The sequence below is a fragment of the Haliotis asinina genome, chromosome 1 (assembly GCF_037392515.1).
Source record: "Haliotis asinina isolate JCU_RB_2024 chromosome 1, JCU_Hal_asi_v2, whole genome shotgun sequence".
NCBI classification, from domain to species: Eukaryota; Metazoa; Mollusca; class Gastropoda; order Lepetellida; family Haliotidae; genus Haliotis; species Haliotis asinina.
The window spans coordinates 25500298-25572386 of NC_090280.1; the positions used below are offsets into that span (position 1 = coordinate 25500298).

Below are 72089 nucleotides of genomic sequence, written 5' to 3' on the forward strand. Positions count from 1 at the left end.
GTATAATCCCCAAAAATGGCACTCTCCAGATGACGCAATTAGGGCGGTGTTATAATCCACTTTTTGAAGAAAATGTATGGCAGTTTGACTATGGTCAGTTTGGCCATATTTTTAAATGACCCACGGAAATCGCACGGCCAGGATTGGGAAAGCTACCATCACTAACTGGGACTAACTGGTCTGTGTGATAATGATATTATGTTAATTAATCCTGCGTGAAAATGAAATAAGGTTAGGTAAGCCTTAATTAATCCATGCTACCTACGTGATCAATTGCTACTTGGGTAGTTTAATCCTAATGCCCATCTAATGATTAAGAATACAGTGTGTTTGTTTACACTTTCAAAGTTTGGACAGGATAGGGTTATGAACACTCAGTTTCTGTACACACGGAGACAGGAAATGTCTCGTTTTTTGTATTTTATTTTCTTTTAACATTGAGAGAAGGAAATATGACTGCCATAAATACTTGTTAGTCAGTATTTTGGTCACACATAAGTAATATGAAGGCAGAGAAATGTGAAATTTTAGATGGAAGGAAAGCAGGTGGGGATTTGATTCTGGGTGGTTACACATGTAAATGTAGGAAGGGATGATTGGCAAGGTATCATTGATCAATTTAGTCGATCCGTTTAATTAGCCCACTCAAGTCCAGTGAGTAATGCATTTCCTATCAGTTAAGCTGTGTGAACAGCAACTGCTAGAAATCGGACCAAATCCGTTAAACAGCTCAGAGTATTACATAAAAATACATCTCAAAGTACAGGATAAAAAAAGGTCTGAAAATATTGAATAAGTATCAACCTCAAAGTGTCAGTTGAGGAAACATTTCAAACACATTCATCTTTAATATGAAAAACAATGTATGGCCATTTTGAGTTTTTATGTGGTTATTTTGACTTTTTGATATGGCCATTTTGACAAAGGGTTGAGGTCATTTTGACGTATTTATGTGGCCTCCTTGACTAGGGTCAGTGTGGCCATTTTTTCGTGTGGCCATTTTGACCCGTTCCCGTTCCCGCATGTTTGGGGGTTTTGTCCAGAAGGTCCTCATTTGAGGTAAGGGGTTTTTGTCCTAGGGCGCTTTGTCAACAGGGTGATTGTCCTACAATTCGTTTAGCAACTTAACCACTTGGGAATCTAGTAAGTATCACCTAATATTGTCACAAAACATGTACCAGTGTTGGAAAATGAAAGTGTTCATATTATAATGAAAATTTGTGTTATTTGTGCTCAATCTTCCAAACATTATATGATAAAGTAATTAACGACATGTTACGTGGAAACTATCGATATGAATAACACAACCATTCCACAATATAAACACCAATCATGAACAGCTAAACGATTTAAACCATTGCTGCATATCATTTCAACTTACGGTAATGTAAATTAACCTTTTTCGTCAGATGTATTACGCAAACAAAATGTAAGAAACAACTTTTCTAAATATAGTGAAACTAACATAACCGGCCTAAATCGAATTCGTTAAGTGCGGAAACCAATTTGTATTCGTGATGCTACCAATAATCCATAATCATGTGATTATGTAGATGCTTTACAGAGTCTTGTTACACATTTTAGATCTTCTGCTGTGAACTAGAATGAACAGCAATACCTCCCCACGTGTTTGGGATCAGACAACACACACAGGATGTCTAAAAATGAAACCCAGATGGCATCTTCTCTTCTTGGCCACTTGAACTGATGGGCAACCTTGAAAGACGTCTTTTCCATGAAGGAGATTAAACAGTCACATTCAGATAGGTCCACGTTTGGTTTGGCCAGTATACCATTTCTGTTGGTATAGAGCTGCGACATAACTGGCCTCGTTGACAGTAAGGGTCATCTCCTTTCGTGTTTTCAGGATCAGCAGGTAGATTAGCGGCAGAATCTGATCCAGAGGTTCCAAGAGTAACATCTTTGGAGTGTATCTCAGCTTCATGTACATCATGTGTGGATTTGCTGGATGCCGTGCCTTTTCCAGTCAGCGTGATACTTGCTATCTAAGAACAGCATGCAATAACACGATGTTGTTCTAGAAAGGATAACTCCCGAAGATACGCCTACAACTGCATGGACATGTTACTTTTAAGGTTTTGACAGTCTTTGTGAGATCCTGAAGTTCTTCCCTTATTGGAGCAACGTCCTCAGCATTCAGGAAGTCGGAGTTATGGGATGAGCCTCTTGAAAGCATAAACTGTTCTAGCGTTGTGACCTCCATCATCAGACGCGAAGACATAGCTCTGGTGGCCCAGATCACAATCAGAAATGCAGTATGCTACAATGGGATGGAGAGTCACCATATTTGCATTCCAGTAGGCCTTTTGAACTTCATCGGCACATGAACAAGTAAAATTTTGAGAAAGGTCCATATGAATGCTTTGTACTGGTCCTTAATTTTACATATTTGGGTAAGAAATTCACAATTTTCCTTTTGAAACGTTTCAGTGAAGTCTTATTTGATCATATCATTCTTGATGACTTGTATCCTTTTCTTTCCATCCTCACGTGATACCCTTTGCAGCGTCTCACATGTTAGTTTGTCATCCTTTGACATGCATAGTTCTGCCAGGTATTTGTCTGGTTCTTCTGCTCTAACCGTTGTGCCCTTATAACCTTGGCAGAACAGAAACTACAGAGCAAAATTTTGTCTGCTAAAACATGTCACCAGTCTTTACTTCGCGAGAGTGACACAAGGAGACGTAGAACACCTAACCTCATAGCTGGCATCAATACACTATACTAACTGACGAGGATATTCTTCAGGATTCAAGGAGACAAAAGATCCGTGCAGTTCCACGAGGTTCAACAACAAGGTCATGTTTTGATGACTGACAGAGGCATTTGTTCCTTGGAAGAAATTTGTCAGTGAAATGTTCTTTTGGCGCAGTGACAAGAGAGACACTTTAAGCAAGGGATTTTCCTCTTCGACTTCAGAATAAATTCTTCAAACTGTCATTGAGAATCCTCTTCTGGAGATGTTCACCCTGCAAAAGTTCTGAATCTTCTTTCCTAGGCATCTGATGACATGATATACAGATAAACATGATATACATAAACAGATGATTTCACCTGAATTATTTGTCTTCATTTCATGATAACCGAGCAATCTTTTGAATATGAAAACAATGTTCTTCTATCCGTACCACATCTCCTACCCAGAGCTCTACGAAGTCTGTATTTTTTTGGTAATTGATAGATAAACTTTTTGATTTAATATAAACGTTTTGCTCTGTCTATATCGCGTGCAGATTTCATTTCGTCTGACATGACGTTGGCAAGCAGCCATGTCTTCATCAGCCTTTTCGATGTTTTGGACGGGGAAATTCCACCATCACAAAGATCTCTAACAGTTCTTTTACTTGGTGTCAGTGTGTCGGTGTCATTTCGTGAACTAGAGGCATACTTTGTCTTATAAATCTGAATTTGTTTCACAGATCGTTAGTTTCGCTTGCAGTTCCTATTCAGTTTCAAATATTCGGGTGTCAGCTTCTCGATCTGCCTCCTTTGTTTACCAGGTATTCTGCTGTTCTTCTCACCCATTCAAATCATGAAGGTCAAAATGGGAACTTAACCACGAGTGAACTGCTGGTACTTCCAACATCTCCTAGTGTGCTAAAGGCTCCATTGTTTTCCTCTGTTACTTCATCATCCAGACGTTTCTTCATCTGATTTTTTCTATCCCTTTTTTCTTCTCCGTGCTTGGCACCCGTTGTCGAACGTTTTCTTTTCTGACTCTGGCATCTCTTGGGTCTATCAACAATAGGCACGTAATATCAATTCACTCTCTGCCGCTCCATTTCAAGAAACATTTCAGCTTCGTCTGTTAGTTTTCTCGCCCGATAGTCTCTTTGTAAGTCTGCCCTGGTTTTTCCCATAATTGTGATCTGAAAAGAAGCAGAACGATGACTAATGGAAGTCCCTGGCATTTATCATCAGCATGTAATTTACGTTACTCGATGTGTTATCGACGTTACCAAATAAAACCAAGTTTTGAGTGAATTCTTTGATGAAAATTCAAGGGATGGATGGGCCAGAACAATGGGCAACAACCAATATATTGTATCTAAAGAGGGCTAGCGATGATTTGTTCAGGTTTAACATTCTGCACTTGATTTAACTGCCCACAATTCTGAACTCGTAATCTATGTTGCCAAAACATTTGATGCTCAAATCACAGAAATGTAAATAATTCCATAGATATGTATCAAACAAACACTTAATTAAGATCAGAAGACTCATTTAATCATACAAAACCGTGATCCGTTTAAAAATCTAAAGTTTTATTATGGTATGTAATTACGTTACTAAATCTCTACTACACTTAAATTCTGTCAAGGGCTCCATATCATAAAAACGTTGCAGGCAAATATTTCGGAATAATGAGTAGTTGACTTTAGGAAGTCCAAAAACTTTACCTCTAGTGGGTTTCGACTCCAAAACTCATCCACAATATGTGAACTTCCTTTTCTTCAGTTTTGCATACAGACAATCGAATATAGCAGAAATTGGCACAAATATAAACGGATCATCTACAACTAACATTGTAAAGGGGAAAGAATTCTGCCTACAACAATTAATGCATACCACCGAAAATACTGACATGAATTTATTTCATGGTATTGTAGGCTGCAGAATGTAAACCACATCAAACAGTTTGAATATCAACGTTTATCAATGCTGATTACAAAATTCAATACAAATGAGACAAAATCTAAGGCAATGGGTCAGAACAAGACATTATATAGCTAACTCACCAAAGTCTTAGTGTGAGAGAGAAATCAACTATGCAGAATGTAAACAGCAGATAATGTAGATTCAGGCGTTGACAGATTTTTGATGATCAAGTGTTGGCGGTGATGTATATCCTCCAGTTATGTGTATGTGTGTCTGTGTGTGTCAACCCACGGCAACTTGCCTTTATATGTACTTTTAGTCATTTCCCGAAAGTTCGGGCACTACTGCCATCGCCAACACCGTAGAATGGTCTTGAAACAGTCTCCCGGAAGTAAACAAACAGAAAACCAAGAGCAGATATGTTCCAGAAAACACTAAACATTGTGACCCAATAATAATTATTTCTTAGTTAACAACAAAATAGACAGAAAATACACACTCGTAGCACAACTAATATATACACCTGGACTTAAATTAAGCACACACACACACACACACACACACACACACACACACACACACACACACACACACACACACACACACACACACACACACACACACACACACACACACACACACACACACACACACACACACCATATTTTCCTAATAATGAGAAACAAAACTTGGTATAACTTTTGTACTATTTTGTTGACAATGAAAAATCATTGACTGTGAATTGTGAATTGTACCATCTTTTGGCAAATGAAAAAGAGGAAAATTGAGTGAATTCCTGTAATGAAAAAGTATGGTTGAGCCAACATCAATGGTCAAGTGTCTGACAAATTAACAGTAAGGAAAGGCCATTTGTTACCATCTCAAAAGTTTTGCTTCAGTATTATGTGTATCCACCACGTGCTCGGGTGACAGTTTGCACTCTTCTCCTCATACTGCTGGTAAACCTCGTGATGCGATCACGTGGCAATCGCCGCCATTCATCATGTAAAGCAGCTTCCAAATGTGCAAGAGTCTGTTCAGGAGGTTGCCTCAACCTCACACGACATCCAAGAAAGTCCCAGATATGCTCTAAAGGATTCAAATCCGGGCTCATAGTTGGCCATGGTAATGTGGTGATAGCCTCATTCTGAAGATGTGCCGTCACTGCACGTGAACGATGTTGCCTGGCATTGTCATGCATGACTAATGGGCGTGAAAGCAACGGATGATTATCAAAATGAGGTACAACAACTGAACGGGGAATATCCTGGATGTACTGTTGACATTGAGATTTCCATGGACAGTCACCATTTGCAATTTACAGTCATGGGAGAGGCAACCCCAGACCATAACTGATCCTTCACCATAAGGAACAGCAGGATGAACATTTCTGGGCACGTAAGCTGTGTTACTATGCCTCCAGACTCTCATCTGTGACCATCTGTGACGTGGAGGAGGAACCTGCTCTCGTCTGAACAGTGAACCCTCCTCCATGACCTCAAGTTCCACTGTTGACGAGCCATACACCACTGCAGGCGATGTCGTTTATGACGATCAGATAAAGTAGGACGTTTGATTACTCTTTTGGACCTCATACCAAGTGCCCTAAGACGTCTTCTGACTGTTCGGGTGGATAGAGGTGTGTGATGTAACCACAGGTGTTTCAAAACCGTACTTGTTGCAAAGGGTTCTCGCCTTACCAGCCGTGCCAGATTGCGGTTATTTCGAGGTGTTGTCTTTCTGGGTTGTCCAGACCTTGGACGATCTTTGACATGTCCAGTAGATTGATGTTTTCGAACAAGCCGACTGATTACTGAGTGACAATACCCCAGTTGTCGTCCAATGGCTTTGAAGGACATGCCTGTTGCGTGCATGCCAATAATTTGCCACCTCAGGGCTTCAGAAAGTCCTCTTGCCATTTTGATTTTTGTCACATTGAGGCAGTAACAGATTTCTTTTCTTGTACACAGAAAGTGTATCACAGAGAAAGTGGATTTTGAGAAAAGTGAGGGTTGCATGCTTCATGTGCCCAAAGCATGCTTTGCATGGAAAGCAAAGGAACTTAATGACCTTTTTAGACTACTAGAGATGTGTCCTTATACAGATATATGATAGATTTTTAACGTTATCTAACAATTGTGTTTTTATCATGATATATATTAGGGGGTGCTTAATTAAAGTCCAGATGTATATATTGTTACGGGTAATAAATTGCAGTGACAAAATGGATCAGAAATCCCCTTTGAACCATCACATTATAACATGGAAAAGTCTAAAACATTCAATAATATACTGAGAAAACATTGAGACAGTTACAGTGAATCACAATACACATTTCTAGATGCAATGTAACTGAGTCACAATCCTTATACAAATGGGTCACAAATATTAAATGTTAATTCACCAGAATCTCCCCATTTTACAGTTAGATCAGATATATTAACTGAAGTTTGCGTCCACATTGGGCAGTCAGGCATGCAAGGTCAGTTTTGAATATGATGCTGTTGGCAATAAGACGTTGATAGGCCAAAAAAAATAACCCAGTAATTCCGAGTAAGTCCGCGTGTGTCCCTCAACGCAACAACCATCCTTTATATAAACCGACGTAGCGTCGGGAACATTCGAGCACAGCGTAGCGCTATCAGTATTCAGTGAGAATGTTCACAAACTGGAAATAAACAATAGATCGCCAAGGGCAGGTAACTGGAGCGCTATCAAATAGGCCCGCCGCTAAAAGTTCCATTGTCATTGAACATAAATTTAGCTGATAATAAAAGTGACTCACAATCCATACCTGAAACTCTAAACATTGAGACCCAATGATAACTTACACATAATCAATGATAATACAGATTACAGAAAACATACAGACACACACAGACACAGACACAGAGAGAGAACGATAGATAGATAGATAGATAGATAGAGAGAGAGAGAGAGAGAGAGAGAGAGAGAGAGAGAGAGATCTGGGTAAGGGTCCCAGAGTACGGAACCTTGTGGGAGGCCAGTAAGTACAGTTTTATAGTCGGAACAGTATCCATTAATGACGACGTTTCGTGATCAGTTTTGTAAGTACACTCTTCAAAGAAACGCTAAATGGAATTCAAAACTGATACTAACAGTTTTGTACACATATGTAAATTCAAATATTTTTTTTGGATGGGGTGGGGTGGGGTGAGGGGTTGTTGCACATTGTTTCTGGAATGTTTTAGAAGATCATGCATGACCAAACGCAACCAGAATCTGTTTTATCAATCAGGATTGTCATGATGTGCTTGGATGCCATGCAGTACGAATATCAGGCACAATGATTGTTTCCACGTGCAGAGAATGAGTACAGCATGTGACTATAAAAATCCCTAGTGAATCTCACAATTTCATCGACGATCTTTGCAAGTACTGTACACCGCTGCCTGTCGAAATCATGCAACTGGACGATTGCAAGCTGGCGAATCAAAGAATGATGTGGCAAGGATCTTCAACGTTCATCCCAGCACAATAACTCGATATTGGGATCGATTTCGTGAAACAAATTCGACAAATGACCTTCCACGATCAGGAAGACCTAGAGTCTCCACACCTGCCCAAGATCGGAACATCCGGGTAACCCACCTACGTGACCGCCACCGTACCGCCCGGAACACAGCACAGCACAGTTTGGAGCCTGAAGAATGTCCCATCACACAATCAGGATCCGTCTTCGAGAAGTAGGAATAGGTGCCAAACGTCCAAAAGTTGCCCCCTCCATGACACGACTACATCGACGTCGACGAGTGAGAGGGTGTAACACAGTGCTGCCATGGAACCTGGCAAACTGGAGGCACATATGGTTTAGCAGAATTTTCAACAGTTGCTCCACATGCTGTAGGAAGAATGGAGAAGGATTCCACAACAACACATCCAACGACTGATTCGATCTGTACCCAGGAGATGTCGGTCTGTCGAAGCAGCTGGAGGTGGTCATACGAGGCACTGACTTCAACACCATTTGGTGGACAGCAGTAATGACTGTGATGACTGTTATTCTTATGAAATATGGACAAGATAGCAATGCATTGCTCCATAGAATTGTATTGATATATCATTGTTTTCCGCTGATGTACTAGCAAATAACACCAAATTTTCAAATGTGTTATGTTCAAATGTGACCCACCCTGTATGTATGTACGTACGTATGTATGCATGTGTGTGTGTGTGTGTGTGTGTGTGTGTGTGTGTGTGTGTTTGTGTTGCTACGAGAGTGTATTTTCCATGATTTGAATTGTTATTAATTATTTTTGCGGTAGTTGTAATTGGGTCACAATATTAAAGGTTTTAGTGTTCGTTATTGTGGGTTACATTTCCTTCTGAAAATTATTTAAGTGGTACGCCTCTAAGGTAGTATTTTAGAGGCAACACCATTGTTCTGGAAATTGTTCCATTGTCCGTGAAATGACTGAAGGGTATATATATGGGCTGGTTGCTGTGTTGGGATGGACACAGACACATTACTGGAGTTTACACCATCATCGATCGCTGCCAACGCTTCATCTTCATAGCCGCCGTCAGACCGCTTACTGTGTTATATTCTGCATGACTGTTTCTCTCTTGCACTAAGACTTTGGTGTGTTTTCTATACATCTTGTGACCCATTGCCTTAAATTTTGTCTCATTTATTGTATTTGAAATCGATATTGTATAATTGAATTGTGACTTTGTATAACTTGCTGTCTTTACAAAATCATACAAAATTTGAATGGTTTACACATGTCTGTGTTCGGTTTTGCTGGTTCACAGGGGATTTCTTACATCGTTTGTCACGGCAAATTCTTGACCGTAACAAAATTGGGGGCTCGTCCGGGAGAGAATTCATTTGACATTTGAGACCATTTATGAAATTTATTTCAAATTTCTGCAATTTTGCAACAAGTTAATTTTGTATTGTCCCCTGACACTGAGACAATTGGTCAGTTGCGGAAATCAGATTTATTGCAAATTTCTGCACGTCTCAAACTTGATGCCAAACCTGCAATGAGGAAATTTCAGATTTTGAAAATTGTGTTGAATCACAATATTGATGAGTTTTTAAAGATGATGTTTTTAGAAATGGTCCAAGAGGAAGGTTCAGATCAATTGGAAATAAAGAAATTTCAAATTCAAAAAGAGGAAAACAGAAAACAAGAACAGAAAAGGTTGGATATAGATAAAGTAAACGAAATGGAAATGAAAAGGTTTGAAATGGAATGAAATACAATTGAAGATATTGCAAGTTTTCAAAACCGTTTTCAGCCCTCAGATTCTTCCTCTTTTGATATTGCAAGGCATGCTAGACTGGTACCCCAATTTCATTAAAAAGGAGTAGACAAGTATTGTCTACATTTTGAGAGTTGCTGAAAATTTCAAGTGACCTAGGGAGTCATGGACTATATTACTGCAAACTGTTTTGAAGGGAAAAGCTCAGGATGCTTATTCAGCTTTCAGCAAAACTCAGATTATGATCTTGTCAAGAGTACACTTTTGAAAGCTTATGTGTTAGTGCCTGAGGCTTATCGTCAGAAATTCAGAAATGCTCACAAAAGGGACAATGAGACTTCTGTTTGCTAGAGAAAAGGAGACATTGTTTGACAGGTGGTGTGGGTCAAAGGAGGTCACAGATTTTGGTTTGAGTGTTCATTCTGACCTTAGGACTTATTTGGATGAACGAAAGGTTGATGACTTACATAAAGCAGCAATGTTGGCAGATGGTTATTGTTTGACTCAGAAGAGTTCTCTTAGGTTTCTGGGCAAAGTTTTCTGGCCAAAAGGACTTTACCCCGGTTAAAACTTCAGGACATGAAGGTTACAGTGGTGTTAGAACAGGTTCAAATTCTAGTGGCAAGCAGTCACATAATTTTCAGTCTAAGCCTAAGATTACCAGTGGTTCTGATCCTGTTTGTGTGTATTGTAAGAAGTCAGGTCTTTGGATTTCTGCATGTTACAAACTCCAGTTTAGAAATCAGGCTACAGGTTCCCTAAGTGCTTTTGTGTCCATCGCACCTAAGCCTTTCTTTCCAGGTGGTTCTGAGGAGAGTTTTGTTTGGGAGAGTAAGTCTCCAGATTCTGTAGTTCAGAAGGAGTTTTTGCCCTTTGTTTACAAATGTTCTGTGTCACTTATGGGAGATAAATCTACCCCACGACCCGTTATTATCTTGAGGGATAATGGAGCTCTTCAATCTCTGATTTTGAAGGATATTTTGCCTTTTTCTGATGAGTCTTCAGATGTTTTGCTTCAGGGTATAGGTGGCAATTCTTCTGCTCCTCTCCATTTGTGAATTTGACTTCAGATCTGATTTCAGATGAGGTGAAAGTTGGTGTTCTTGATTCTGTCCCAGTTCGGGGTGTCACTTTGTTGATCGATAATGATCTTTTGGGGGCCAAAGTTGGTGCTGATCCTATTGTCACTGTTTCGCCGGAGTGTTCAGTTCAGAAAAGGTGGAGGATGAATTGTCAGGTATTTTTGCCAAGTTGTGCAGTGACTCGTTCAATTATCTTCAAAGAGGACTTCTTGATAAGTCAGATAGTTTGTCAGGTGGTGAACACATTCTTTCCTGAGAGCAGTTTATTAGTTCACAGGGTGAGGATGTTGAAGTGCAGAAGTTGGCTAGTAAGGCTGTTTCTTTTGAGGAGGTTGGCAAGGTTCCAGTTTGTTATTACTACAAGGACGGTGTTCTGATAGGAAAGATAGGTTGCCAGATGTTCCTGAGGAGGATGTATGGAAATTGTACCATCAAATTGTGGTATCAAAATTATTTCAAAAACATGTACTTTCACTGGCACATGAAAGTCCCATGGCAAGTCATCTAGGTGTAAACAAAACTTGTGAGAAAATTTTGGCACATTTCTTTCGGCTCAGTTTGAGACAAGAAATTTTGCAAGACCTTTCATGCATGTCAAATTGTTGGAAAACCAAATCAGAAACTTCCTTCCGCTCCCTTGAAACCTATACCAGCTTTTGAGGAACCTTTCAGTAGAGTTATTATTGATTGTGTTGGTCCACTACCTAAGACTAAGTCTGGTATTTGCTCAGTATCATGTGTGCTTCTACCAGATTTCCTGAAGCAATTCCGCTTCATGGGATTGGTGCTCCTGTGACTGTCAAGGTTTTCACCTTTGTTGGTTTGCCAGATGTTGTTCAGTCTGATCAGGTCTCAAATTTTATGTCTAAGGTGTTTCAACAGGCTATGTACCGATTTGGTATTAAGCAAGTTAAGTCCAGTGCTTATCATCCAGAGTTACAGAGGGCGTATGGGGAGGTTTCATCAAACTTTGAAAAATATGATCAAGACTTATTGTTTTGAGACCGAGAAAGATTGGGATGAGAGTGTGCATTTGTTGTTTGCTGTCAGAGAGTCAGTTCAGGAAAGTTTAGGGTTTAGCCCCTATGAACTTGTATTTGGTCACAGAGTGTGTGGACCACTAAAACACTTAAAAGAACAATGGCTCAATGACAGACCTGAGATCAATCTCTTAGACTATGTGTCTACATTTAATGACAGACTATCAAAAGCAAGTGAGTTGGCCAGAGAAACCTTGCAAGTTTCATAAGAAAAAATGAAGCTAAACTATGACAGAAAGTCAAAAGAGAGAAATTTTACTTGTGGTGAGAGAGTGTTAGTTTTGCTTCCCATTCCTGGTCAGCCACTGAGAGCAAGATATCAAGGTCCATATGTTGTTGACAAAAAGTTTAGCAACACAGACTATGTCGTCCTGACGCCTGGTCGTCGTAAACAAAAGAGATGTGTCATGTCAACATGATTAAGAAATATCATGACAGGTTAGAAAACAAACATGTCAATTGTATTGCCACACTCTCCCCAGTTACTGATTGTACTAAAGGCAACTGCGAAAATGTTGACAACATCGGTGATTGTGTTAGCAATGTGAAGTTTGATGATCTTAGTGATAATGTTTCACCAAAGTTGAAAAATTCTGATGTGTTAACTCACCTTGATGAGAAACTATCACATTTATCCCCTGAGCAGAGAGTTCAAATGTCAGATTTGCTTTATGAGTTCAAGTCAAGTCTTTTATTTCGTATGAAGGCCATCGGCCCATATACAGTTATACAGATACATACATATATATGTTGAATGATACACAAGTACACTGTAAACATGCTTATGACAACATAAGAGGCACCATGGGATACAAATGTGCTATCCATTAACCAACCACTGACGTAGCTCAAAGCTCAAACATAAATATTTACAAAGACTATTCAATAAATCAGATGATGTGGAAGACAGTAATTGCTTGAATTTATAGGTAGACGGATTGTGATTATACATTTGTGGTAAATAATAGGTTCTTAGATTATTGTAGCATTCACATATAAGGATAAAGTGAAATTCATCTTCTATTCCCTTATTACATATAGAACAAATAGAACAAATGCGTTGATTAGAATCAACTCCCAACCACCGTCCCTCATTAGCCTTTAGTTTTAGAATGCCCGCTCTGATCCTAGTAAGAATATTTCTGTATTTTTATTTGTTAGCATAGTCAGATATTTTTTCCGGTTCTAATAGGCTTTTGTATTGTCTGTATAGCTTATACCTTGAACTTTCTTCCATGGTACTATTCCATGTCTGTATATACATGTCAACTGCGACTCTTTTGAACATTTGAAAACAACTGGGATTCGTTACCAACACCTTGAAATAACCAAACATAACCAAAGCCATATGAAAACAATAAATTACGCACATATGAAACATAGTTAACATAACCACAGTTATCGTAATACATTAACATATCACAAGCTTTTTTATGGATTCTTTGTTGATGCATATTTACCAGTTTAAGCCAGTATTTTATAAAACGTATTTTATATACAGTGGGTAACGTCCACATTCACCATAAACAATCACATTTGGTGTCTGGGGACCAACATTTAGGAACTTCTTACATGCAGTTAAATGTACATTTTCAATCTTATAAAATTTATTAATGCCCCACACTTCGGCACCATACAAAAGAATTGGCTGAATTTGGGTATCAAATATTTGGAAAAGTACAGAATAGTCATCATTATCCAGTTAATGTAAGTGGTGTAGTACTTCTAGCAGTGCCCTTTTACCCCGAGATGATAAATCTAATGTACATGTATTGAATTTACAAGAAGATGAAAAAAGAATACCTAGATATCGATAGAGTCAACTGTTAAAACACGTTCACCTTTATAAAACCATTTCTCATTTCTGGCTAACGGTCCACCTCTCCTAAAAACAACAATCTGGGTTTTCTCTAGATTGACAGTCAACCCCCACGTGTCAGCATATGATTCTAGAATTGTTAATTGCCTTTGTAACCTCGATATAGCGTCAGAAACTAGAACAGCATCATCGGCAAACGGTAATAACAGGATTTCTAGCATATCTGGAAATAACTGCACACCACATTTTCCGTGTTGTGTGATTTCTAATGACAATTCATTGATAAAAAACGAGAAGAGGAGTGGACTTAGAATACATCCCTGCCTTAATCCTATTGGGCAATCAAAATAATCTGATAAAATATTATTACTTTTTACACAGGCTTTAACCGAATTATAAATAGTTTTCAGTGCTCTAAGCATCTTTCCATCTAAACCAGTTGCATAAAGACATTGCCATAGTTTTTTACGGTCGATAGAGTCAAAGGCCTTTCGGAAATCGACAAAGACGACATATACCTTGTTTTTCTTCTTCAGTATGGTTTTCTGAATGATAGCATATAATGTGAAAATGTGATCTGCTGCTGAATATCCGTTTCTAAAATCAGCCTGAGTTTCTGTCAATTTTTCTCTTAGGGTAGCCCAATTTGTCAATCTTGCATTAAGTATGCATGTGTAAATTTTACTCAAAGTGCAGAGTATAGATATCCCTCTATAGTTGTCAGGATTGTCTCTATTACCGTTTTTATGTAGAGGGATGATAATTGCCTTGACCACTGGTCAGGAAATAAAGCATCATTGAACAACTTGTTAAATAATTTGCCCAAGAACGGGATAATAACGGCTTCTGAACATTTTAACATTTCAATTATGGTATGATCATTGCCTGGGGATTTACCATTCTTTAAGTGCTGGATTGCATCATGAATTTCTTTATTAGTTATGGGTGCTTCAAGAATGTCTAAATCAAGATCTTCAAGTAGATTGTCATCTTGGACGGATGTATCATTATTAGCGGCAAGTAGATCTATGCTTTGGAATACATTCTTAAAATGATTCAATCAGCTATCAAGTTCAATATTACAGTTTCTGTTATCACGTCTGGAAATATTCTTTACTCTTTATATTTGTTTCTCATCTTGAAGTAGGCACGTTTATTATCACATGATTTGTGACGTCTAAATCATCTCAAATGCAGTCGTGCTTCTCGCTTAGCTTTTTTACATTTCAGAGTATAAAATCCTGTGTTATCGCCAACTGACCCACTTTTAAGGGATTTTTTTCATACATTGAGATGCGGAATGAACTGCTTTCACAAACATATCTAAACTGTTGTTAAGGTTACCGTCAACTTCATCCACCATATCTTGAAGTGAGGGACATGAGTTACTAAGGGAAATTAAAAATTCCAATGCCTTGTTATCATTCCACTTGAAAGTAAAACTGCCTTCGGCATGTGGCATAGGCTTAAAAGATATATCATTCGCAAGTTTACGAGTAGAAGCTGTTACCGAGTCGACACAGAGAATCACGGGCATATGTTTAGATTCAACTCTAGAATCGACTATAACATCATGTTGGATATAGAATAAATCAGCAGTACCAATAAAGTAGTCAACTACGCTACAACCTTGTTGGGATATATAAGTAAATTCTCCTGTATTGTCACTTGACGTTTTGCCGTTAAAGATATACAAATTATGAGAAAAGCAAAAGTCAATCAGTTTACGACCAAAGGTGTTTACAGAACTGTCGCATGAATGTCTTTCATTTACAGGCACTGAGGGTTCCTCCGGGAATGCAGCTTCGTCTAGACCGTGGAGGTCGAGTGTGTCTGGTGGGTTGTTATGGACACCTACACGAGCGTTCAAATCTCCGCAAATGATGACGTCACATCCGTGGTCTGAATGGTCTGTCAGCGACAGCGGTTGTGCGGTCGGCTGAAACATAAAACGTTGAGCCGATAGGAGGTACATATGTTGCAAATACAAGGACACCTTTATTGTTGCCAACTGTACTTTTATCTAGTTTGATACAGACAACATTGTCAATATCTAGAGAAATGTGTTGGCATTTACTAGCTAGAGTGCTTTTCAACAAAACGATCACTCCGCCAGATAATCTTCCAGCCTTTGCTATTCTATGAGCTTTGGATATGTACAAGTCGTAAGCAGAGAACTGGGTTATTGCTGTTAAATTATCGAGAAATGTTTCCACTAGGCAGATAAACTCGAAGTTATGTATATAAGCAATAAAAACGGGGTTGTCGACCTTTGACAGAAAACCCTCTATATTCCGTGTTAGGAATCTAAAACTGTAGCTGGAACGTAGTACACCTGATATATGCTGTAGATCTTCAATCTGGGCCGGAGTTCTGTCACTTACTTCTTGATGATGCCTGGTCGAACTGATGTTGTTAGCCATGATATATATGTAGGTGATGCTCTGCCTGTAAAACAACACCCATATCGGATGAATCCAGTGAAGCGTGAAATTCTGCGGAAAGAGGTGCAATACATGCTGGACATTGACATCACTGAACCCAGTGACAGTCCGTGGAGTTCACCATGTGTTCTTGTGCCGAAGAGTGGAGGTGGTTGGCGCTGCTGTGCTGACATGAAAGCTGTCAATGCACTCTCACGAACTGATTGGTATTCTATTCCGAGAATGGACGATTGCATTGATCGCATTGGTCAAGCTAGGTATATAAGTAAATGTAATAGGACGAGTCTGGCCATCAATGGACTTTGCGTTGTGTATTTTTATAAAAAGGTGTTCCATGGAAACTTTGATGGCCAAGCTCGTACTACTAACCCTGGTTCTTTCCACTTTTTGTTGCGGGGTGAATGACAACTGAACTCAATATAGTTTTAACAAAGATTATTTATTATAATAACATAGTGTAAATAACTGCACCTATAAGAACCTTAAAGCTTTATGAAAACATAACACAGAGGCAAGTCAGAAGCATTTCCCACAACTAATACCAACCTGACTAAGTTCTGCAATAAATACAATGTCTCACAGAAAACATTCACGAGTCAGGTCTGGTGCCCGCTCGATTCAACAGTAACATGCATCAACAACCCGCAACGTCTACATGCCACTTACTTAGAAGTAACCAACTAACTGCTATAACTCAATGTGAGACAACGACTCACGACTGCTACAAACTGTAACACGACTGATGCGAACTCAGCTAGGTTCTGCAGTAAACATCTAACAGCTACAAGTCAACGTGGGACAACAACTCACGAATTCTACAAACTGTGTCACAACTGATGCTAACTCAACTAGATTCTGCAGTAAACTTGCAATGCACCATGTTAAAAAGAAAAAAGGTGCTGAAAATCCTCCCGCAAAAACCCAACTAAATCAGACTCTACATACGACTTTTACTTTCCTACTTGCTCTAACCTCTACTATTTTATAACTAAAACGGAGTACATGGAGTCACTAAGCTGTCATAAATGAATCCATTCACTCTGTTGGCACTACATTATCTCTAACAATTACAACTTTATTGTTAATCAAACATATTAAGAGGGGGTGGGAAAAGGGTTTCGTTCTGATGCAGAACGTACGGAGTGGGGAGCTCTCACCTCCAACCAGTTACTGGTCGTCACGGACTCATTAGTGACAGGCGCTCCAGCGCTTATATACCCGGTCCGAGCGACTACCCGGATGAAGAAAGTTTGGCTATCAGTGATTGGCCTGGATAACTAAAACATGTGGCATTTAGCCACAGCAGACGAACTGACGGACTGACCGACGGACTGACTGACTGAACTAGGAAAACATTCGAAGCACTCAACAACGCTACCGGAATACACGCGAGCTGCAACTCTCATCAGTGCCTGTAAGCATTGACGAGTTACAGAAGCCATAAAACCCTTTTTTATCGCATACGTTTTACTGAAGGACTTCTGGCAGATTCCACTCACAGACCGTGCAAGGAAAACATCGGCATTCGCTTCTCCAGTTGGACTGTATCAATACAAAGTGATGCCGTTTGGTCTGAAGAACGCTCCACCAACGTTCCAGAGACTTGTCAACAATGTCACATCAGGCCTTGCCCGTGTCGAGCCTTACATGTATGATGTCATCGATTATTACGACATGGAGTGGGATGACCATCTGAAAAGGACTCGTGCTTTCTTCCAAAGACTGTCTCATGCGAAGTTAACTGTGAATCTCACCAGGTGTGAATTTTGAAGGCACAAGTTGAATTTTAGGGCATGTTGCAGGGCACGGCCAGGTACAACCAGTTCATGCTAAAGTTGAAGCAATTGTACATTTTCCAGTGCCTCAATCCAAGAGAGAAGTCATGAAATTCTTGGGTATGGCTGGCTATTACAGAAAGTTTTGTCAAAACGTCTCAGATGTTGTATCACCACTTACCAACCTTTTTGGGGAAAAGGTAAAATTTCAGTGGGATGGCAGTTGTCAGACTGCATTTGAAAAAGTCAAAGCCATACTCATGAATTCTCCAGTATTACAGGCACCAATTTTTGAGAAAGTATTTAAGTTGCGAGTTGATGCCAGTGGTGTAGGTGCAGGTGCTGTCCTGATTCAAGAGGATGATTCAGGAACTGAACATCCAGTTTGTTATATTTCAAAGAAATTTGACGAGTAACATATGTCATATTTGGGATTTCACTTTCTCAGTAAAGTACAAATTCTAGTCCTTTTTTGGTTGAGTCCCATCCGGGATTCGAACCCGCACACAAAGTCAGCCGCCTAACCAGCTCAGCCACCGCCACTTCCACTGAGCGGGTTAGGCGGCTGACTTTGTGTGCTGGCGAGTAGGTGCCTGACTCTGAGGGTGCGGGTTCGAATTTGTACTTTACTGAGAAAGTGAAATCCCAAATATGACATATGTTGCTTTTGACCACTTTCTAAATGGCATCGTGTAATCAAATTTGCCGAGCACCAAAGAAATTATTCTACCATTGAGAAAGAGACATTTTGAAGTGCACCTTGGTACCACCACTTTGCCAATTGAAGTGTTTTACTAATCACCATTCCTTGACTTTTCTTCACAAAATGAAGAACAAGAACCAAAGACTTATGAGGTGGAGTTTGACCTTGCAAGGGTTCAATCTTGCGATCCAACACATTAAAGGCAAAGACAATGTTTGTGCCGATGCACTTTCCAGGGTATAAATGTATGATGCCTTGATGATGCTGTATGTATGTATCTGCATTATGTCACAGTAATTTTGCAAGAAGTTGTTCATATTACTCATATTATTATATGTCATGTTATTATATTATTATTGCTATGATTGTAACAGAAAGTTTCTACGAAACTTTTTTTCCTCAAGAGGGAGTGTGTTAGGAGAGTGTGTTTTCCGTGATTTGAGTAGTTATTAATTATTATTACGGTACTTGTTATTGGGTTACAGTATTAAAGGTTTTACTGTTCGTTATTATGGGTCACATTTCCTACTGAAAATTATTTAAGTGGTACGCCTCTAAGGCAGTATTTTAGAGTTACCTCTCTTTTGTAAAACAAATAAACACGAAGCGACGACATTGTTCTATATCTCTCCACGTTGGTGGCGATGGTTATGTGCTCGAAATGACTGAAGGTATATGTATGGGATGGTTGCCGTGTTGGGACGGACACAGTCACATTATGTTACACCATCATCAATCGCTGCCAACACTTCATCTCCATAGCCATCGTCAGACTGCTTACTCTGTTGCATTCTGTATGACTGTTTCTCTCTCCCGCTAAGACTTTGGTGTGTTTACTATATATCTAGTGACACATTGCCTTAGATTTTGTCTCATTTGTATTGTATTTGAAATCGATATTGTATAATTGAATTGTGACTTTGTATAACTTGCTCTCTTTACTAAATAATACAAACTTTGAATGTTTTAGACTTGTCTTTGCTCTGTTTTGCTGGTTCACAGGGAGTTTGTCTGGGAAAATTCTTAACCGTAACAGTGTGTGTGTGTGTGTGTGTGTGTGTGTGTGTGTCTGTGTGTGTGTGTGTGTGTGTGTGTGTGTGTATGTGTGTGTGTGTCCACAAGATCTTCGCCGTTCCACGACTCTTCGGGTGGTTAATGCAAACTAAGTGTCGTCATAGGCGCCGCACAGCTGTAATAGATAGGTCGACATCATGAGTATGACGTTACAGTTAGTGACAACAGCAACCCTACTGTTACCCATGACTGCGTTTTACGTCTCCCGCTAATATGCCGATCAAATGCCAGTAATAAACAATCAAGAGGTAAATTCAGTAGTTTTACTTTTTCAGCAGGCTATTCATAGCCTTTTGACGCGTTTTCACTCATGCTAGTAACCGTTTTTGCTTCTGTGTAGTTTTATACCTAGATATGCATTTCTCCGCAAATGTAAATATCATTCTTCGATTTAACCTGGGCCTGAACCAAATACTATGAGTTTTGTGTTTTATACATTAACGTTGAGTTGTCAATTAGTGCAATATTCATAACAGGAATCAAGAGACTTTGGCAGGGCATTAGGAGTAAGTCTGGGCATCATGTGTCATGGTATCTCGCGTGTTTGTCTTTTGTCGGGTAAGTCTGACCATGTTGATTGGCCTTTATGAATCTGAAAGACTGAGTGACAACTAAAACGTGAGTGAGTGAGGTAAGATTTACTGTCACATCGGCAATATTTCAGTCACAACGTAGACGGACAGAATAATCGGAGTTTCTATTCATTCCAACGATTTCCTTTGAAAAAAACCGCTTAAAAGTGATTAGAAAGGTGATGCGTTTTCAAGGTCACTATTATCAGCAGAATTGACATGAAATAATTGTGACCGTATGATAAAAAAACAAACAAACAAAAACAAAGTGGACGAAAGTCTCCTGGGACCAAAAAACCCCTTAGGACAAAACCCATAAGGACCAAACACCCAAATGAGGATCCTTGGACAAAACCCTCAAACATGTTTTAACCACTGAGTGATTGACTAAAGTGACGTGTTTTAATTGATATTATCCTCTATATATCAACCAAATCTATGAAACGACCATAATGATACACTGTGGGCTTTAATGAGGACATATTCACACAAGAGTATATAATATCGTAGCATAACGTAAGGTTCACCGGGAAATGTTTATAGGGAAGTATCATCTAGTGAAACTACATAATGTGACACATAATATCAGAAACTGTACCTGTCAGTTTTTACTCGCCACAGTGGTGACTATGTTTCTGTTTTCCTCTGTGGCCGTTACACTATGTGGTTTTGGTATGTATCTGTCTTCGAAAACTGACATATATTTTGAATCTGTGGTAGAGTTAATTTACGTATTATTTTTCCGCATTTGCTTTTGCATCCATTGTTATCGACTTCTGATTCTATTTACCGTTTCGTATACAGGTCTTGCCTCCATGACAACTGGATACCCATACACTGTTACTCGTGTTGGTGAAGATGTTAACATGACCGTGAAACCAGACAGTGCCAGCTTTATATATTTTGTATGGGTGAATGGTTTGGTATCTGAGAGACTGTTAGTGGTCCAGCCCAAGTCACACCGTGTACAGGTATTCAACAACAGTGACACGGACAACAAGATCAGGATCAGATACACCGGGGAGGACTCACCATCACAGATCGGACAGCTGAGGTTTACCATCTACAATGTTACTGTACAGGACGCTGGTACTTACTACTGTCAGGGAAGCAATGGAGAGAATGTTACTGGATGTAGACAGGTCGTCGTTGTAGCACGTAAGTATTTAACTATAAATTCCGAATATAAACATGTCACTAGCCTATATGTTATGGGCAATAACGATGAATTCTTCAAATGTAAAAACAGTTCGTAAAATCGGGGGGTGGGGGGGTGGGGGGGAGTCGGGTTCGCACTCGCATTAATGTATCAATGGATTTACTCATTTGTTCACAGAAAAGCCATCCACACCTACCATCACCGGACCTGCCTCACCTGTATCAGGTGAGAATGTCACCCTCACATGCTCCTCCTCCTCCCGGAGTCTACCCCCGGACCACCCCCCTCTGACCATGACCTACATCTGGAGGAGGGACAGCACCCTGCCAGAATCTAGTGATGAGTCTCTTACAAGTGGAGATGACCTGACAATAACCCACGTCAGAAGAGAGAACCAGGGAGACAACTACAGCTGCCAGGCTGTGGAGGAGGGGCTGGAGTCTGACTGGAGTCTCGGCCATGTACTGGATGTCCCATGTGAGTAAGAACTACCTTGTTTACGGTACAGGAACCTCGCATATCTTTGCAACTACGGCTCTGAGTATAGCACCGTCATAGAACCCTCATGTCCTGAATCATTATTATAACAGTACTTTGGTGGTTCGGATCGGAATTAACGACAACATAGCCAAAATCTGTGATGAAAGTTTTCAGCTTCAAAGGTTTAACGAAACACTTCAAATACTTCAAACACGAATACTTCAAAATTATGTCACATCACTGTTGTTAATCTGGATGTGAGCTCAGATCAGCACAATACATAATATAGATTGAATGAATCTGTTGCTACGACAACGAATGCAGTTTTTGTTCCTCGGTCTCGCAATTCGAGCCTCAGATTTCAGAAACTGTAAATGCTCGGTGACACACAAAGGCCAAAACAAGAATATTTAAAATATTAGGGAAATAAGGAACACAAGAGACTCACTACCAACCACGCATGGCAAAATTCAAGACATTTAGAGTATATTTAGAGTATCTTCTACTATTCTGTATTCTATATTGTACGCAAATGTTTACACAAGACAGAGCTTTCTCTCATTAACTTTTCATTTACCTTCTGAAGTACCATAATCATCTGTTAAAAACCTCTCCAGACACGACCACAATACGACCTGAAACAAGCCGTGAAGCGTCACTGAATATGTAACGCCAGTGTCACCTATCGGAACAATTGCGTCGTGACATTTGTATGTAACTTGGCGGCGCTCAACTGGCACTGACAAGATACATTTCAACGTTCAGATTATTACTCATGGTTCAACTATAGCTTTAAAATCGTAACTATGTGTCGTCACAGTACATCACCGTGTCTATTCCAAATGACTGTCATGGCATAAAATGGGTTGACTGTGATGATCAAGGTCGCGACTGATTAATGATTATTGATTGTGCAAACTGTGCATAACATCAGTATTGCACTATTTGGTGTTCCTTAATTAGTGTAACTGACGCCAAATGACGAGGGAAGTATCTTAGATGTGTTTTCCCCTCACCATCGCACATCAATTATTCCAGATGGACCTGTCCAGATACTGTTTGAAGGCACAAGGGACAAGCTGGAGGTAGAAGAGGGGAAACCTCTAACAGTGAGATGTTCTGCTGACTGTAACCCTGCCTGCACTGTAACCTGGTGGGACACATCCACACAGATGGTGATTACAGGACACAGGGAGGCTGTGTTGTCTATGCCAGCTGTAGATGTGTCTGTGTCTGGACAGTACACGTGTCTCGGCAACAACAGCCATGGGAGTGCATCACGGAACCTGACACTGGAGGTCCTCTGTAAGGCCTGCACAGATTCCGCAAACATACATTCGTTACAGATTATTGTAACATTTAAAATTATATTTGCATAGGACCCGCATTGACTGTTTAAGTGTTTACTCACTTCAAATTTCTCAAAACACAAAGAGATTTTGAACAGGTATCTACCAAAATGTGGATCAGGAGGTCAATCTTGACTATTAATCTGATGATATGACATCAAGTCAGTGTGATTCGTCACTCTCAGATTCCCCAAAAGCAAAAAAATCAGATCTGAACATTATATATTTACTCTATTACATACATCATTTATATAATTCAACAAACAAACCATTTCCAATAAATCCTGACATTTGCGACTTTTGCTTCCATTTGAACACATTTCAGTGTGATCTTATGCCATATGTTGTATGTATATTGAATCAAAGGAAAGCTGTTATTTGGTATGGTGAATGTTGCAGCACGTGAGTTAACTGAATCTGGTGTAGTCCCCATCGTACCTGTGACTGCCGCCTGTTCTGTCCTCATTGTGGTCATCGCTTTCGTCATCGTCGCCGTCGTTTTCCGAAGAAACAGGACCAAGAAAGGTATTGTCTTTTGTGGTGATAAGAGAAAATATTAATTATGCTGCTGTCGTATATCCTGTCATGCATCTCTTCAGTTTTATTACTTCAATTACAGTAGGCGCATTTGAATCCTTTCTGAATGATAATTTGCATTAGAAGTGATTACACTAGGGTATGTTTTATCTATTTCAGGAGGTAAAGTGTACAGGTGAGGACTCTCAATAGTAGATATCTGTTGCCAGTATATCATTTCAAGAACAATGAGAAGACCACAGCGTTTACATACGAGTTAAGGTGCAGGTTTAGTCCTACGAGTTCGGTGTACTCATACAGGTTAAGATATAGGGTCACTCACATATGTTACGGTACAGTTACTCCTACAAGTTAAGGTATAGAGTTTCTCCTACAAGTTAAGGTATAGAGTTTCTCGTACAAGTTAAGGTATAGAGTTTCTCCTACAAGTTAAGATACAGTTTTACTCCTACAAGTTAAGGTACACTTTTACTCCTCCAAGCTAAGGTGGAGAGTTACTCCTACAAGTTAATGTACTCAGTTACTGATACAAGTTATTATTGGATATTTATATAGCGCACATATCCATGCAACTAGTGCTTGCTCAAGGCCCTGGTATTTGTTACCCTCGACAATTGGATGTCCGTCTCAGCATCACATCGTATTATCAGTCTCAACTCCCTGGGGAGTATACAACTCTTGCTGCCTCTAGGCGCACTGAGTTTATTGTACAAGCTAAGGTGCAGAGGTACTCCTACAAGTTAAGATACAGTTTTACTCCTACAAGTTAAGGTACAGTTTAACTCCTACAAGTTAAGGTTCAGAGCTACTCCTACAAGTTGAGGTACAGTTATACTCCTACAAGTTAAGGTGAAGTTTTACTCTTACAAGTTGAGGTACACTTTTACTCCTACGATTTAAGGTGCACTTCTTCTCCTACAAGTTAAGGTACAGTTTTACTCCTACAAGATAAGGTACAGAGTTACTCCAACAAAATACGTTTCAGTGTTTCTCTCATAAGTTAAGGTACTGAAAAGAAAGAAAAGGATACAGGATTAGCATTGTCGTTTGTACTTTCGAGGTGAGCATTATGACTTCAAGATAATCACAGAAGTGGTTGGTGCCAGGTAGGCTCAGGTAGGTAATATCTAATATCAGCATTTGCAGCTAACTAATTAAAGGTTTATTTTTTCGAAGTTTAACTTTGCAGTCTGATGTATGCCGTGGCATGATATGAATTGCTTACTCCTTCACCTCATGCATGTCTTTTAGGGCTGGAGACCGCAGTATGGCTGACAACGAAGCACAATTTCAACAAGATCCAAGTGGTAAGTGTTTGAAATCTTGCAAATGCGTGTCGGCGCATTCGATCAGCAGACTTATTCGTATACCGTGCGGATTGTATGAATGCACTGCAAATCATTCATTGTTCGGAGGGGCGTGGGATAGTCCAGAGATTTTTCGTCAGGCGGAGGAAAGTGAGTTTAGTTATACGCCGTTTGTAGCGATTCCAACAATATCTGGGCTACACCAGAAATGGATTTCACACATTGTACTCAAGTGAGGGATCAAATCCGCATTTTCGCCGAAAGGGGCGAACGCAGATACCACAAGCTAGTAGCTACCCCACTGTCCCGTTATGCCGAAGACACGGGTTCGGTGTGCTGAGCGCAACATGCCGCAACAAACAAACGAACAACTGAAAGTAGTGCTTATGACACCTGGATAGGATATGTCTAGTAATAGTGACACAGTCAGTGGTCACATAAAACGTGATGTATGTAATTTAAGTATTGTATAGGCAGATGGCGCGAACGCCACTGTACGTCAGGTCGCACAAAAAGAAGCAGGGGAATTCGGGATTTTTATTAAACTTAATAGGGGATGCTCATAGATTTCATTTGAAACTTTTCTTCGTCATTACTCAAGGTCAGTTTATTGAACATGTGTGCAGCAACACCCCACAAGTAATAGAACTCCCGACCCCCACTCCCACCCAAGTGCCACACGACGTTCCAACCTCTACCTCCACCGAACCGCTGCACGCCATCCGAAACCCCACCCCAACCCCTACCTACATCCAAGCGCCAAGCGCCATCCCAATCCCAACCCAATCACCACACGCCCCTCCCCTTCCTAACCCCAACCCCTGCCTAACCGCCACACGCCACGTACTTGTATTTGTATCAAATTCCTTGTACTTGATGTTTGTTTCTAATCAACTTGATCATTTGGAAATCATTCATGGAATATTGTTATCTTCCGGCTTGTCCGGAACATAGGACCTGTAATCAAGGAAGATGAATGATGTTCCAATATTAGAAACAAGATAAACCCCCAGGATATATAAAGTGACCTTGAACTAAATGTTAGGAAAAACACGTGTTCGCAAACAAGCACTGTGTTCAGACGAAGCAACTGAAAAGCCGCTATAGTTAATCAGCCACACATGACCCGAGAAATACCAAGATCCTTGTGCTGTGAAGGAGAGGTAGGGTGGCCCAGTGGCTAAAGCGTTCTTTCTTCAAGCCGAAAGCCAGGGTTCCATTCCCTACTTTGGTCCAACATGCGAAGTCCATTTCTGGTGCCCCCCACCGTGACATTGCTGAAAGAATGCTAAAAGCGGCGTAAATCCAAATTTGTTTATTCATTCATCTACGTCACACACATTATTGGTAGCATGCCGTTTACTGCAGAATAAAGAGTTACTGGAATAACTGTAGGTTCCACAGACCGAGAAAAACACCATGCGTTGTCGCATATTATCTAACAAGCCACTGCTTGTGATAAATATTAAGCAAAATTTCATATACATGTACACACAAATGCTTCACTGACCTACCATGTAATATTGATTATACAGTTGTTGATTGCAGAGTGCAATGGATGACAAGCAGTGTTTAGGATTGGGAGACAAGCAGTGTTTAGGATTGGGTGTTTAGGATTGGGTGACAAGCAGTGTTTAGGATTGGGTGACAAGCAGTGTTTAGGATTGGGAGACAAGCAGTGTTTAGGATTGGGTGTTTAGGATTGGGTGACAAGCAGTGTTTAGGATTGGGTGACAAGCAGTGTTTAGGATTGGGAGACAAGCAGTGTTTAGGATTGGGTGACAAGCAGTGTTTAGGATTGGGTGACAAGCAGTGTTTAGGATTGGGTGACAAGCAGTGTTTAGGATTGGGTGACAAGCAGTGTTTAGGATTGGGAGACAAGCAGTGTTTAGGATTGGGTGTTTAGGATTGGGTGACAAGCAGTGTTTAGGATTGGGTGACAAGCAGTGTTTAGGATTGGGTGACAAGCAGTGTTTAGGATTGGGTGACAAGCAGTGCTTAGGATTAGGTGACAAGCAGTGTTTAGGATTGGATGACAAGGAGTGTTTAGCAGTGTTTAGGATTGGGTGACAAGCAGTGTTTAGGATTGGGTGACAAGCAGTGTTTAGGATTGGGTGACAAGCAGTGTTTAGAATTGGGTGACAGGCAGTGTTTAGTATTGGGTGACAAGCAGTGTATAGGATTGGGTGACTGAATGATAAGCTGTTACGTAATAGATACGTTTTCAAGTAGATCTTTAAGAATCTACCCCGTGAAAATCTAGGTTTGAAATGCTCTTCACAAATTATTAACCGTTAGACTGTCTGCTTCATTTAAGCCTGGCATCATGTCCCAGCGGCTGAAATCAATCGAGGCTCCATGTGACAACCCGCTGCCATAGCTGGGATATTGCTGAGTGCGGTGTACACACCTATAGAACCATTGGTATTATTTCTTCTTGTAATACTTAGTTTAATAGTTTCTGACTAAACACTTCTACCTACAGACTTGTATGCCAAGGTGAACAAAAAGAGAAGGCGCAGGAGAGAAGGTATAGCCCATGTTTCTATCCTTGTGGTCAGTGAGTCTCACCTTAGGTGAGGGGCGGTAGGGGTAGCCTAGTGGATAAAGCGTTCGCTCGTCATGCTGAAGATATGGATTCGATTCTCCATATGGGTTCAATGAAGACCATTTCCGGTGTCCCCGCCGTGATGTTGATGAAATATTGCTAAAAGCGGCGTAAAGCAAATCTCACTTGAGGTGACGCTATACATGACGTCATCTATACCTCATGACGTCATCTTAGCCCCTGACTATTTACCTCAGCGGTGTGTCCGTGTGTCTTTGTTGTGACAATGTGTGGATGTAGCTGCCGTCTAGAGCATTGACATTCACCGTGTTTGATGGTTTTCCTTTGTCATGAAAGAAACTATGGTTATGGGTGCTAATCCCCAAATATGGTTCTTTGTTTGTCAGCATCAGACCATGGGTGTTTAACACAAGCTGTAGTCAGTGTCACTGGCGGATGTACAAAAAACCCCACTTTAACAAAGATTTCAACGAAACCCGCACAGACACTTGCTGTTTTTGACATTTTCTCATCAGGTGTCTTTGTTGTAAGAGATTACTGTAAGTGTGACATCCTACAGAAGTTTGACACCCATCCTATAGAAGCCTTTTTGGCCATTTTTCATTAATTTCCAAATGTACATGTTGAATTATTAAGTTACAAACTTGAAACTTCAACAAAATAAGTTGAAAAAAGCGAAACCCCGAATGACCCATCAAGGCCCATTCAGTACCAATCTCACACATCTCGTCTATAGTTCGTCTACTTTGTTCTCTTTTCCACAGTCTCTGATGTTTATGCCACGGTACAGAAGGCTCAATGCAAACACTTCATGAACAGAGCTTACTCCGGCGCAGGGCCATCGGTAAGTGTGTACAAGAACTGTTTTCATACAATACAAAACTGACAGGAAGATAATTTATTATCATTCAGTCAGTGTGTCGTAAAGACGTGGATACGAAATAGGCAACGTAAGGTGATGAATGAGTGAGTGAGTGAGTTTGGTTTTACGCCGCTTTCAGCAACATCACCACGGGGGAACTCCAGAAATTGACTTCGCACATTGTACTAATGTGGGTAATCGAACCGGGGCCTTCGGCGTGAGGAGCGAACGCTTTAACCACTAGGCTACCCCACCGCCCCGTGAGATAATGAATGCATTTGCGAAGATCGATGCTCATTATGTACACCGTTGATTTTCTCGTTCATTCATTGACGTCAACTGGTTAGTGTTGCGTAAAGCAAACCTAACATATCATAAAAGATCTGTCAACACAGAACAGCAAAAATATATGTCATCACTTGGTTCACCAGTGGATGTAAGTTAAAGAGAAGAATTAAAAAAAACCCCTCGCAGCTGCCAAGTCGAGGCCACAGACAAAATTTTGGAACAATTATCATAATTATTATAGTCAATGTTTTTCTTTCATTAAGAACAAACTTACGTATCACTAGCAGAAGGGCAGTATTTTCTCATTACTTCTATCAATAATTTTAATGGCGATGTTGTTACATTATGTTCATATTCATTTAAGTAATGCAAAAACTTACAAAAGTTACCAATAAGTTCAGTTCCTCATAAAAAACCAAGACCTATATGGGCATTAACCTTACAAGTCTTTTCAAAAGCCTGAACAACACAATGTAATATATTGGATGTGTGAAGAGATATCATGTGTTTAATACATCATAATGATCCCCTGTTGAGATCATACATATGTTTGCTGTCTCCAGTCGGAAAATGCAGTTCTAATCGACTATGCAGGACCAGTCGCTGCCGAATACAACAACTGTGGCGAAACGGTAGGTGTATTATACATATCCTGTCACGTTCCGGGGAAGAGACGTCCCTGATTGGCTGACACAATGCCGAAACGACTCTAAGTTGCAACGAACACAAAGAGAAAGCATGTTCTGCAGTAGTGAACTGCTTGGTTCAGTAAATGTACCAGGTGCAGATTTGGGTTCAGTCATGGAATACATTCTCATGATAGAAATGTTCGACATTTGTAAGTGCAGTTGTGTTAAAATTTCAGAATGATGATGGTCTGACCTACGCCGACCTTGCCCTTGAATCGCCTACCCTGATCGACGGCAAACCAATCATACACAGAAGGGAGGAGCCTGTGGTATATGAACAGATTGACTTCGCCCTCACCCCCGGGCCACAGCTTCCGGACAAGATATGGGAGGTGGAAGTGCAGGAGGAGGAGGAGAGACGACGGTGCCTCTGGGAGTGAAGATGAATGAACCTTGAGAATCTCCAGCTGCAGGACAAGACCATGGATCTGGAGGAGCTGGCGGAGGGAGACTGTGCTTCTGGGAGTGAAGATGAAAGAACCTTGAGAATCTCCATCCGGACAAGACCTTTCGAGGTTGAAGAGCTGGAGGAGGGAGGATTTGCTTCTGGAAGTGAAGATGAAAGACACTTGAGACTCTCCAGCTGCTGGACAAGACCTGAGAGGTTGAATCTCAGAGTCTCAAGGTTACATTGCGAAACATAACTAACATTTAATGGAATCATTTAGATAAGCAAATATGCTTTGAAAGCTGAATAGAACATTGGTATAAAAAGAGAGAGTGTGTGTGTGAGAGAGAGTGGGTGGGTGCGTAACTATTGGCTTCTTTATAATGATCCACGGAAATTGAATCCAGTGGTTCCTTTGCGAATTAGGTACATCACAAGTTTTCACAACTAAGGAACGTTAGATATTCAATAAATGTACGTATTTAAACCTACATTTACACGTTCGCAATCTGCATCAAACTAGCATCTACCATTAAGGGGGTACCCCGTCGAGAGTGTATCTGTCTGTTTTCATTTCCACCGGTACTTTTATATACAAGGTTGTGCACTGACCGTAGGGAGAGAAATAACAGCTTTATAATTCACTTGCAAAGATGACCAGTTTATTTGAGCATTATCATGACATCATTTTCTTCCCTCATACGTATTAGGGAATCTACCTCCTTTATTTTTTGTCGAAGTACAAAAAGTTGTGAAAGTTAGTGTCAAACGGTTGTTGTATTTTTTGGAACTCATATAACGCTTGGCATCGTATTGTTCATATACTATAAGCATTTAGTCTTTATAGAGGCTCATACAACGTTTGGCATCTTGCTGATCATACATGTGTGGCATCTTGGTGTTTGAATAGGCATGGCGTATTGCCTCTTTGGTCGGCATGCTAGAAGTTCAGAAGATGAAGAATGAGGATATTTATTATGGAGGTACAACTTCATTATGCTTTGCTAGACAACGACATTAGAATCTATGTCGAACGTCGCCTATACATAATATAAAGAGGTTGTCTATCCATAATAACTGTCTTCATTCTTCATGGCGTATTGGTTGTTCATAAGCCAGAGAGTTTTCTTTCAAATATGTTAATATGTGTTCTGATCTTTTTTTTTACTGGAAACGGCATTTCATCAGTTCTTTATTTTTGTGTTTTGTTATTCATGTACGTTATGCATGTGAGACGAACATTTTATTCAGTACCTTAGTGTGGAGCAATGCAGGGTAAATCAACCTTTATCTACGTCGACCTCTGTGATGAAGGGTTTAAATACGGTAGTACTTACAGGACTGTATGTTGTAAGATTAGTGAGCCGTGATGCAGATCTGTTCCGTTAACTTCACGGTTACTTGTATATAGATCTTTACATATTTACTCTGTAAGTAACTTAACCGTGTTTCATGTTCTCTTATGATGACATTCTCTATTTTTTTCATCACATTTCATCAAAGCAGGTGTTCGTATTCACTAAGATTGTTGTTAACCGTCATGCATACGGTGTAGACAACATTATTTTACGAATTCAGTTTTACGAAACAATTCATAAGAAGGTGTATATGGTTTGTGTTTGACTAGGTTTTAATACATAAAACGAATATTTTGGACATTCACCACTGAGCCTTTGCAAGGATTGTAAGACACCATTACAGACAGGGTAGCCGTACCCGTGGACACATGTCACTGCTGTTCACGATGACGTTGCCATGTCGTCATCTCAAATTCAGTGAGCTATAAACAAATCAAAATTGAACAACATTCTGCATGGCAGTTTGTTAGGTTCTTTATATATGTACACGTGGGCGATAAGGTATGAACGTTACGATCACCTTAGCGCAATGTCTGTCACATGTCTGTGTTACGTAGGAATTACGGTCAGCTGAGCGTTACAACAGCCCAAGCCTTTGTTAAGGTATGTAAGCTACGATCGCCTTAGTGCTGAAGTTGTGTTACGTATTTGTAAAGGTATGAAAGTTACGGTCACCTCGGCACTATAACCGTCGTAAGTCTATGTTAAGGTATGGAAGTTACGATCGCCTTACCGCTGAGTTTGTGATACTTCTATGTTAAGGTTTGGAAGCTGAGGTCTAAGATAGTCGGATGTCTATGTTAAGCTATGGGTGACGGTATACGTGTCACTGATGTTATGTTGACATTGCAATGTCGTCATCTCAATATGTATAAAACAATTCAAAACCGCATGGACGTTAGCTATGTTCCTTTTGTGTAATGATATATACGTAAAGGAAGGCGTTATCTCCAACTTTTGAGAAATGTCGCATTAAAGAATACCTGGTGTATTCATTCTTGGCACCCGACCCAAATGTTGACCAGAGTAACGTCTAGCACTACTGACACACAAAGTTTGCCATTGTTATATCATTATATTAATGTCAATTTGTTTCTCTCACAGGAGAGCATGGAGAAGTGGGCCTCCTTCCACGAAACACAGTGATCGTAAGTCACTAAGGTTAAAGAAAGGGAGTTAAAATTAACCTTAGTAAAAGTTGCTTTGTGAAAGAAGCCCCTGTGGTATGCTGTAGTTAGTTTCCATACCTATTCTACTAGTCGTTAAACATGGAATGTGCCAATCCTCAAATTATTTTTATTCTATATTTGCTATTTTGCAATAGATGTATATGGTAAATAAATGCTTGAGCAAATAGAGTTTTTGTTACACTCGGCAATGCCACCAAGAGGGTGTGTGACGCCAAGGCATTCCAGCAACAAGTTTCCCGCCTATTCGGTGATGGCGAGATGTCCTGTACGTAGTGCTCAGGTCACCATCAGTTGTAGTTAAACACCGTCGAGCTCGGACAGTCCATTGGTGGGTCACCGTGTTTGGCAATTTGACTCCTGAAAGTTCCTAAGACTTCGGTCCTGCTCCGCCACAAAGCACATGGGGAAACCATGTGGTCTTACCTTAGGCATGTGAGTTTGTTCAAATTTGCCTCTGTTCACCCAGCAGTAAATGGGTACCCGTGAGGTAATGTCCTCTCTATCTTTAACCTCTATATCCTCTAATCTATAACCTTGTAGCGCCTAGGAGGCAGCTTGGGTTATCCGGGGTGATGATAATCAGATTCTGATTACAGCGTCGAGTGAGCAACGAGTCAGATGGATACTAGGCGCCATGTAAGTGAATTATTATCATTATTATCATTCTCTTTCCTTGGTACAATAATTCAAAGGGATGCCTATGCGCATACTGTTAAGTTCCAGCTGTCCGTGTGTGAGTTAGATTAGTTTTACGCAGCTATTATCAGCAATATCCCGACTGGGGGCACCAAATGGGCTTCACGCATTGCACCCATGTGCGGAATCGGCGTGACGGTCTTAGGAGTGACATTGTAACACCTATTCTGTCACCGCATGTCGGAGGGGACTATACCTGGATCCTATAGAAGGGATGTTACTTCGTGCCTATCAGTACCTAACAACTGTTTGATCGAGATATCACTCTGTAGATTAAAGAGATTTTACTGCGTAAGGTATTCTTGTATTCACTGTTCATCATGGCGTGTTTTACTCAGATGTAGTCTGGGTGGGTTTGGTGTAACTTGAAGAATTATGAATTATGAATTGAATCAGTTGTAGTTTCGCGACAACACCTTCCCGGCAAGACTTTGTTCAAAAGAGCTATCTTATCACTGAAACGATCCCATACTCAAGGTCAACGCTCATAGTCCTAAGACCGATTTGCAGAAACCAGACTGGATAATGAATTTTTAGAAAGCGTGTGCGTTCATTTTGTATGAGTGTGGTAATTAATACATAGACACATAGGAATCGCATGGTTATCCTTTCCCAGACCCGTCTAGTCCGTTAGTCAAAATTGGATAATTACCATGGCAGCAGACCTTATTGTCATGACAACGCATCCTGTCTCACAATAGTGTCGTCTACACCACATGACCATATTACTACACTTATCGCGGGTCATGATGACCTTAGTGATACAAAACTAATACCCTCATGCCGTCAGTGATCTGCACGCATGTAATGAGAACTCTACAAATCTAGTTGATCGTACCTTAATTATGTCTTTATTATATTGATAAGCCTAAAAATTTTAGGGTCGTGCGTTTTTATTCTTGACATTTCAGGATAATAAGTTGAAATTTCAAGATACGTATTACAGATATGTTGAAATTTCAAGATAAGAGGTTGAAATCTCGGGATTGTTATCTAGAACTTTTCATTTAATATCTTGAAATTTCAGTTTAATATGTTGATGCTGTCAAGAAAAAACTTCATATTGCCCTAAACAGCTTCCGTATAGAAGGTCTCTACAGAGAGGGCTTTGAATTTACTGATTTTCTTCAGTCGTGACTTTCAGTAATGTATGAAGACACGAATCAATTTCGTATTCATATACCCGCATGCTTCTCTACAGTTGACTCAATATTCAGTCCAAATATGGGTCAAATTTCCTTCCTTGTATCAGACCGGACAAAGCTGCCTCACACCGAATAACTCATCCCTGGGTGCCCCTTGTGGTTGACCTTACACATGTGAAACTACCCCAAACAACCCACGTCTGCTCAAAAGGAAATATGTCCTTGTTCATTATGTATCAAGGCTGCTGTCAGTTTCACATTTCTTCTTTACCACACACAAGACACCGTAATGTTGATAAATGTGGTGCGGGTGTTCGGTCGCCATGGTTACAGCGATAACCTGGACTACGAATGTCGGCATCGTGTTGATTTTGTTAGAAAGAGTAATATTACATACCAGTAACAGTTTATTCATAATTCATACCTGAATATGTTCATGAAGTGACATTGATTTCATGTCATTTAGATAATTGCTCACGTGATGAATCCCAGGAAATGAAGCTGCTGTGATTCACCAAGTCTGAAAGATAAGTAATCGCTGTCATGGACACCAGGACATTGTCATTGAGACAAAACACAATATTTTGCGTCCGTTACGAAACAATCATACACAGGTCGTATTCTGATATTCTGTAGTTTGTCCCACATGCAAAGTGCTCTTCCGTATCGAGACTGATCACACTTAGGTGACCCGATCACATCCAAGATATGGTGTTTGTGTGTGTGTGGTGGTGGGGTTATCTTGTTGTGCACTGGTTAGCCATTGTTCCAAAGTTACACCTCTTATGACAAGCACGGGTTACTGAAGACCAATTCTAACTCGGATCTTCACGGGTAGTGAAGTGTGCGTTTAGTTTTACGCCGCTTTTATCAAGGCGGACACCAGTCTTGACTCAACGTACCCATTCCTACATTTGAGAAACGAACCCGAGTCCTCAGAGAGAGGCTTTAATAACTCATAAAACGACTGACATTTACAAGTGTTCAGGTGACAAATCGGCAGTTTTGCACACTGGCTGTGACATGTGCAGCTGACACATTTCTGACTCATAAAGGTTCAAATCACATTCACGTCTAACTGACTAATGAGCCGGAAACATGCCTGACATGGAAAACATCCGTGCAAACCAGCACATGAATGTACAAACGTACATTTCAGAAATAGCAAGTTAGGTTTTACACCGCTTTTAGCGATATTCTAGCAATATTACGCGGGGAACAACAGGAATGGATTTCACACATTGTGCGCATGTAGGGAATCGAACTCAGGTCCTCAGTACCGTGACGAGCGAACGCTTTGACCACAAGACTACCCCACCGCCCCAGTTCAGATATAGAACACATGAACAGACGTGTGAAACATTCGTTATAATCACGCTCTTGTTACATCTATGCATAATTTTCTGTTGATTTATCACAGACACATGAATTCGTATGCAAGGGCAAGAGTAAAAAACATGAACACTGTTCAGCATAATATGCTTTTGAATACGTCAGCTGCACAGCAGTGTCAACCATAGCAATGGTTTCCACAAAACGATTGTGTGCAGCTGTATAAATGATCAATATTGGATAGAACTCATGTGCTCACAATTCTCAGCTGTCGGGCAGGGTTAAGTTAATGCGACAACTGTAATATGCTAATAATTTCGTCCATATTGTAATATTAGAATTGAAAGAAAACTAATCCATCTGGGTGGTTATAATTCATATCCTCGTCTTTGATCTCGTTAGCATATCCACCTGAACGTATGCATGGGTGAGAGAGAAAATTCCCTTCACTACCACTTGCGTCTATGTTGTGTTTCAGTATATTGGTATACTGTCTTTCAGTTCATATATGTGCAACGTTTCAGGGTCTTGTCGCTGTCAGTTGGCCTGGCTACCTTTGTCGAAGCTAACCAAACCACTACAAACTACCTGAGTCTATGTTAAGAGATGGGAGTAACGGCCACCTTAACGCTGAGACTACCTGAAGTCTGTGTTAAGGTATGGGTCACCTTAGCACTAAGTTCGCTTTGCAGAACGACACCAAGGACTGAGAGTACTACTACTGCAGCCATCAAATACAATACAGCAGATGTGCGTGTGATGGAATCAGTGTATATACAGTGAGACCCGAAGCCTGGTATAGTGATTCAACTGTTTGCACCTGGTCTGGCTGTACTCAGTATCGTCCTGGGATAGTTTCCAAAGGGTGACAACACGTCCGCACTTGTAGTGATGTTAACTATTTAATCACAGTGGTTGTGGCGTTGATTGTAGTGTCGGCTCAAGGTGATGATGTAGATGTGAATGTTCGTGTGGTTGTGGCTGGGGATGTAGGGTCTATTCTTGGCTGTAGTTCTCAGTACGAATGTAATTGTTGGTTGAAACAGTGATGTTAGTTGTGGCTGGGGACGTAGGGTCTATTCTTGGCTGTAGTTATCAGCACGAATGTAATTGTTGGTTGAAACAGTGATGTTAGTTGTGGCTGGGGATGTAGGGTCTATTCTTGGCTGCAGTTAGCAGTACGAATGTAATTGTTGGTTGAAACAGTGATGTTAGTTGTGGCTGGGGACGTAGGGTCTATTCTTGGCTGTAGTTCTCAGTACGAATGTAATTGTTGGTTGAAACAGTGATGTTAGTTGTGGCTGGGGACGTAGGGTCTATTCTTGGCTGTAGTTATCAGTACGAATGTAATTGTTGGTTGAAACAGTGATGTTAGTTGTGGCTGGGGACGTAGGGTCTATTCTTGGCTGTAGTTATCAGTACGAATGTAATTGTTGGTTGAAACAGTGATGTTAGTTGTGGCTGGGGATGTAGGGTCTATTCTTGGCTGTAGTTCTCAGTACGAATGTAATTGTTGGTTGAAACAGTGATGTTAGTTGTGGCTGGGGATGTAGGGTCTATTCTTGGCTGCAGTTAGCAGTACGAATGTAATTGTTGGTTGAAACAGTGATGTTAGTTGTGGCTGGGGACGTAGGGTCTATTCTTGGCTGTAGTTCTCAGTACGAATGTAATTGTTGGTTGAAACAGTGATGTTAGTTGTGGCTGGGGACGTAGGGTCTATTCTTGGCTGTAGTTATCAGTACGAATGTAATTGTTGGTTGAAACAGTGATGTTAGTTGTGGCTGGGGACGTAGGGTCTATTCTTGGCTGTAGTTATCAGTACGAATGTAATTGTTGGTTGAAACAGTGATGTTAGTTGTGGCTGGGGATGTAGGGTCTATTCTTGGCTGTAGTTCTCAGTACGAATGTAATTGTTGGTTGAAACAGTGATGTTAGTTGTGGCTGGGGATGTAGGGTCTATTCTTGGCTGTAGTTATCAGTACGAATGTAATTGTTGGTTGAAACAGTGATGTTAGTTGTGGCTGGGGACGTAGGGTCTATTCTTGGCTGCAGTTAGCAGTACGAATGTAATTGTTGGTTGAAACAGTGATGTTAGTTGTGGCTGGGGATGTAGGGTCTATTCTTGGCTGCAGTTCTCAGTACGAATGTAATTGTTGGTTGAAACAGTGATGTTAGTTGTGGCTGGGGATGTAGGGTCTATTCTTGGCTGTAGTTAGCAGTACGAATGTAATTGTTGGTTGAAACAGTGCATGTAACAGTGATGATAGTGGTGGTTGAAGAAATGTAGGAATGTTGCAGTGTTTGAAACTGAATGCTATTAGTGACTGTAACCTTGGATGTACAAACAGTTTAAATGGACCGACTTGCACAAAGCAATCTTAGCACCACAACGATTGTAACTCAAATACCCCAACATATAGGCTTAAGATAGTTGTAGCGCTAAGACTGCTTTGTGCTAGTGGATCCAGATCACTATCAGCCAACAGTCATGACGGGTCTAGCTCTTTCAGTCTACACTCATCACCTTCCAACCTCACCCAATCTACATCATCCCTGTCCTAGCTCTCTGTCTACACTCAACAACTTCCTACCTCTGCCAATCTACAGCATCACCTTCATAGCTCTCACAGTCTACATCATCACCTTCCTACCTCTCCGAATCTATATCATCACCTTCCCACCTCTCCGAATCTATATCATCACCTTCCTAGTTCTCCAGTCTACATCCTCACCATTTTAACTCTCCCAGTCTAGATCATCACCTTCCTAGGTGAGATTTATGCAGTAACCCGTTTCAGACCTTCATTTGAAGCATCTTTCCCATGTGAAAAGCTAATAAACACAGATGACCTGGCCTGACAGCTGTATTGTTTCCTTGTGATAGAGTGCAGTGGTTTCACATGACTTGTTCTTGTTGTGAGTCGGCGGGTGCATGACTGAGTGATTGGGTGTGTGTGTGTGTGAGTGAGTGAGTTGGGGTTCTACCAGTTTTAATAGAATTGCAGTTATACCATAGCATTTGGGCATAGTCGAGAATATTTTTCGCAGATGTAAGATGTAGATCTCTTTGGTGAAACCTACCAGCACCAGGTTAGGTCTAACAAACATGACTGTTGGAAAGCAGAATTCAAACCTACAACTATCGACACAGCCCTTCATAGCAAATGGTAGCCTCTTAGATGACTGGGCCCTCTGTGTTCTACACCCATCCTACAAATCTGAAACATTTAAATAATGACAAGCAAATGCTAGTATGATCAAGGGACACAACTCAACACAATACCATCATATCGAGGAAGGTGGAAGAAATGCACTTAATTACATTCAGTTTCTCCCAAACCAACTAATCATACAAAACATTCTAACCTTCTAGCAAGTAAGACGGGTGTCATTTCGAGAGAAGACCTTTACACAGACACCACGGATAACCACTGGTTGTTGAACCACGTGATGCAGTATGAACATGTCACCATCTGCTTCTGGAATGCCAATTTATAATTACTAGTTCAACCTGTCCGAGTTATTAACTCCAGCATCAAGATATGACCACACGTCGTCTTGGCATTGTCCCTTTGGATCATGGTGGATACGAGTCTGTAGGACTGTGTTGTGGTGGTGTGTGAGGACCATGGTGGATATGAGTCTGTAGGACTGTGTTGTGGTGGTGTGTGAGGACCATGGTGGATGTGAGTCTGTAGGACTGTGTTGTGGTGGTGTGAGTGGAGCATGGTGGGTGTGAGTCTGTAGGACTGGTATGTTGTGGTGGTGCATTTGAAACGTGATGGATGTTTGTATGTAGGTTCTGTGTTATGGTGGTGTATGTGGAGAGTGATGGATGGAAGTGTAGGACTGTGTTGTGGTGATGTGTGTGAGGCGTGTGAGGAGCATGGTGGATGTGTGTCAGTAGGACTGTGTTGTGGATGTGTGTGTGGAGCATGGTGGATATAAGTCAGTAGGACTGTGTTGTTATGGTGTGTGAGGAGCATGATGGATGTGAGTCTGTAGGACTGTGTTGTGGTGATGTATGTGGAGCATGGTGGGTGTGAGTCTGTAGGACTGGTATGTTGTGGTGGTGCATTTGAAACGTGATGGATGTTTGTATATAGGTTCTGTGTTATGGTGGTGCATGTGGAGAGTGATGGATGGAAGTGTAGGACTGTGTTGTGGTGATGGCATGGTGGATGTGAGTCTTTAGGACTCTGTTGTAGTGGTGTATTTGGAGTGTGATGAATGTGAGTAGGACTGTGTTGTGGTGATGTATGTGGGGCATGGTGAATATGAGTCTTTAGGACTGTGCTGTGGTGGTGTATGTGGAGTGTGATGGATGCAAGTGCAGGACTGTGTTGTGGTGATGTGTGTGGGACATGGTGAATGTGAGCCTTTAGGACTGTGTTGTAGTGATGTGTGCAGAGTGTGATGGATGTGAGTAGGACTGTGTTGTGGTGGTGTGTGGGGCGCATGGTGGATGTGAGTCTGTAGGACTGTGTTGAATGAATGAATGAATGTCTTAATTTTCTCCAAAATACATTCGAAGATTAAGTATTTATGATATCAGTCAGTTACATATATGCATATGATATTAACAAAGCACGGATATTAACAACGGGTGGGTGTTTACATGAGTGACAGTTTAGAAAGTATATATCAAAGAGTCTTTCAAGGAACTGACATAGTGTGAAAAGTGTAATTTGATGGTTTGTCATGCTGCTTCTTCAAGGCCAGGGATCTGAAGTTTGGCACCACAAAAGAGCACAAGGGCATCTTCGTCATCCAGCATTTCAGTTAATACATATAGATCTAGATCTATATCCAGTATGTCAAGTAGTGTCATATACAAATGATTTTATATGTGTAATGAATCCTGCAGCCCATACGGGGTAGTACTTAACAGTGACGTGTCATCGGCTAACAGGATTGATGGCACGTCAATACCATATGCACATATACCATTGTTACTGAGTCTTAATTCAGGTAATAAAATCATTAATAAGACAAGAAAAAAAACATGCAGACAGGATTCTACCTTGCCCTACACCTTGTTTTACTCCAAATGATATCTGAGCTATTTCCGTTGTACATTACAAAAGCTATGGTAGCTATGATACAGCAACTTCCACGTTTTCCCCATTATACCCAACTTGTACAGTTTTAGGAATAGAGCGTTATGTCAAATGCCATCAAAGGTTTTCTCAATATCGAGAAACGCTGAAAAGACTTGTGAGCCACGCTCAACATAATATGTTACGCAATCATTGAGCATGAACGTTGACATAATGGCACCATGTTCTTTTCTAAATCCAAATTGTAAAGGGTCTGGAAAGTAAGGATTAATATCATTGTCTTATATAACATTGTAGACGTGAGAAAAATAGTTTTGCAAATAGTTTTCCTACACGGGAAGTAAGAGTGATACATCTGTAGTTTTTGGGATCGTATTTTGAACCTTTTCCTGTATAAATTGGAACAATCATACCCAATCTAAAGATACTGGGAAAGTAGACAACTTTCATAATTGCGTTATAGAAGACGCCAAGCTTTTCGACCAGCGCGTCACCTCCATAGATAAGGTGTTCATTGTTTACATGATCTGGTCCAGGGGATTTGTTACGATTTAGATTGACCAGATGTTGTTTTAACTCTGAAGGCTGGATATCGGTATATAGTACAGCGTCAGCATGAGAAGAATCATTAGGTTGTGAAATTATATCTGCGAGTTTGTTATCTACAGATGCTTTAATTTCAGCATCAAACGTTTCAGCGTGGTGTTGTAAGGCAAGGTTAGCATAGTAAGCACCTCACAGGTTACAAATGGCCTCTGGTGTATCCGCATGGGTTTTGTTAAACACTAATTGGTTAACCGTTGACCGCGGGCTGGAGCATGGTGGAGCTGATTCTGTATGACTGTGTTGTGGTGGTGTATATGAAGCATGGTGGATGCAAGCCTCTAGGACTGTGTTTTGGTGGTGTATGTGGGACATGGTGGAGTTGAGTCTCTGGGACTGTGTTGTGGTAGTGTATGTAGGGCATGGTGGAGTTGAGTCTCTAGGACTGTGTTGTGCTCGTGCACGTGGAGCATTGTGGAGTTGAGTCTGTAGGACTGTGTTGTGGTGGTATATGTAGGGCATGGTGGAGTTGAGTCTCTAGGACTGTGTTGTGCTCGTGCACGTGAAGCATTGTGGAGTTGAGTCTGTAGGACTGTGTTGTGGTGGTATATGTAGGGCATGGTGGAGTTGAGTCTCTAGGACTGTGTTGTGCTCGTGCACGTGGAGCATGGTGGAGTTGAGTCTGTAGGTCTCTGTTGTGCTCGTGCACGTGGAGCATGGTGGATGAGAGTCTGTAGGACTGTTGTTGTGGTGGTGTATGTAGGGCATGGTGGAGTTGAGTCTCTAGGACTGTGTTGTGGTGGTGTATGTAGGGCATGGTGGAGTTCAGTCTCTGGGACTGTGTTGCAGTATGTATGTGGAGCATGGTAAATGTGAGCCTGTAGGTTCTGTGTTGTGTAGGTGTGTGTTGAGCATGGTGGATGTGAGTCTGTAGGTTCTGTGTTGTTGTGGTGTATTTGGAGCATGGTGGACGTGAGTCTGTAGGACTGTGTTGTGGTGGTGTATTAGGAGTGTGATTGATGTGAGTTTCTATAACTGTGTTGTTGTGGTGTATTTGGAGCATGGTGGAGTTGAGTATGTAGGACTGTGTTGTTGTGGTGTGTGGGTGGTATGGTGGAGTTGAGTCTCTAGGACTGTGTTGACAGAGTTGAGTCACTGTAGGAATGTGTACGTAGTGATTGTGTATCAAATGGAATATGTGGGGACATGCTTCTGGAGTCAGGACTCTCCTGATTTCTCCCCCCACCCCATACCGCCATCCCCTACACACGCATCTCTAGGTGGAAGTAATTTGTACAAGTTATTGACAAGGACAAGCCAAGGGGCCACTTGGCTCATATTTCATGCTACTCTGTTTGTCAAGCTGCTAAATAAACATCTGCTCTCTTAGGGAACATGGCTACAAGCTACAACAGGCCTAAGTAATCCCCATTGAGACAATGCCATATTCATATGAATTCACAGTAGTGTTTTAAATAATGCCACACTCATAAGTCATGGATTTGTCAGTTCATGTCTGAAGCTGCAAGGTTCGCTCCTTGTATCACTTCCTTTGTGACTTTATGGTGCGGAATTATTGACTCTCGGTTAAAGAGGGTTCTCTTTACACGCAACAATATCTCAAAAAGTTCAGGTCCCACAGTACTTTGTAATTGAAAGAGACTTCACTCCATTGTCATGGTCACACCATCGGTAAAATGGAAGTATCCGGTTTCACCCTGTTGTCAAGCTGCCACCATAATGAGAAGTAAAGTAAACAGTGTCCTGGTGAGGTAAAGGTCTTCCACACTCAGAAGGCAAATAACAGGTGACATTATGAGAAAGATGCCTCACCATACTCAAAGGCAAATAACAGGTGTCATCATGAGGTAGAGATCTCCCCATACTCAGAAAGCAAATAACAAGTGTCATTATGAGGAAGAGGTCTCACCACTTTGAGAAGGCAAATAACAGGTTTTACTGCATAGACAACGTCTAAATAAACTGAGAAGGGAAATAATAGGTTTTACTACATAGACAAGATCTCACCTAATTAACGAGTGAAATAACAGGTTTTACCACATAGACAAGATCACAATATATTGAGAAGGAAGGGAAATAACAGGTTTTACTACATAGACAGGGTCTCACTATACTGAGAAAGGAAATAACAGGTGATGCTGCAAAAACAATGTCGCATTATAGTGAGAAGGGAAATAACAGGTTATACTATGCAGACAAGATCTTACCCACTGAGAAGGCAAATAACACATTTTACTATCTAGACAAGGTCTCACTACACCGAGAAAGGAACTAATAGGTTTTACTGTCTAGATAGGCTCTCACCAAACAGAAGGAAATAACAGATTGTGCTGTCAAGGCAAGTTCTCACAACTCCAAGAAGCAAAGTAACAGGATTTACTGTCAAGACAAGGTCTTACCACACTGAGAATGGAAATAAAAGCGTTTCCCACCACACTAAGATGGGAAATAAGGGGATCTATTGCATAGACGAGATCTCACCATTGGGAAGTAATGAGATTCATGAATAAATAAAAATTCAACACTGTCATCATCCAGTGCATGTTTTATTTGTTAAAGTGAGTGAGTTTTCATATGCCAAACTTTGCAATATTCCAGCAATACTAAATCAGGGACACCAGAAATGTGCTTCACACATTACACCATTGTGGGGAATTGAATGTGATTTTCTGTCGCAACCAGCTCATGCTTTAACTACTAGGCTACCCCACGGCTCCTATATTTGTTGAAGCCATTGTTCAGTTGACATCTCAAGTGCAGAACGGCTATTCACATGCGATTTGCCAAGGGTTTTGCTGAATGTATTCCACCATTATATCAAATGAATAAAATTGAGTTTCTAAAGAAGGTGGAGAGCACACCATGAAAAGCCACTCTGAAATCGCATTGGCCTTCATACATAGTGCTCTGAAAGCTGAGGAAATACTAATGTCAGCTTGATGAATTTACATGACAGTATCATCAAAATACGTTTTACATTTTCATACCACCAACTGAGAAATACTTTCTGATATAAAATCAAGTTAAGCTTCAACCTGTCGTTTTGTACTAACACAGTGCAGTATAACAAACTTCTAGAAATGACTTTCATAATATAGCCTGGATAATGTGTGCATGCACATGGTTTTCTGTTCAAGTTATTGCAGAAAGCTATATGTAGTGGATGAAACCAACTTTAAGCTACATGACCCAAAATATCCTGTCTCTTAAAGAAATAACGGCAGGTGATAACTGATGAAAGGGACGTCTTGAGCAACTTTCAATACGTTACCTTGACCTTTCAGCATTCAATGAAACATTTCCCATCAACAACCCATGCTCTCAGGTAGAAATTTGTGAACTGCCTTTCATTTCCTAACAAGGAAACATTGTATTACTTTAAACAGTGTTTGTATGGTTTGGAGGCATTTAGTCCTATCATGTTAAACCGGGAATGTCAAAAGAAATTGGTGGAATAGAGCATTATAACCTCTGCAGCATTCACTAGCAGGTAAGATATTCATTAGCAGGTACTTGCAGATCATATTTTGTGTATCAGCTGACATTAATTAAAATTTAGATTTTGTAAAATTGTGCGGTTATATCAATGTTTCATAAATAAATCCCACAGGTAGCCTAATGACTTTTATGCTACTACGGTTAAGAGGGTTCAAGTTAGTCAGTTGGCAAAAACAGTATGTCTCACAAACAATACCTTATTATGAATGATCAATGAGAACATGAAGAAATATCTCTTCGAGAAAATGATCAATAATATAAGTATATGACAAATCATATCATAAGACACAACATAGCTGGGTTGTGAAGACTATATACCTTGTGAAATAGTGAATAATTTGATTTTGTGTTAAACCCAGACCCCTTTTGTTGGCCCAGTCTTATTATTATCGACAAAAAAATCCATAAAATTTTTCCCGCTCAAAAATATAATCCTAATGTTACGATATATGGGTGCAAGACTTCAACTATGCAAGGGCACTTTGTTCAAACTAAAACATCGGTATCTATTCTCAGAGACCTCAATGCTTCACGCACCATGGTGAATGTAAACTTGTAAAACAATGTCTTTGAAAAATGCTTTGACTGGTGATTTTACCCATCCACCCCCATGCCTTTAGGTTTTCTGAGGACAAAAAACTGTAAAACAGAAACTGTAATTGGTTTGGCCCAACGTACAGAAATTGTGCATTTGTGAAACCATTCCTTAAAGACATTTAACTTTACCTTACCCCGATAACAATTCATATACACCTATAGGGAGAAGCACTTTGTTCTTTTATCTGTTTTGCAAGGATTATTGCACCTGCCTGGTTAAAGCAGGTAATACTGCACAGGTAAGTGATCACTGTCACACTGCTACGCTGCACCACTACTGCCATATGCAAAAAAAATATACAGCCTACAAACCTGATGTTGTATACAGGTGATATCAGCTGAAATTCTGAAAAATGTTTCTGATATATAAGAATTGATAATCTAAAAAACTGGTCAGATGACAATGGGGTAAACGAAATGCACTTTTCAATAGGTTAACAAAATGAATTTCCAGCTCTTTACTTGTTAAACATGCCAGTGTGATATGAAGGACTTCATTCTGATTAAACAGCAGACCAGAACACGCAGGTAACGCTAGGTAACAGTTGGGTAAAACATAGTGTAGGCAGGTACAGTCAGGTTAAAGGAAGTAAGGTTATCAGTTATCAGTTTATTCAGTATTCCAAGCTATCTGACCTACAGTACAGTTGTGTTCTTATATTTTCACATTGCAGAACCACATGGATATCTATCTATCTATCTATCTACCTACCTACCTACCTACCTACCTACCTACCTACCTACCTACCTACATACATACATACATACATACATACATACATACATACCTACCTACATACCTACATACATACATACATACATACATACATACATACATACATACATACATACATACATACATACATACATACACACATACATACATACATACATACATACATACATACATACATACATACATACATAAATACATACATACATACATACATACATACATACATACATACATACATACATACATACATACATACATACATACATATATATCCCTGACTGACTAATTTCAAAAATCCTTTTTAGAGATATTAGAAATATGTTGATAGTTCTTGAGTTGAACAGGTTTTTCATTTGTTGTTCATCTTTGTGCACAGTTGAGATCATAGGGAGATGCCTGTTCCTCAGAAACTGCTAATGTTTACAAATTAAAACTCGTCCTAGACATGGCCTTCATTGCAAAAATGAAATAAACGAACATTTTTATCATGTACATTTTTCTTTCTAAGGTTATTAACATTAAAATTGTGTAGTGATATTCGTAATTTACAAGAAGCGCCTCTTAAACTCCTATTCTGTTGTTTGGATACATACATTTAGGAGCAAATAATGATTTTGTATTTACATTTTGACACAGAAATCTTGTGGATGATATTTGACAGTGCCAGTTTTGTAACAATATGTCATTTATTCATTAATTAAGGATTAAAGTAAATTAAATTTCCAACATCTTGAAATATCCAAGCAAGGGTAAAAACAGACATCTAAAGGATGTTTCTTATATCAGACACCCAACAGTCTTCCCCACTTACATCAACCAATCTTGCAGTTGTTAACTGTTGTCAGGCAGCAGTGTTAGATTGGGAGATGAATGATGGTTGGCGATCAGTGTGCATGCCAAGAGCAGGTAGCAAAATATGTCACAGCACTGCGTTCCAAGTAGGGTGGGGACGGGTAACACTGATACCTGGGACGTGTAGGCAACTAGATGGACCCTGTCTCAGTACCCGGGCCCTTTATGATCATGTGACTATTAGGTTAAACAATGTAATATGTTATTCTTTCATGATTGAAAGCTTGTTCTTTCTCTGAAGATTAAGACGTCATTTACAGTCACCTGTTTTGAACATAATTCTTAATTAAGATACTGAAAATTTGAAATTATAGCCTCCGAGGTGAAGAATATATTGCCACTTCCTACACATTTGATGTCATGAATTATTCATCGGGTGTCCAGGTAGGGTTGGGTAATATGGGTTGGGGTACCTGGGTACAAAATTTGGACCCATATATGCTCTAGTTCCAAGAATATATTACACAATCAATCTCTAATATTTAGCAGTGTTTCAGAAATATCAGGGCAACACCAGAAATGGGCTTCACTCAATGTACCTATGTGGGGAATTTAACCCCACTACAATTTGGTGCTATGTGTGAAGCCTCTTTCTAGTATCCCCTCTGGTACCAGATCTTAGCTACTACTACTGTCATATTTCAAATTTGAAAACAGTTTATCACATTGTTACATCATCCTATCTACAGAAACTGGCCAGATGTTTCATTCTCACCTGTCATTATCACACCCCACGTCACCCCAACCACACTAATGACCATAATCTTTTCAACATTATGAATTTGTTTTACAATACATCAGTTCATGTGTGAACAGTACCTGTACACAGTATGGCATATTTAGCAAAATTTAATTTTACAAGGGTTTTCCTGAAGTAAGAAGCTATATTTACACTTGTGAGTATTTTCATGGGAAGTATATATACTATATCATTTCTCTTTTCATATGTGATAGGTTGTGATGGGGATACTCTAGCTATTTGTTTGCATGCACCATTTATTTTGTTTATTTACTACAGTTCATGACAGTGATACTTCTATTTTTTTTGCTTACATCTGTAATATTTGTAGTTCTTATTTTTTTACTACAGATTATGATGATCATGATTCTTTGTTTACTATAGCTGATAGTAAATCTTTCATAACTTCTCTGTATAGTTATGACTGTTCATGATGGTGACATTACTATAGTTTCCTTGTTTCCTTGTTTGTACATTTACTACTTCTTGGTTCACTATTGTCCTACAGCTCACTGCTGCAATTACAAAACACACGCTTGCATGGGGGCTAAATCTAAAAGAGGCTAAATTTACAGAAAGGTGATAACTGGTTTCAAATAAAAGAAATTTATTCAACTATGTTGACATAACTTTTGTTTAACTGAACAATGTGTCTGGGAGACTGATTCTTCTTACCTTCAGCTAGTATCTAGAAAACTTCTTAAAAGATGAATACAAAATGGGAGATATCCTACTATATGATTGGTTCTTGTTTTTTTACCTACAACCTATCACTGAAATGAATATCTAATTTGTCTTTTCATTGTTCTTGAATAATAATGATAATAATATCACCTGTTGGGGATCTATAATAAAGACTGAAAGTGTATATTTGTATATATGTATGTGATGTGAAATACACGCACATGTTCACACATGCCTGCTGTATCAGTGAAATAATCTAACACTAAATCACCTAATACTCTGATGCAGGTAAAACATGTTCCAGCAACAACTACAACAGACTAAATTTGCATCACTTCATGATGTAATTAATGAGTAATTCCAGCCTGAAGCTATTGCTGTGACTCAGACTGTGGGAGCAGGTAAATCTAGCATGTCTAATGAGACCATGCGTGGGGTAATTTTGAAATTCATTACCCAGACTCTCCACAAAGACCAGACAATCAGCAGACATGAAGTTGCAATGTGACTTCAGGTTCCAATTGCCAATTATGACGCACAGCATTAAAAATAACCTTAACCCTCGACGTTGACATTCATTTGCAAGCAATCAATGTATGCATTGTTGATATCGACTACTTTAGACAGGAACAGCCTGAGATATATCACTGTAAACATCCTGTTCAGGAAATTCTGTAAACTATAAATACACCACAGTTTAGCTGCCCTATTTAGGGCAACTTCTTGTAATCATCATTACAAGTTAATGTATCGTGGCATATGGACAATATCACACAAGCCATGTGTATGGATCCCAACTTGTATAGGGAGTCTAATTTCAAGTATTAGTATATTGTCAATCGGATAAGGGTGATGGCAGCTTTATAAACATAAAACAGTTTACGGCAAAATTTAAACTATCATCTTCATCATCATCATCATCATCATCACTGACTTCCTTACATCTGATCTGTGTTGTTTGGAACTGAAGCATCACTCACAATTAAGAGCTGTAATAATATCTCTGCTAACATTCTCTTTATTAAGTCATCAAATGTTCTGAAAGATAATATGTCAATAATAGTGAAAATATGCGGAAGTCATCCAGGACATATCATAATTGTTGTTGCCGTCCTCCTCCTCCTCCTCCTCATCATCATCGTCAACACTGATTTCTATACATATCATGTTTTTCCCTTTTGAATTGAACTATCATCATACAAAACAATACAATAATATCTCTGCTAAAATTCTCTTTATTGAGTCATCAGATGTTCTGGCACCTACGTAGGGCGACAACAACATGAAGACGGATGAAAGTCATTTCCGAACAGGAACTGTTACATGTGCCTACTTCACTCATGCAGCCTTCAGCCAGCATGTTCACTCAAACTGTAAGTCACCATTTTCCTCAGTCATTCGTCTTCTTTCAGGTCTCACTTGAAATGTTTCTGTCAAAGAGAATTCGAAATAGCTAAATAGTTTGTCTCACTAAAAGTAGGGTGCATGTTTGTTGAGGAATAGCAGTTCATAATGAAAGAATCCAGTATTCTGAGCATTGAACAATACCTGTAGTTTCCAGCTAAAGTTCATCCTCCACTGACTGAGTGTCTGACAACAGGTGTTTGTCATAATCAATGGCTGACAGTCGCAAACATGTAATCCTACTTTCACAGCAGATGCACAGTGATGCACACATCCTATTTCAGGATGGGATGCACACATTCTATTTCAGGATGTAATTAGAATACGCATGTTCACATAGGAAATAGCTTGCCTGACTTGTTTTCTCTCTAAAACAAAATACAAAAAATGACTAGCTATTAGTTTACTGCACAAAGGCCTTTGTTAAAGAATTCAGCTAAACAGTCCCTAATTTGAGGACCATTTCCGCCACCTAAAGAAGCCTTTTATGTCTTTATAATCAAGAACTGTTTGACTGTACTTGTACTTTATCAACATGAAAACATAAGTGATTGAGCATCCTTGTTGTGACAAGCGAACACTTTAACAGCATATATTTCTGTGTCTACATTCCTTCAACATGTTGACAAGAAACTCAAACCTGCACTTAAACAACAGTGAGCAAATGAACAAAATTCAAGCATTCTAAGGTTACGGAACTAAAAACAAAACAATACTGTTTCTTCCTGTTAGAAGAGCATGCCAGGAAAGATAGCATTTTGATAACATTGTGCGGAATTTTTCTCGCTTGTTTCCTTGTAAATATTAAAATAGAGCGTTGATGACTTATCCTATCTTTTGTTGACTATTCACAGCCTGGAATAATTTTGTCAGTCTGATGACTGTTCACCCTTAAAGCCTTTATACTATACCCAGGAAGGGAATTAGACCCTGACTTTGGCCCGACAAGCAAGTGCTTTAACCACCTAGCTATCTCCTGAGAAACTACCTTGTTTTGAACACATGGACATCAGTATCTATACAAATCTTATAGAGAAAATGCTATCAGGGTTGATTTGACATGAATTTCAGAAGACAGATAAAAATGGTTCAAAATGATAAAAAGGAGTGCTAAATGAGTGTCACCATGGTATTTCAGTCAGTGTTCCATGACGGTCGGAGTGTTGACAGTGATATCTAACACCTCATACCCATGCTGGGAATCAAACCTGGATCAGCAGCTGGACAAGCCAAGCTCTTACCACAACACCACAGAATTGTCTACACTTACAGGTGATACCCTCCTGAGTTTGTCACTGTTGCCTAGTCATTTCATATTAGTTTGAACCACTGGATTCTCACTATTTGTATTCTTATGTGACATATAAATGTAATCAATTATCTCAGATCCACATCCAATTACTTTAGTTTGTCTCGCACTTTTCCCCCACTGCCTTGCCCTCCCTGCTATAAGTCCTAAATGAAGCAAGTCTAGATTTCCTGTGAATTTCCCATCTCACTGGGTCTCTTTTTCTGTTCAAACGGGAATATTTGTTTCCAGCAAAATCTTATTCAGAGACTAACCATTAGTCAGTATGTGCACCAATGAATGAGATACACTGCAGGAAAGGGGAGACAGCTGAAAATAATGCCATTTTTACATCACATAAGTTGTCTAACGTGATCAGTGTTCATCTGACATGATGACGTGGTTTATGCAACAAGATCAATATACAGGGAAGTTCAAATCAACAGGATGAAGCTGAGATCAGAGTGACCTTCGATAATCTCAACGGTTGATGGTGTTGACACAGATGGTGTCCTCCAACCACAGTCTCAAAACTGGACTGACACAGTCCCAGAAAAAACAACCATTTCATTTCATAACTATATACCTGTAACAAAAATATATATAAAAATACAGAGTAAGATTCAAAGCATGCTAAACAGACTTTGTAATTACAGCTGCTGGTAACTATGGTAACCAATATAGTGCTGAGCTGATCACTACAAATCTAGACTATCAGTCAGGTCACCCTGACCAAATGTTCAGGCAAATGCAACATTATGACATGTATCCCTTTACCTGGCCGCTGCTGCTGAAACGGCACATGATCTACTAACGCACGTTAAGGGATAAACTGGGATAACATGCCATGTGTCAAGCAAACTTAGTGAGCCTGGTGGTTGTCGAGTTTCAAAACTCTCACGTAGTAAAAGACCTTATCCATAAAGGTTGTTCAATACTGAACTACAAACTAAGTAGTAGTAGGGGATATTCCATTTTGTGAGCATACCACTAGTCAATGTCAATGCATATGAGAAAAAGTAATATCCATACAGATGAAACATGTCCAAATTTCTCTTCATCACGTGTCTCCTCCTAGGCTTTATTAATGTCCCCTCCTTGTTTTTGAATGGTATAAGATAAACAAAGCTAACACCATAAGACGTGCTGGTAAACTCCAAGTACTACATTAAGTAAGAACCAAGAATCAGAGAAAAATTCAATAATTATTACTGGATATTTATACAAGACACATATCCCGCACTAGTGCAGGCTCAAAGCGCTGGGCAATAATACTGAAATATAAGAGCAGTTGGTGGGAATCGATTTTTGATACAGATTCTTCACAATGGCACAAGAATCAATATCGAAATGTCACACACGAAAAAGAAGAAGTTGTAATCTATAAAATTTGTCAATATTGCATGTTTTATTGACCTGTCCTTGTTGTTGAGGTGTCAAGTGGATGCCTGGAGTCTGGTTTGCTGAACAACCTTTTTGATTCATTTCGCTGTTTTAGTAATAATATATGTCAAGCCTGTGATATGAAAGTTCAGTGTTCACACAGTAATTGTCAAGTCTAAATGTAATGTTCAATTTGAAAAACACATTTTAAGACAGAGTGGAACATTTAAAACTTTTACCAGACCATTGGGCTGGCTAGCCGTAATTGGTCAGAGGGACCTGATTCATACACAGATTATTTCATACACTGAGTAGTTTCTTAAACAACTATTTTTATTGATTGATCAGCAAAAGTCAGATCTCAGATCATGTTGGCTACAGGGGTGTCTGGTTTACCTTTTGTGTGCTTACCCTTATTTCGAGTTACTTGTTCATTCATCATTCTCATTTGAACCCAAACGGACAGTAGTGCAATATGAAGGGTACTGTCAGTTTATGAATTAAGGCCTGTCTGACCGCTGAGACAGGCAAGATTACTGACAGATGGTGTAAAGTTACAAGACCAGTGAGCTTGGTAAATTCTTCACATGGCATATTCCATACATATGAGTAAATTCACCTAACCTAACAATCTATTGTTTTTTTCAAATCAAACATTACATTCAGATTTGGTGGTTACAGTTTGAACACTGGAGCACTGCACTGACAGATATGATCACTAAAACAATAATCTCTTCGTTCAAAAAAAATTAGTTGTTTTCATTTGATTGTCTGGTCTGGTTAAATCCATGGAGGCCTGGTAGCATTTTGAAGTAGGCAGGCTGATGTCTTCCTGGATCTTTGGCTTATATCATACACTTGTGCTCTACTTTGCCAACTTTAGCACATACAGTCTTTCAAGGGATTAGCAAATCAGATTCTGTAGGTTAAAAATCAGAGAAGACTGAATAATCTGACTGATGTGACTGGATGAAATATGAGCCAGATTTTAGTGGGTTTTTTTGTATTAGTGCACATCCAGTGAATACTGACCATACTTTTCGATATTCACTGTTGTATATTTAAACATGATGACAAGGGGTGAAACCGTCAGTTCTTACCATGGTATGGTACGTATTGTTATACAAGACCTTTGCTTTCATCCCTTTTGGTTCGGTATATGAGATTTGATCATAATGCAGAAAATGGACACCAGCAAGACCTAACAGAAATGCATAGATGTTGACAAAATAATTCAGTTCTTTAACACTTCTTTAAAATCTGCAAATAGGGTAATAAAATCGATGTACGTAAAGCCGAAAACACTGAATTTCTGGATTGCATTATGGTATAACAAAAACAGAAGACAAATTACCATGGATTTATTACCGCGTTATACTGTTTCACTCTAATGACTTATACTGTATGTTTACACCCCTTTTGACAATATTCCAGAAATATCACAGCGGAGGGACACCAGAAATAGGCTCTACACATTGCACCAATGTGGGGATCGAACCTGGGTCTTCGACATGACAAGCCAATACTTTAATCATTAGGCTACCCCACCACACATGAATGTGATCATAGGTGCTTTCAAGTCTTGTGCCAACCCGCACGTCTGATTTGCTTCTTGTACTTAGCTGTACTGGATGCTAAACCCACTGATACGGAGTTATCTTTGCTTCATGGCAAGTTCGAATAAGCAGACAGAAAGGATGCTGTGAGTAGGAGGGACACTGTGTCAGTTTTATTTATTGTTTTAAGGAAATATCATTTAACCTAATAATTATTACATCACAGACTTGTCCAAGTCTGTTGGAAAAGGAACTGGTAGAGGTAGTCATTTTACCCATGACGATCCGGGTTAGAACTTGTCTTCTGCAACAATTGCCTGCCATCATGGCGACTATCTTCAGGCTCCCTTCTTAAAAAATTATAACATTACTATTGAAGTCAGTGGGGAAGTATTACCTTTTCCATCAATGTGTACAGTGGGTAAGGGGGAGGTAATCTGATAAATAACTTACTTAGTTGTCTCCCTTGTCTTCATGATACACCATGCTACAAGTAAAGTAAACTTGTTACACAGGACTGATATCATGTAAAAACCAATTGTCAGGTGTAATTGGAGGAATGTATGTTTAATTAATTCATACACTATAATGTCCAATCACAGCTGAAAAGATTTCTCAATCTGTGTTTAACGTCCTCAGCAACTGTGGTTCAAATTCCAACATGATGGACTGTAAAATTTAGTGTCAAACAATGTAAAGTATTGACCTGCTGTTTTTGTTCAAGAATGTGAATGCAATATGCATGTACGTGTTTGAAAGGAGAAGTAAGCAACAACATTAAACCAAATTTACCTTCAAGCTCTTTTAGAGTCTCAGAAACTAAATATACATAACAAATAAACAAAGACAAATTTGTATTACCATTAATCAAACTGAGCACTGGTTACTGATGAAATACATTCCAAATAAACATCTTGACCAGGGGCCATCATAGTGTGTGTGTGTGTGTGTGTGTGTGTGTGTGTGTGTGTGAGAGAGAGAGAGAGAGAGAGAGAGAGAGAGTGTGTGTATGGGTGCGATAGTTATGGAGAAGCATGTACAATGTGAATTAACCCTAAGATTTATGTACTGAGTACGTGATCCCCTTGCAATGTACAAAATCAATTACCTCCATCTCCCTCCCATAATATTCAAGCATATTTTCTTATTATTACCGTACGAAAAATTGCTGACTACTCCTAGTACATATATACAAAATTGCTACCCCACATCCCCAATCCCATCCAACCCAACCCAGCGTGACCCATTCATTATCACCCTCCCTTGCCACTAATTATGAATGGTCCCCCACAATTAAGTCAGCAAATTTTTCATCAACATTTGAAACGCATTCTTGAAACAAGCAAATTCTCCATCAACATTTGAAACACCTTCACAAAATCTGCGAATCTTTCATGAACATTTCAAATACATCAGCAAATATTGCATCAACATTGGAACAAAATGTCAAATCAGCAATTTCCTCAAAAACAAGCAAAATCATCTTTGAAATCATCTAATCAATGATAAAAGCTATAACTGTAACGAAATATCCTACTACGTGTACCTCAATCAACAGCACAAAACACTGACCAATGAAACATTCCATTGACAGTTCGTGTGAGTGAGTATGGTTTTACACTGCTTTTAGCAGTATTCCAGCAACATCACATCAGGGGACACCAGAAAAGGGCTTCACAGATTGTACCTATGAGGGGAATTGAACCCAGGTATTCGGTGTGACGAGCAGATGCTCTAGCCATTGCTGATCGAGATAAAAACTAGAAATTACAGAATTATATTTTCTGGAAAATAACACTTGTAACTATATGGGATGGAACAAAATGTCGGACATACAGACCTGCAGAAAACAAAACCTGTAGGTCTGAGTGGTTTTCAGTACGTTCGGTCCTAAGGATGTGTTTATACATGTAGACATGTTGCAATCTAGATGGATGGAATGTTCCTGGAAAACATATGTCAGCAATGCAACAAACCTCACTGAAACAGTCACACTCATGATACAGAGAGTAAAGGTACATCTTATAGACATCGAGCTGACCATTTTTACACAATATCCTAACATTTGGGAAATGAAATAAAAATATTCTCTGTGTAGCATGTATTACCCCCTTCTCCATTACATATGCCTCACATCAACTGTTTGCCTGAGACAAGAGCAGCTGGGCTACGATGCCAGATTTGTTCATGATGGCTCCAGTTTCCGACTTCCGTGGGGAAGTGGTGGGTCTTGTCACTGGCTGCTTTTACTTCTTATTGACACTAGGTGGAGTCACTTCACTAGGGGGCACTTTGCTAGGCTGTGCGTAAACTGTTGAAGTCTGAACATGTTGCTTTCGTGAGCCAGCTTTAGCAGACTTCACAAGTTCACGTAACTGAAGCATAACACTACCGAGATTGCCTTTGACCGGATTCATGTGGGCATCAGAATTTGAATCTTGTGAGCTCAGCTGACCAGAAATCTTTTGATCATCCTGGTATTCAAGGCTCAATCCATCAGCGACTGCTGTACTTGGAGCATATGACACATTTGATTTAGTATATTGGGGTTTAAACTGAGCAGGGGTTGTCACATCAGCACCTGTCCATAGACTGGAACCACTGGCTATTGCTGTTCTTGACGCCCCAGTCTCTGCAGACACCACACATGGACAGCCTTCCGATTCTTGGAACGAAACACCAATCCACACTTCTCACAAGGGTAACTCTCTGCGACTGGCATTTACACAGAGTCAACTGTGGCCACCAGCTCCGTAAAAGCCTTCCCCGACTCCCACATGTGACAGTGCATGTGTTTGCGCAGACTAGTATATTGGGGTTTAAACTGAGCAGGGGTTGTCACATCAGCACCTGTCCATAGACTGGAACCACTGGCTATTGCTGTTCTTGAAGCCCCAGTCCCTGCAGACAAAACAGCTGATCCATCAGCTACTGTTGTCCTTGGAGCTAATAATGATAGTTTCAGTTCTTGTTTGGCGTCTTCAACTTTGCTTTTATCTGGTACTCCCTGTGTTTGCAACAGACCCGATGACAGCATAAACGGAACAAGCTTCCCCTCAAGATCACCTTCATCTTCGGAGTCGATGGATGTGACCTCCTGCTTGATATCTAAGACCTCAGGAATGTCCTCCTGTTCATCTTCCTCCTCACTGCACTTCCACTCCTCATGTGTACGAATATGTCGGTAATGACTGCCGTAGTTGTTGAACTGTTTTTCACAGAATGTGCACTTGTAAGGTTTCTCAACAGTGTGGTTTCGCATGTGAACACGATAGTGACATGATGCTGTAAACGTCTTTCCGCAGATGTTCCAGGCGAATGGACAGTCGCCTGTGCACTGTGAGTCAGCTGGAATATAGGAAACTCTTACCACAGATGTCACACTTAAACTTTCGTTCACCAACATGTGTGAGCTTGTGTCGTCCAAGTATTGATGACGATGAATATGCTTTGCAACACATAGAACATTTAAATGGCCGTTCCCCTGTGTATGATCGCAGGTGATCCTTTAATGTGGTTAAAAGAGCGAAGGTTTTCCCGCACTGATCACATGCAAATGGTTTCTCTCCTGTGTGTGTCCTCATGTGTCGCTCCAACTCCGATGGCGAATAAAACGTCTTCTCACAAAGTGTACACTTATTTGGTGCCATTTGCTTATGAATGTAACGAACATGGATAGCCTTCCGATTCTTGGAACGAAACACCAATCCACACTTCTCACAAGGGTAACTCTCTGCGACTGGCATTTACACAGAGTCTACTTTGGCCACCTGCTCCGTAAAAGCCTTCCCCGACTCCCACATGTGACAGTGCATGTGTTTGCGCAAACTTGAGGCCTGCTTGAATTGTGAACCACAGACATATGGACATTACCCTCTTTCTGTGCTTGGTGCGTCTGCAAGTGGCCTAAGAGCTGGGTGGATTGTGGAAAGGTCTCTTTGCATACAGGACAACCATATGATTTGTCTGTAGGACTGGCCTGAAGAGTATCTGCACGTTTCAAAGCCACCTTAAGAGAGAAGGACACGTTGCCTCCATTGAGGTTGTTCAACTCATGCATCTTCTTAGAGTGGGTTTTCACATGAGCAATGAGTTCTTCAGGGATTTTAAATGTATTGTAACATATCCCACACTCAAACAGCAAAGGTGCTTCACACTGGGGCATGGCCACTTCCTGTTGTGGCAATCTCTTTTTAACTTTCGTCACTTGTGGCTGTTCTGTCACCACATGAAACCTGAATAATTGTTTCTGCTGTACGCCTGTCTGCTCTTGTATCAGTGATTGCAATTTTACCACTGAATTGCGGTCGAATTGCTGCTTGAAGTTTCACGAATTGTTTCTGTGGTGCCAGACTTTTTAGTTTCACCTTTGGTTTCTGTTGGATCGCTGCCTGCAGTTTCACTATTGGTTGTTGTATTTCCTGAGCTTTCAGTTTTACCATCAGCTGCTGCTGTGTTGCCACTTGAAGTTTCAGCATTTGTTCCTGTGTTGCCAGAGTTTGACGTGGTGCCAAAGTTTTCAGGTTCACCGTTGGTTGCTGTTGGGTTGCTGCTCGAAATTGAAGCTCTTTCCTCTCTGTTGATTCTTTTTCCGGGTACAAGATCATGCCTATATTTTACTGTTTTTCTCAAATCAATATCAAGGTCATTGTGTATATTTTAATGCATTAGTATCTGGGTATGCCCAGAAACCTCATCGACTATCATACTTTCAGATGTGTCGGTTTCTGTTCTCATTCGTTCTCTTAGAGTCACAAGGTGTTTCTTCTGAACATGTCTCTTGAAATCCAGAATGTCAACAAATAAAGAATAACAAACACACTTGTAAACTGTAACATCATTTTCATTGAAATACAGTTTGGCGACTATGTTGGAATGAAATTGCTTCAGGTGCCATCTCTCCATATGTCTCATGAAACACATATTGCTTGGGAACGTGATGCTACAGATCTTACAGCGGAACAAGGATGTACAGCAATCATTTGGGGAATCCACAGCTTGGTGGAGGCTAATGTGAGCACTGAGATTATCCTCCCCTAAAACATGAACGCCACAGACATTACACAGGTGGAAGTCCAGAGGGAGCTCTTTCATGGATACAACCTGGTTATGTTCTTTGATGTGATCCCTGAACATGGAAAATGATGAAAAAGATTTAGGGCAGTTCAAACAAGGGAACCCTTTAATTTCCAGCAAGTCTGGGTCATTCTCAACGCCAACTGCTAAAGGGATGATGTAAATCCAGCTAGGGTCTATGTAGGTAGCAAAAGTAATGTAGCTTCCCACAGACCCTAGTATGGTGATCTACCTTCAGTTGTTGGCGACAAATAGCCCATTATTATATTGCATTGTCCAAACAAATAGTTGTCTACTAAAGATATTTGCTTGCTAGTTTTAAATAATACTTTAATCAATTGATACTCTAGTGCTTTTACTGCAGGGTTTTAGATGTTATAAATATGTATTTCAAATTTAGCACCAGTTTAACCATGTTATGGCTGAAATATTGCCGATGTGTCTTTAAACTTTAACTCATTCACTCACCCGTCCAGAGTCTATAGGTGAACATGGAGACCGTATACGACTTCCAATAATGTCCAACGCATGTTAAGTGGGATTAAGATCAGGTGCAGGCCAGCCCATATGTGTGATATTGTTGATCTAAACAACATCATTAATAACTCGTCCTCGCGTACTATCGTCCATGGACGGGCTTCTTGTGTCAAAGGAGTGAGTGAGTGAGTTAACATTTAACGTCACATCGGCAATATCTCAGCCATACCGTGACGGGAACTTAACACCGAAATGGAATATATGTGTAATATAAAAAACCTGTCAACAAAGGACAGTAAAACACTAGAATATCACTGACATGAATATAAAACCAGCATGAAAAACTAAAACATTGTAATTAAAGAAGACAATACATTATAAAACAAGGGCTATAGATCGCCGACAACAGAAGGTAGATCACCATACTAGGGACCATGGGGACTTACAGTACCTTTGCTACCTGCATGGACCCTAGTTGGATTTACACCATCCCTTCAGCTGCTGGCGAGTGTACGAAATGCTAGCCAAATTTAAAATGACAAGAATACTACGATTAAAAACCTGGTAAACTTAAATTTACATCGAATGTTTTTGCACTTACGTACCCTCTCAGGAGGACAATAATTTTACAATACTTCAACCCTCTTTGAGGGTACAGCCACTAACAATACAAATTACTAATCTAAGCTACCAATGATTTAAAATACATCTATTTACAGAACATATTACTCACAATTCAACCAAAAAATCAATTTCTTTTAAAAAAACCAATAACTAAATGAGAATCAACAGTGGTAAAAAGGTCCTTGATGCTTCTGACATTGAAATATCTACCCCTTGTGATGGAGAATTCAACACAGTCAAGCAGAATATGCTTGACAGCGCCGTGACTCTCTCATCACAAGGGATACAAAATGGAGGATCCTCACCTTTTAACAGGTAGTTATGGGTAAATCTTGTATGGCCAATACGGCATCGTCGTAGTATGACCTCTTGAAATCTGGACTGACAACCCAAGTGGGTATAACAATGTAAGGTTTTATTTCATGTAATTTATTGATACCCACTTGGGTGTCCCACTTCTTCTGCATCAGATCATGGATATAAGATCTAACGAGGGATTTGTGATCAGAATATGGAATAAGAAGTGGTGTCACAGATTTGGTGAGTGCTGCTTTTGCAGCAAGATCGGCCATCACATTCCCAGAAATACCTACGTGACTGGGTAACCAACAAAAGACGATGTCGTATTGGCCAGTAGCAAGATCATTATACAGTTCAATAATTTCTATTAAAAGTGGATGTTTACAAGAAATATTTCTAATAGTCTGAAGGCAAGAAAGAGAGTCGGAATATATTATATACTGTTTACGTTTCGGGTGTCTTTGAATATATTTAAGAGCTGTTAATATGGCGTTCGCTTCTGCTGTAAAAATAGAACTATTGTCTGGTAATGTAGAAGATATTGTTCTGGATCCAATGACAGTAGCACAAGCGACTGCGCCACCGTCCTTAGACCCATCTGTAAATAAGGATTTGTAATTGTTTTATGTATGTTTCAATTGATTATATTCTTGTTTATACTGTAACTCATTCGTTTCTGATTTTGTAAATTTAGGTAATGTTAGATCAACCTGTGGTTTAACCAACTGCCAAGGGGGAGAGGAAAGAAGACGGGAGGGAGCTATATTGTCCAGCTCAATACCAGCAGCAGCAATAAACGGCTTTATTCTAAGCCCAAGAGGTGGAACAAGAGAAGACTTTTTGCTATATAAATCCTCATGCAGAGGATTGAAGACACAGTTATATGCAGGGTTAGATTCGTTAGAGTATAGTTTTGTGATATATTGTAAAGATAATTTGATACTGCGTTGTGCAAGAGATGGTTCATCGGCCTCAACATATAGACTGTCAACAGGAGAGGTTCTAAAGGAGCCAAGACAAAGTCTTAGACCTTGATGATGGACTGAATCTAATAGTTTTAAGTTGCTTTTGCAGGCTCCACCATAGACAATGGAGCCATAATCAAGTTTAGAACGCACGAGAGATCGATACAGACGGAGAAGGGTAGCTTGACCCTCTCCCCATTTAGAATTTGATACCACTTTCAACAAGTCAAGTGCTTTCAGGCATTTAGTTTTAAGTGACTTAATATGCGGTAAAAACGTTAAGTGTGAGTCAAAAATGAGACCCAAGAACTTAACTTCCGTCACAACTTTAACTGGTGTGCCATCTAGAGATAGTTCAGGGTCTTTATGTGGTTTATATTTACGACAAAAATGGATACAGTTAGTTTTCGATTTAAAAAATTTAAAGCCGTTTTCAAGACACCATTTATTCATCTTGTTTAAACACAACTGCAATTGCCGTTCAATGGTATGCATATTTTTACCACGACAAGAAATATTAAAATCATCCACAAATAACGATCCATCAATTGAATCGTTTAAAACTTTTGATAAACTGTTTATCTTTATACTAAAAAGTGTGACTGACAAAATACTGCCTTGAAATTGTCTGTTATTTAAAAACTTGGCTATGAATTGAGGCAAACGACCTCGCAAACCGAAATCATGTAAATCTCTCAGAATGCCATATTTCCAGGTAGTGTCATATGCCTTCTCAAGGTCAAAAAAGATAGAGACAGCATGTTGTTTATTAATCAGCGCGTTTTTCACAAATGATTCTAAACGCACCAAGTGATCGACAGTACTTCTGTTTTTACGGAAACCACATTGTATATCTGTGATAAGGTTATTTGTTTCCAAGTACCAGACTAGTCGATTATTTATCATGCGTTCCATGGTCTTGCAAACACAGCTAGTTAAAGAAATCGGACGATAATTAGATGGATCTGTATGATCACGTCCAGGTTTAGGTATTGGTACTACTATGGCGTCACGCCATGAAGGAGGAAAGTTACCCGATGTCCAAATATCATCAAAAATATTTAGGAGAGTTTCGAGACAGGATTCTGGTAAATGTTTCAGGAGTTGATAATGTATGATATCAGCTCCTGTAGCAGTGTCATGAGCTTGATCAAGAGCAGTATGGAGTTCATGAATAGAAAACGTTTCATTATAATCTTCCCCATTATCAGAATTGAAATTAATAGTTTTCTTTTCTTGTTGTTTTTGATATTGCTGAAATTTAGGTACATAATTTGAAGAGGAAGAGTGTTTAGCAAGTGTTTCACCCAGTTTATTAGCAATATCTGATTTATCAGTAAGCAATTGATCTCCGTGTTTATGATGATGGACAGTAGATTTAGTACCTATACCTTTGATTTTCTGGACCATGTTCCATACCTTGGACATGGGTGTCCGAGAATTTATTTTGGCTACATAATTTTGACAAGATTGGCGTTTGTTCTGTTTAAAAGTATGCCGTGCTTGAGCATTTAAAATCTTAAATTTATTTAAATTATGCACCATAGGATGGCGACGGAAATAATGTTCTGCTTTTTTCCTTGCCTTCCTAGCTTGTTTGCATTCATCGTTGAACCATGGTTTTCTTATGTGTGGAACTGCAGAGGACTTTGGTATACACTCATCAGCTATGGAATTCAGTTCCTCAGAAAAACATTTAATAGCATCGGGAACGTCAATAAAACGTTCAGGATTAAGTTTCTCCGCACACAGTGTTTCATATAAAGCCCAATTAGCCTGTAGGAAAATGGTCACTTCCACAGAGGTCATCCTGGACTGACCATTCGAATTCATTTAGTAGTTCTGAATTTGTCAATGACGAGTCAAGAGCAGTCAAGAGCAGAATAGGTCCCTGTCGCAGGGTGTAAATATGTGTTGGAACCATCATTATAAATACATAAATCATTGTCAGAACAAAAGTCTTCCAACAATTTACCTTTAGCGTTTGTAGTTACACTACCCCAGAGTGGGTTGTGCCCATTCAAATCTCCCATGATAACACAGGGCTTCGGGAGTTGGTCATACAGAGCTTGAAGATCGGTTTCGGCAAACGTCAAAGACGGAGAGATATAGAGTGAGCATAATGTAAAGGCAACGTGCAAAGTTAGTCGTACTGCAACGGCATGAAGATTAGTATTAAGTGAAACGGGGCTATGGATAATGTTGTCTTTGATTAGGATGGAAGATCCTCCCATGGCCTTATCACCTGGAGGTGAAAAGCAATGATATGCTTTGCAATGACGAAGATCCAAAGTATCTGTCTGTTTTAAATAAGTCTCCTGCAGACAGATCGCTGAAGGTGTAAAATCTTGGACTAATAGCTGTAATTCATGTAAGTTAGTCCTCAGTCCTCTGCAGTTCCACTGTAGAATATTGTTGGAATAAACTATCTTTTAGGGGGATTTATTGGGGTCTACCCCGCACTCTTTTGGAGGGCGACAAGCTATGTGCCCTAGAATGGACGTTTTCAGAAACGTCCATGTCTTCAAGAGACCCATATTTATTGAACAATTGAATTTTATTTTGTGACCCCTTAAGGAGCTCTGCCACTTTGGTGTTTTGAAGCATCAAGCTTAGGCTTAGGTTTACTTTTAACAGTATGTTGACTATCAGCTGTTGGTTGAGATTTTGAGTGTGACTGAGATGATGATGATTTGTGATCAGAAGACTTGGATGTACTAGGAAGTGATTCCTCAGTCTGTGATGATATAGCAGGGTATAGCATCTATGGAGAGTTGCAATTTACCCAAGTCAAGGTAGTTTGGCAGCCTGTTGATGATTTTGTTCTTTTAGAGCTAGACTCAGATGGTGTTTTTGCTACTGTAGCATAACTTTCTTGAAGATCAGATCTCTGTACCAGTTTTTTTGCCTCAGAAAAGGAGATATTTTGAGTAAACTTTATCCTGTTTATCTCCATTTGTTCTTTCCAAATAGGACAGTGTTTAGAAAATGACGAATGATCGCCTGAGCAGTTGGTGCATTTTTTAAAATCACTGTCACAATCTTCTGTTGTGTGTGTTTTCTCACCACAGTGAGCACACACAATGGACAATGTGCAAGTGTTCAAACCATGTCCATATTTCTGGCACTTAAAACACCGCAAAGGATTGGGGATGTACAAATCAACGTTAACATTGCAGTAACCTGCCCTGATTGATTTGGGTGCATTTGGTGCAGAGAACGAAAACAGGTACGTGTTAGCTGGAACAACCTCATTATTCTCCCGGCTTGAAAATCGTTTTACATCTATCACTCCGTGATTCTTCATTTCCGATACAATGTCAAACTCAGTCATATCTGCAAATAGACGGTCTCGATCTCTTACAATACCTTTACTGGTGTTCAGAGTTCTGTGTGCAGACACCTTAACCGGAACTCCAACAAACATTTCAGTGGACAGCAGATTGGTTGCTTGTTGTTTTCTATTACATTCAAGCAACAGAGATCCTGAACGCAAGCGTTTCACGTCTTTAATTTCTCCTGCTATTCCGTGGATACCTTTTGATATAGCAAACGGATTCAGCTTTAATGGAGTTTGATCAAGAGTCTCAAGAAGTAGGAAACGTGGCCAATAATCAACAGATTTCGAAGGTCGATGCTCATCATAATCAATGTCAAGTGGACGTTTCGTTTTTTTTGTTTGGGGTTTCGTATTCCATGCTAAGTGGTAATGATTCGTCATCCGAGCTCCCCACCCACCACGGAGTATCACAAGGACAATGCTAAAAACAAGCGGATCTCCAGCTTGCAGCACCAAGGATACCCGGATGATATACTCCAGCAGAAAAATTAAAAGATTAATAGTTCCACCAGACTGTCCCATGAGCCACCGCCTTCTGAGTATACGACTCTAGGCAAAAACATACATAAAATGATGGGTTTAAACTAACAATTTCAAAATAGCCAAGCATGAAAAATCAAAGCAACAGTTTTATAAATTTTGAGCATTACATAGTTGTAGCTCAGGGCTTGGCGTGACCAGGCGATTGATAGAACTGGGCCAGTTCTATCACCCGTCTAGGTGAAGTAAGGGCCGAAGTGGTGTGTTGAGCAGTAGGAGCAAAATGGTTCAGTCTCCTACTGCCCTCAACCACCAGACTACCGTCCTCCACCGACACGGGACGCAACCCACGGCAAACAGGTTGCCCAATTTAGTCGCCTCTTACGACAAGCAATGGGGTGCTGTGGACACATTCTGTTCCGGGTCCACACGGGAGAAGAGCACTTAGCGTTACCCAGCACCCACCACGAGGAGGTGGCTCTTCATGGGTGCCTTGTGTCAAAGGAATAATTACAGGTAGGTTTTAACCGATCAGACGGCTTGTGTGAAATGTGAACATTCATGCCACACATTTTCCATGTTGTTACTGAGGGCAGTAATGATCGGGTGATGTTATTAATGCTATCAGATAATTCAGTTTAGTTTCACAGTCACTAAATGTTATGTATTCTTTGAATATTTACCTTTCAGTAACATGCCAGCAAAAATCGCTATCGAGATTGATGAAGTTATTACACTGAAAATACTCATTGCCCATTTTTGTGAGGAGTATATTAAGATGTTGTAACAAGATATGAAAAGATACTACTGATCTTGGAATCCAGGGTGCGATGTGAAAGTCGACACTGTGGACACAGCAACAAAGACACATCTCCCCTTCAAGCAAACCCTCCCTTCCTGTGACGTCTACGTTTTGGTATATTTGATGGTGTGCGGTGAATCCTTCGAGTCTGTCGTAGAGAGATCAGGAGGACTTACCGTCCCAACTATGCTTGTGGCAAACAAGATGGACATTGCTGACTCTTTTGACGAGATAGAAAGAATGTACCGAGATCTGAACATCAGCTGCGAGAGCTGTGACTGAATTTAAACAACACAAGACACAAGCTATTATCAAAAATAGAAAGAGGATGGAATAGTTATTAAACTGATCACATTCTTCTTAACATTTTCACCTTGGTTCTTCCGAAGTGCATAAAGGCTGGTAGTTTTAACATCTGAGTGAAAGAATATGTACCAACTCAACGGCGATGTTTCAAACGTCAAAGCTTTGTTCATAGAGCCAAAGTCTGCCGCAATTACATGGTGATCTCCCTTTGTAGTGATGCTCTTGACCTAACTGAATGCACGAATAGCATCAAGGTGCTAAATGACATGTAGCCGCATCAACATGCCGCCTCTTATATTACAAATAATAAAGAAACCCTCAAATTTACTACCAATATTTCATATTTCGAAGGTAAAAAGCTGGTACCTCTTCCTACCAGGTAACTACGGCACATTCCCTTGGTCTGGATCTCAGGTGGAAATTCTGACAGAAAAAAATCCAAACAACCACAAATCAAAACATCTGACACATCAGCTTTACAACCAGCCTCAGATAAGGCTAAGAAGATGAAAAGGGGAAGCATCAACAGCGTCAAGCCTCCTACTGTCCCTTTACCGTTACAGATTCCTCAAGAGACCCAATGTGGACCTCTGGACACGGAGGTCACACTGTCCTCTCAGGACAGGCGGCGGATTAGTTTATCCTTCACGCATTCCAGTGAAAGATCTCCGATTGAAGCACCGTGACTCAATTGCCCACTATAGTGCAATGGGGTTGTAGAGGACGCAAAAATAACTAGAACGAGATACAGCTGTTGTTACAATGTATCCACCAGTCAGCAATATGTCTTCTAGAGACATATCTCAAAGATACCGATAACTTTAATCAAAGACGATACAGTGATTACCTTTCCTGTTCTCTTCCAGGAGATAAAGCAACAGGAGCTGCTTCCATTTTGTGTCATGCATAGCCTGTCCTACTCAATACACATCTCTAAACTGTGGCTACTCGTCTTATTCTGCATATTGCATTGACTGTGTGCAGTTTGCATAAACCTCCTTCCTCTAATATTCAACAGTCTAATCTTCAGAATTTGTACGACCAGCTACCAAAGTAATGTATTAGCATGGGCGATATGAGCGGACACAAACCACTTTGACGGAGTTTCTATATTACTGATAAAGGTAACATTTTTAGGAATATATTTCAGACAGCAATCTCTGTATATTTAATGATGTCACAGACACCTGTCTACATCTAGCTACTGGAACATGTTCTGCCCTAGATTTGACACTCATCCGTTCTCCCTCATTTAATGAATTTGAATGGTTGGTCAATGATGACCTATGATGGAGTGATCACTTCCCCACCACTCTCCAAACAATCAAGCTTGGTGATCATGCACGTTTATCACGACGGAATTTCGCCAGAGCTGTCTGGTCATTACAGATCACACTATGTACTGATCACTTAAAGCATGACATTTTGTGAACAGCGAAGATTGGTTATATATTTTCATATACACTGAACAAAATTGCTGACCACACATAAATGTCGCTGTCTGATTGGCCGTGCGCTCTTCTGTTATTTTCAACGTACCCAGTGTATTGCAATACATCATTCGGTACATCGTGGTAGTTACGTTTTCTTCTTATCTCGAACAACATTAAATGACGCATGATGAAGTTAGCGATGTTTTGCGAATGGAAATCGATGGAAGGGAGATAACTCTAAATCTGTTTTTCTTGCATCGTCCGCAAAAGCTAGGGATGGCTGCGAAAACAGTTGACTCTCTGTCAAATAAATAAATTTTGACAAAACGTTCAAATGTAGTCACTGTGAATATTAAGAAGGGGAACGACATCGCGGCGACTTACTAAGACGCGAAAAAGCAGCAAGAAGCACGATTCGAATCGTTTGATTCACACAGGTTGGCTGAAGTGTACGATCCGGTACCCGTGCTGCAAAAAGTTGAAAATTATCATTGATTTGTTCCGTAAGATAAATACGTTGTTCCCCAGACCCCCGGTGACCATTGGCTGAGGTACTCTCGTGACAAGTGAGACAACTTATATTGTCTCCCAGAGAGGGTAAGTAAATCCCATTTCATTCGCAGTATTCTTCATTGTCCTTGATTTTAATCTTAGTATATGGTTTTAACGCATGGTTAAATTGTTTAAAACTCACCAACATCTGAAGGAATAATCTAAATCCAATTATTACAACAATATATAAAAAACGGGGCTAAAGGTCACCAACAATTGAAGGCAGATCACCATTATTAGGACCATGGGGACTTACAGTAGTTTTACTACCGACATGGTCCCTCTTATGGTGATCTGATCTGAACCTTTGTCAGTGAATTGACATGTGCCAACAGCCGAGACAAGGTCGCCGTTTAACATTCTATCACTCCCCTTTTAGTGAACTTAGGTCGACCTGCCGCTTGTGCCAATTGACCTACTGTGTCGTGCATCTATAGAGTAGCTCAGATGAAGCTGAACAAGTTGTAGGCTGGATGTCCGTGTTGTCAAATCGCGTGCATTTCAGGAGATGCAATACTTAGGTAATATTTGGTTGTGATGAGACCCCTTTTGAGTCGCAAATTTTAAGATAGAGTATATTATAAACAGGTTTTCACACGGGTTATTTTTAATCGGTAGACATCCTATATTGGGAATAAACAGTATAATTAGTGTACGTTGGACAGGTGACTACAGTCTTGACAGACATAAGCACAGTATTAACTGCGGACTACTTATATAGCGTCTATCCCTATTACAGGTGTTAACTTTTCAATATGCAAGAGTAGAATTATACGGCAGGTTAGATCTAGATTACACTGTCTATATTACAAAAGAAGTGTTAAGCCAATGGAACACTACCAATCGTAAGTCGTCTTTCTTCATGAATAACGCTTTAACAATGTGAATTTGGATATAATTATACTCGTTCCTCATTGCCAGGGGGAGATGGTAGCTCTCCACTCGCTTGGTCCGTTGCAGGATGCTAGGTCAAGGAGTGAGGGGTCGGACGACCGTGACTCGGAACTAATCACATTACCTTCATGTACTGCCATACATACATTCAAAGATAAACGCAACACCAGGTTTGTACTCATTCAGCTTTTACACTGTCTCAGTCCATCTCTCTAACTACAACGTCACCAACAGACAGGGCAGGCTCACAATACCTTAGGCAACTGAGTGGCGTGAATTGGCTTCGCTCACCACTCACCGTTGAGTCGCTCACCACTCTACCAGCGCCAAACCTGTATTTTTATTCGGTTCAAGCCTGACCTGATCTTGATTTCATGTTTCAACTCACCGTTTTGTTTCGTTAATCCTGTATCTGACATTGCACTTATGTGTGTCGTAATTGGATGAACATTATGTGTCGTAACTGGATGAATGACACCTCTTTTCCTTGACTTGTTATTTGTTCTATTATATCTTTCACGACGAATGTGTTCGGGTTCTCTTCCCATAACCTACAGATAAACGCCATTCTCTACTGACCTTCTGTCTGCATGTGGTGCCTAACCGTTATGACTCATTAGCAAGCTGCAAATCTAATACACAATCTGACGTAATTCTTTAATGGTTCAGGGATGCATTTTCACCTAATAACAATATAGTGAACAGAACATGACATGGCTATGTAGCATTTCCTCAGCACAACATTGTTTTTGTGATTTTACGATGCAGCATTCACATGTGTTTTACCTCTCGTCGTCCTCTCAACAGCACGCAGAGGAAACCTTTCACCAATAACTAATTACTATAATAATGATATTATTTTCTATTTCTTTTGACAGCAACGTGAATGGCAAGATTCAGGAAAAGCATGCAAAATATGCGGACCTAGCCTTTGTTATGTCGCACGTGCATCCAGAGTACACCGTCGTCAAGCTACCCATTGTTCTCAGTGCCCTTGTTTTGGTACCACCTGATCTCTTGACTCCAATGAGGTTCGCGCCTGGGTTCTCCCCCGGGAGCACATCACTTCTGACATTCTGGATAATGCAGAAGGTTGCAGTGCTGGGGAGCCTTCATATTGTCATGAAAGTTCTCAGTGGGTTCGACTAGGCAGTGTTTCCTGGGAGAAATCCCATTGGCTGTCTGGGCAGCGTGTATTTGGGCAAGGGCGTGATGGCCTAAAAGTCGGGCCAAGAAAAGTCGGGCCGGGCTGGGCCGGGCCGGGCCGGGCCACCGGGTACTACTAAAAATGGATTGCAGAATATTAAAACGAAATCTGCGCATTTTGGTAGCTAGAATTCCAAGTATGGCTTGGTTGAAAATGTATAGTTAACGATGAAAAACCAAAATTGATAACATACCGAGAGTCCCAGAGAAAAGACATTGTCTTGTTGTTATGTTTTGTCTTTGATATGTCTGTGTTGGAAGGTTACTTACTTCTCTTAGCGCGTGAGGTGTGACATCCTGCGTTCTGGGCAGGAAGTGACAGTGTTTTTACAGCTTTTGTTTCCTTAATTAAAACAGTTGGGGTTTCCTAATTAACCTTTATTGTCTCATGCTGAATCAGCAAAGGATGTTTATGTTAAAGAGGAGCAGGCATTGGTGATAGCCAATGGGCAACTGTGACATGTGTTATAAATATGTGTTAAAAGACATATATATTAAATCACAACTTCTTGTAATATGTTGTAAAGGATAACAAAAGGGAAAATGCATTCGCACGCGCGAAAATCGTATGTATTGCCACTGTATTCTAAAAAGCACAAATCCAGCAAAAATCCAGTATAATCCGAGTATGCAAATGCTTAAATTTACAAGTACACATGACAGACAAAATGCAATAATATCTACCTAAATAACACTTAACAGAACATGTACAAACACGTTTCCTCAAAGCGCAGCACTTTTTTTCTATATAGTCTCAACATACACACTGTATCACAAGCGTTCCATCCGGCTTTGCATGCAAGTTCCGTCAGAAGGATCTTTCATCTCTCAAATGGATCTTGAAGTGTATTTAAATCCATGACATCTTTTTGACTAATCCTCTCTCGAAGTATTTGATGGAAAAAACGTTGCTCAAAGTGCAGCACTCTCTTCCATATATGTTCTCAACAAAAGCACTCTCTACGAGCCGTCACATTTAAAGCATCTTACGCCCCATAGATGTATCTTAAATTCTATTTTTGTCCATAGATTAGTATCTACCTACATATCGCTTTATAGTGTTTTAGATCGTTGTATTGGAAGCAAGCACTTTGCTTACACTCGGCCCGTTCTCTCAAGAACAGCTTAAACCCCACACGTATACTGATTAATGTTTACATCCATAGAATAGTATTATATGTACCTTACTAGTTCCTTATAAAGTCTCAAAACGGAGTATTTGAAGCAAACACCTTGATTAAAGTGACGCCCAGTGTTTGGTCTGCACTGCGCGTGCTAATGAACCTGGTGGACCTGTTAATTACACCTGCATCCAGCTTGCTTAATTACCCTTGTCTAATTGCAATCAGTTAGGTGTTGTGATTCAATCAACATACTGTTGCCCTTAATTACCTGTCAGAGGCCTTCAGAGTTATTGATTACTTCACCATTTTTTATAACGTTTTTCACAATAACTGACTAAATTACAAATACTAAAATGAGACATTTGTTTCATTATATATATAAACAAATACAGATATAATAAACTGAAAAATAGTAGAAGATATTACACCCGATTATATG

At 40.0% G+C, this 72089-nt stretch overlaps 2 protein-coding genes across 2 annotated transcripts; both read left to right on the forward strand.

The window, feature by feature from the left end:
- Positions 1 to 21227: 21227 nt before the first annotated feature.
- Positions 21228 to 24065, forward strand: LOC137266415 (transmembrane and immunoglobulin domain-containing protein 1-like). Its single transcript, XM_067801945.1, has 5 exons — positions 21228 to 21519; positions 21698 to 21997; positions 23039 to 23305; positions 23749 to 23874; positions 24046 to 24065. Exons 1-5 carry the CDS (start codon positions 21228 to 21230, stop codon positions 24063 to 24065), a joined length of 1005 nt encoding a protein of 334 aa, XP_067658046.1.
- Positions 24066 to 25153: 1088 nt separating this feature from the next.
- Positions 25154 to 29981, forward strand: LOC137266537 (uncharacterized). Its single transcript, XM_067801977.1, has 5 exons — positions 25154 to 25193; positions 27679 to 27723; positions 28527 to 28606; positions 29476 to 29544; positions 29778 to 29981. Exons 1-5 carry the CDS (start codon positions 25154 to 25156, stop codon positions 29979 to 29981), a joined length of 438 nt encoding a protein of 145 aa, XP_067658078.1.
- The last annotated feature ends 42108 nt before the right edge of the window (positions 29982 to 72089 follow it).

Excerpts from the sequence above, each read along its gene's own strand:
- LOC137266537 (XM_067801977.1), top strand. The coding sequence starts at position 25,154 with ATGGCTGACAACGAAGCACAATTTCAACAAGATCCAAGTG. Across the intron at positions 25,194-27,678 it reads ATTTCAACAAGATCCAAGTG|ACTTGTATGCCAAGGTGAAC; the intron begins GTAAGTGTTTGA and ends TTCTACCTACAG. Across the intron at positions 27,724-28,526 it reads GAGAAGGCGCAGGAGAGAAG|TCTCTGATGTTTATGCCACG; the intron begins GTATAGCCCATG and ends TCTTTTCCACAG.
- LOC137266415 (XM_067801945.1), top strand. The coding sequence starts at position 21,228 with ATGACCGTGAAACCAGACAGTGCCAGCTTTATATATTTTGTATGGGTG. Across the intron at positions 23,306-23,748 it reads CCTGACACTGGAGGTCCTCT|CACGTGAGTTAACTGAATCT; the intron begins GTAAGGCCTGCA and ends TGAATGTTGCAG. Across the intron at positions 23,875-24,045 it reads AAGAAACAGGACCAAGAAAG|GAGGTAAAGTGTACAGGTGA; the intron begins GTATTGTCTTTT and ends TATCTATTTCAG.